Here is a 72,089-nt window from a genome sequence, read left to right on the forward strand (position 1 = left end):
AATGGACAAAAGTGAGTGCAGGGTGTTCAATCGAATGTGAAAAAAGGGGTGCCTAATCTATGTACTCTACCAAAAAACGTGCTCGGGCTTCATTGTCTTGCAGTGGAAATGCCAAGGATTGTGGTCTGTGAATAGGTCTGTTTGTCCGTTGCTGTTGTGCCCAGTGTGGCAATTTGTGTCAGCTGGGTTGGTCTTCAAATTCAACCAATGTGCTGTTGTGCATTACTTTGCTGTCTGCAGACCGCTGTGGTTTGGACTGCCAATGGCTGACCACCATGGGGTCCGCCACGGCAACGGTGTGCTTGTAATTAGGTCAGTGGTTGGTCGCTGTGATGTGGCTGCTTGAGGTAACACAGCCTAGTTACAGGCCTCCGTGCTGCTGTAGCTCACTCTTTTTTGGTTGATGGTTGGCAGTCCAGCATGTATAACTCTTAATAGGGTGGTATGAAAGACCACCAACATGGCGGTCTGGTGGTCCGACCACCAAAATCATAATGAGGCCCTCGGTTTCTAGTAGGTCGCCTGGTGCTGAGGAAACACAATGTAACTAATAATTTTTAACAATATAGTTTAGCTTCAAGAAGATGTTTAAAAAACAGACATAATGCACTCTGTGATAAGCCTACAGCCTTGGCCATAGTGGCTTAGTGACTCCCTGATGCCAAAACATGCAAAGAGTACAGCATTTTAATGTGTGAGGGAATGCGCCTTGGCTCTACATGTTTTTCTTTGTAATAGAGGGTGCATTTCTTCTATTAAACCAAAAATAACGATACTGGTAAGCCTGTACTTTGTATACATGTCATCCTGTTTGGTCAGAGTGTAACTCTGACCCTCTAAATCCTCTCTTGCCTATTCCTTCTCCTCTGTAGTGCAGCCAAAATGTGCCTGTCGTACCACAGTATACAACGAATAAAAAGAGCATTCTCTGCCCCTTTATATAGTTTGCACCTGGTAACCACCTGCATCTAGTAAGTTATACCTTACAAGTGCAAAAAGCTTTTTTTTTTAAACGAATCACTAAGTTTTTTTAACATAATGCCCTCTCTGTGTGACAAGGGGATGGGATTTATGGTTTAACTCGATGTATAAATGTTCGTAATACAATTCTATTCACTCATTGTAAATCCAACAAAAGGTCTAAATGAGCTGACTAACTGAACTAGTCTGTGTACTGTGGTGAGAGGAAGCGCAATAAGAGTGACAATTAAGCAGCCCAATGGATAACAATGGTTGACTAGCAGCCTTTTATATGTATATATGTAAAATTTTACTTTTGTTTCTGAAGCTGGCAAGGCATTCACAAACCTACAGTACCTCAAGAGGCTACTAAAAGTCCTGCTCCTTTGATGGCAAAACCTAAAAAAAAATGTATGAATCTGCAGTTCCTCAAGTGCTTGCTAGGTGGTCCCCTCTCGAGTCAGAAGCAAGTGTTCTGTTGACTTTCATAAAGTTGAGACGGTGTGACTATACATATAAATTTGCATACACACTTTTACTACTTTAATGACCTATGCTTGTTTTCCATGGGATAAATAAATATGCCAAAATGATTTATGATAATGAGACAATGTTGCAGATTTCCATACATCTCTTGATTTGTTATTGATGTACGTTATACATAGGTACTAGCTTTCAATGGTAGATACAGTTGTCTTCAAATGTCTAACACTGAAGTCCATTTTATTTTTTAATGGGTGTATATTCAGTCACAAGCAAAATGGATCCATTCCAAATGAAGGTGTTCTAGAGTCAGGGCCACTAGAAGGATGTGATCAGCTGTGTGTCGCCCTCTCCAACCACTTCCAACCACAAAATCGTGGACATCCACAACAGCTTCATACCACACACACCCGTCACTCACCCAACTCAACCCCCACTCATGACCCCCCACCACACTCACCACCTGGGCCCCCACCACACACGAAGAAACCATAAAAAACATGAACTCCATCCACTCCGGATCCCCCTCCGACCCCTGTCCACATCGCATCTACAACAAAGCCAGCCCAATCATAGCCCCCATACTCTGTGACATAATCAACTCCTCTTTCGACTCCGCCACCTACCCAGACCCCTGGAAGCACGCGGAAGTCACTGCTCTCCTAAAAAAAACAAAGCCGACCCGGAGACCCTCTCCAACTATCGCCCCATCTCCCTCCTCCCTTTCCCCGCCAAGGTTGCCGAGAAACTAGTCAACGCCCGCCTAAACCACTTCCTCAAAGAAAACAACACTCTTGACCCCTCACAATCCGGGTTCCGCAAGAACCACAGCACGGAAACCGCCCTCATCGCATGCACTGACGACATCAGAACGAAAGTCGACAAAGGCGAGACCTTTGCACTCATCCTCCTAGACCTCTCCGCAGCCTTTGACACTGTCTGCCACCACACACTCTGCACACGCCTCCACAACATAGGAATTTGCCACAAAGCCTTAGACTGGCTCACCTCCTTCCTCACCGACCGGACCCAGAGAGTCCGCCTTCCACCTTTCCACTCCACTGATACCAAGATCATCTGCGGAGTCCCCCAAGGGTCCTCCCTCAGCCCCACACTCTTCAACATTTACATGATCCCCCTAGCCAACATCCTCCGATCACAAGGATTCACTATCCTCTCCTACGCAGATGACAACCAACTCATCCTCTCCCTCACCCGCAACCCCATCACCGCCAAAACCAACCTACACGCTGCTCTCCTCGACACTGCCAACTGGATGACAACTAACCACCTCAAGCTTAACTCCAACAAAACCGAGATCATCATCTTCGGCCCCAACAAAACCATATGGGACGACTCCTGGTGGCCCACCACCCTAGGCCCCGCACCCACCCCCGCAAACCACGCACGCAACCTCGGCATCATCCTAGACCCCTCCCTCTCCATGACACAGCAAATCAATACTCTAGCCTCCTCCTGCTTCCACACACTCCGCACTCTAAAAAAATCCTTCAAATGGATTCCCCCAGAGACCAGGAAGACAGTCACCTATGAACTCATCAGCAGCAGACTACGGAAACGCCCTCTACACCGGCACCACACTCAAACTCAAACGCAAACTCCAGAGAATCCAGAACACAGCCACACGCCTCATCCTTGTCCTCCCCCGCCAGAACGAATCTCACCACACCTCAAATCCCTTCACTGGCTCCCCATAGACAAGAGAATCACATTCAAGATCCTCATCCACGCACACAAATCCCTCCACAACACCGGCCCAACCTACCTCAACGACAGAGTGAACTTCCACACTCCCACCTGCAACCTCCGATCAGCCGACCTCGCCCTAGCCACAGTCCCCCGCATCCAACGCACCACCACAGAAGGCAGGTCCTTCTCCTACCTCGCCCCCAAAACCTGGAACTCCCTCCCCACCAACCTCCGCAAAACCAAAGACCTCCTGCTCTTCAGAAAGAACCTCAAGACATGGTTGTTCGAACAGTGACCCTCCTTGCCCCCCCCCTTAACCCCCACCCAAGCGCCTTGAGACCCTCACGGGTGAGTAGCGCGCTCTATAAAAAAAAATTATTGATTGATTAAATAGTTATGGATATGCTGCATTTACCACTTAACCCATCTTCTGTTGCATAATCTGCAGATTTTAACACAAAAAATATAGCTCATTTGGATCAAAAGTTATAAAAATGTGTGTGATGCATGTTCACGCATAGTGGAATGCACTTCACAAAGGTTGATTGGTCATCTTTCAAATGTTGAATGCTTTAGTTTATTTGATTAATAAGCTGGTAATAATAAGGTGACATCTTTGTTCAGACAGTATTACCATGTGTAAAAATGACAAAATAATGAAGCAATGCATCACAATATGTGCTGCATTATGCATAATTTGCCTTTGGTTGTTGCATAATTTAATCAATGTGTCTCATAAATGTGTCCTCTTCTGATGCATAATTTCAGTGGCCCTGTCTATACTGTGTACTGTGGTGAGGTTATAAGGCTGGCAACCCAGTTAAAGCTGCATGTAGGCCAGAATTTAACAAATTCAGGCTATTTATATTTCTCCCAGAATGCTTTCTGATTACATGCAACTATATATATAGGCATGAAAGCTAATGGTGATCGGGTATTGCTTTATGGTATGTTATTCTTGTATCCTTGCCTTAGTGTTTTTTTTTGTTGTAGTTCTATTTGGCACACACCTAGAACGCTTTACATGAGCACCAAATTACATTACACAAGGTTATATATTTTTTAGGGGGTGGGGATAGGGACTGATTAAGTACTTTGTCTTAGTGTTTGCTTGTTGCCATTGCTGTGATTTCCTTGCAGTCCTTGGCCGTGTTTGTAGTTCTAATCCCTTAGCACACGATTGCAGTTTTCCTAGTGCCTCTTGGGCATTAGTACATTGTTAGGCCCCACCTGAGACAGTGCATTCACTGTGGCTTGTGAGATCTCTTGTCAACGTAAAGTTAAAGGAGGTTTAGAGCCTGCCCATTATTTACCATTATTTGGATGGCACATGGACCAAATACTGATTCATTTTTTATTAGTGTTCTTCCACTGCTCAAACTCGGGTTGAAACATTTTGACACTATAGTCACAGACTTATTTAATGTTTAAAAGCTCCTGGGCAATACTGCAGCAACAGGCGTATTTGATGTTTAGAAGCACTTTGATTTCCAACTGCAAACATAACTACAATGTTGCTTTTATGTATATTTTGTGCAACTGTGTGGTTTTGTCTGCTATGACTCTTCTCTGGGCTAACTCTGTAGCCACTGACTTATTTAATATATAAATGCTCCAGGGAGGTACTGCAGCAATAGACTTATTTAATGTTTAAATACACTTTATTTGTTTTCCAAATAAAACCTTTACTATAATAATGCTTTTAGAGCTTTCAGAGTGAAAAGACACTATACCTACAGATTTATTTAGGCCCAGATTTACCAAAGTTTCATACAATGCAATGCAGCATGGGATCTTGGTGTGCTGTGTGGCGTGAAAAGGAGAGTGTCAAAATGCTGCATATTTACTAAGATATAACACACTTCTGCTCTCCCTGGAGCTACTGCACTTGTGACAACAGCGGCCCACATCGAGCACCCTTGTGCCACTATGTAAAGGTGCCTGTGTTGTGGTCAGAATAGTTTCTGTGCAGGAAGGAGTACCTTCCTGCACAAAGCCTATTCGTAGGAGTGTATTTATCTTTGTTTGTGCACTGCAAAATGCAGCACACAAGCAAGAGGAAATAATACACAGAAATAAAGATATTTCTCCTTGTTATGGCAGCCTCGCTTAGTCACACCATTTTACCACAAACCAGGATTTGCAGACTTTAGTAAATCTGGGTTTGTGCCAAAACAAACAGGTGGATGCTTGGGAATGCGCATTGCTCCTCTCGTGTAATGCCTCCCTAACACAAGGGAATGCACCACAGTTCGAAGTGCTGTGTTGTTTAACTTTCAGGGTAAAATTCCCTGCTAAGCCACGCAAATACTTGAAATACATTTTGAGTTGTGGCTAGCCTTAATTTTTAAAACCATTTCCACTTAGTTTATTGTCCAAATGCAATCTTTACTACAGTATTGCTTTTATATCCTCCAGGGAGACACTATAACCACCAATTAATTTAATGTTTGAAAGCATTTTCTTTTATTTCAACATGCAGTTTTACCTTTCTATAAAAGCAGTTTACGTGACAACAAGTTTTTCTCTGCTGTGCCTCTTCTCTTCACCAAGACTGTCGCCACAGAAGCAGGTTGTGCCATACCATATGTTAGGCTACACTGTAACATACCATGCTATACAATGACAGGCTATAGCCAACTATACAATGAAAAGCCATACAATACTCTACATTGACAGCCTATACCATACCAGGTAATGTCAGGCCATACCATATTATATTATAAAATGAGAGGCCATACCATACTGTACCATACAATAGTGTAACATAAATGACATACCATACGACAGACCACACCATACAATGAAAGGTTATACTGTACCATACTGCTCGTAGTATATTATACAGTGACAGGCCATAACATACTGTACCGTACTGCACAATAACAGCCCATACCATACAACCCCCAGCCATACCACATCATACAGCATAACTGAAAAAATAAAGCCAATAAATCTCGACTGGCTTTGCCAAAGTGTATTACTTGCAATGTCCTTTTCGGGAGCGCTCATTCCTTGTTAGATGGGATGCAGGAAGGCGAAATAAATTGTTCTGATTGGCTGACAAAACTTGGAGTGGGGAGGTGACAGAATTTGGAGTGGGCGGGCGCGCTACGCTGTTTGGCGAACGAGTTAGCTGTGCACACAGACCCTGTGCTTTGGCTGCTTGTATCAGCAGTCGACGAGAGACGGACGGATTGAGTTTGGTGTGGCGAGCAACCGGCAGCACACGATTCTGGTACCGCATGTTCTCACAGCTGTGTGACGCCCCTCCTTCTGCTTACACTGGCGTGGGTCCGGGACCATTTCCCTCCTCTAAACCAGGGCAGGATCTCTTCGGGATTGTAAGTGCTGGAATCCAGTGTGGTAGCAGGTGAGGCACGAAGATGGGGATAGAGGGCACTGGGAGGGGCAGTAGAGAATCGACGAAGTGAAGTTGAATGAAAGTTACGCGAGGCAGCTTCTGCTGCTGTGTTTCCGTGGCCAAACTGTAGTCCTTTATTATCTGTTCTGTTGTGCTGGCATTTTCCCTATGGGCTACATCCCTAGGGAACGGGGCTGCTTTTAGGGCTGGGTGGGCTGTGACAGACCATCCAAGGCCCCAGGTCGCCATTCTTTTCGCAGCACTACAGTGCACGGGTGTTTGGAACATTTTGCCAGGGTTGCTTTTGGTTTCCAATCCAGCGTCAGGTTGCCAGATGTATCTATGTCATGGCAGGATGTGGGCCAGTGGGCAGGGCACCTCTACGGGGGATTTGGAATAATATATTGCCCCTCGTTCCTCTCAACCTACCCCCGTCTTGCGACCCTCACCCGCATCATCTTTACATCTTTACCGGCAGATCGCGTAGGCGCGCTGGAATGGAATTTTAGAACGTGTAGCCAGGAGGGGGTGAGTTGACATTGCCGCCCTCGGGTGTCCTGTAAACGTTACCGTCGCAGGACTCTGTATCCTTCGAAGCGACTTCCCTTGTGCACTGAACTGCGCCCAGCTCATACCCGCAAGGTCTTTCAGGGTCTTCGTCTTTTCTATAGTGTTTAGAAGCCGCCTCCTCCTCCTCCTTTTACATACCCAGTCGAGGAAGTGTCTACAACCTTGCATTGGTATTCACATTTTTATTTGGAGTTATTTTACAGTTCATATTTCGTACTTAAAACCTCTTTTGACCACATCAAGGAGCGGCCCTGCTTTACGGTGTAAATAGCTCCCCCGGTTTACATACCTCTGCTGTGCCCGCACAGTAAGCTTCGAAAATGTGGAGCATTGTTTACTATGCGGGGCAGACAACTTCCTGCTACGTACAGGTAAACGCCCCCAGCAATGTTCTACACAGATCCTCACGTGAAGTGAAGCCCTCGTCGAGTCTGAAGTCCAAGTTTACTCTCTGCCATGTTGTTCACCGCCAGTTTAAAAAAAAACACTTTAGTGTTTAGAACGGACACTCCTTAAATATGAGTACTACCTAAAAATAATAGAAAAGAAAAACACTACGAGGCACCTGAGCTGTCGACCTGAACCGGGAGGGCTCCCAACAGCAGTCGAGGCCCTTACAGAAAGATACGCATAGGAACGGTAACCCAAAGCACAATGCGGACGTGGTCAGCGAGTCTGGGATCAGAGACGTGGCTAAAAAAATAACAAAAGTTTCTGTTCCTTTTTGGCTGTTGGCCTTTAACCTATCGGTAAATCCAAATGAAATATAACGCACATACCTTAGTTGAAAGTAAATTAAACTTACATTTATTTGTTAGAAAATTCAATTTTCTGGTATGACAGCTCGGTTGGTTAATGCAATCGCTTTAAATGTCTGTGGGTGTAACTAGACGGTCACTGATTTTAATTCTGGTCGGTGCCCGGGGGAAATAGTGATGTGTATTTGTAGTGCTCAGAAATCCAGGTATGACAAAAATCACTGAATAAGCTACTAGTTTAAAAAATGTATTAGGTTGCACACACTGCAACTAGGTTGTCACAAGATGTGTAAAAAGACTGTTTAAATCCCTTCAGTGCTTTCAAAACGTACTTTTAGTAATTCGCTGACTGTAGTACCTAATCATAATGCTAACCCATTTTTTACTGGTTTCAATTGATTAAAAGGACAAATTCCACATTCCATTAATTAAAGCCCATGCTTACTCCTCAGCAGTCTTTAGATTTGGTGATAAACAAGTCGCACATTTCCGTTTCTTTCCGGTAGCAGGCACCATGTAGAGAAGGCTTGTTTCTTCTTTAGCTGCCTCTGTCTTCTCTCAGTTCACATAGAGGAGTCCCTTCCTCTCCCCTTTCAGCCTGTGGCAACTCAACCATTCTGGAAAGTTTGTAGTTTACATAAAAAGCATGGAAACTGAATTAATCAGTGACGTTTGGGAACGCTGTTCCTCCAGCTCACTTGGATCTCCGACTCGAAACTGACGTCTGGAAATGCTGCTCGATCCGTCTTCTTTCATTTAACAATAGCAGTGTGCCCCTTCTTCTTCCGTTTTACAAACAGACACTTCGGGTGGATTAACATACCCACCTTGGGGACAGAAATTAGGGTGCCCATGCACTTATCAAAATGTCCCAAAAATTCCAACCAATAAGATTTGCCACAGTGGCCAATCAGATTGTTTGAAACACTTTCATTGCCAGTCACGAAGAGCCACAGACATCGTACATGGGTTGGAACAAGGTGTCTGATGTTGCCATGGTCTAGACATCAATCAATCATGGATTTGTAAAGCGCGGCTAATCACCCATAGGGTCTCAAGGTGATGAATATAGGCATGCTGCTCAGAGGACGAGCCAGATATCAGTGTAGGGTGGTGGCTCTTACTGATCGGTGAGACCACTGTTTCCACTGTCTAGTAGAACATTTGATTTTTCAGCTCTATAGTTAGTGATTTGCAAAGAACGAGTAGTGAGTCAACATAAGTAACTTGATTCTCAAAGTCCACTGCTAGGCACATTTTCAGTATATTTAATGAATGTACACATAACTTCCAGCTATATCCTTTTATATGTAAATTAATCTCATGAATCTCCAGTGTGAAATCTTCAGTTGGTGAATGGGGTTTAACCATGAGCAGAGGAACACATTGATGGCCATCTACTTTCTGTGACTGCCTTGCATTAGTTTCCTCTTCTCAGTCCTCACATCCTGAGCCTTCTGTATTTATTGGTACATACTTCCGTTACAGATATAGAAAAGAGTACTATTGCCCCTCCTGGACTTGCCCTGCAACCCATGAACTTTCCCTTTATTCCTTTTTAAATCTAATTTTTAACACTTTTAGTTCTTGGGTATCTCAAACAAAATTCACTGTATTTGTACTATTTACTCAAAGAACCAGAGGAACATCTGAAGAAGCTGCTTGTTATTGTAGCCAAATCTCCTCATTTCTCCAGAGCTCAAATATTGAACCCATCAAAGAATGTCAAAACTGTGTAATGTGACAAGTCACAATATCCCAATATGCTCTTGTTCTGGAAATAGTTGCATGACTAGGCTTAATGGTTCCCTCACTCATAGCATGTTATTCACATTCAAGATATGTCTCACATTTGCCAACGAATATCAGCAACCCAGGTCTTTTATCAGGAGCACACTTTGGTACATTGAAGTGTTTTACTGCCCCAGAGCCCAAAAGGGGAAGAATGGCTAAAAACACATTTAAGCACAAAATATTGTCATATATCTTTCAGAAAGTTAAAAGGCACATAGCCCATAGATTAGATGGACAGACCCTTTGACAGATGTCAATTGGAGACATCCTCCTAGTTGACACATAAAGCAAAGACCTCTTGCAGAGACGGGTGGTTCTCCTCACAGTAATAGAAAGAGGTGGCCTTGCAGAGATGGCGACTGGTAACCCATGTTTTAAGTGCAAAGCAGATAATCACTTTAAATGAGACACACATCGGGGGTGTTGGACTTTTTTCCTTTAGCAGGGTCATCCCCTATCTTTTTGCCTCCTGCCTCCTATTTTTTCTGACCTGTTGTTGTTGGCTTTTGAACTCTGAGCACTTTACCACTGCTCACCAGTGCGAAAGTGCATATGCTCTCTGTGTAAATTGTATTGTTTGGTTTATCCATGATTGCCATATTTGATTTACTGGTAAGTCCCTAGTAAAGTTCACTAGAGGTGCCCAGGGCCTGTAAGTCAAATGCTACTAGTGGGCCTGCAGCACTGGTTGTGCCACCCACGAGTAGACCTGTAATCATGTCTCAGACCTGCCACTGCAGTGTCTGTGTGTATGTGCAATTTTAACCTGCCAATTCGACTTGGCAAGTATACCCACTTGCCAGGCCTTAACCTTCCCTTTTCTTACATTTAAGACACCCCTAAGTTAGGCCTTAGGTAGCCCCATGGGCAGGGTGCAGTGTATGTTTAAGGTAGGACATATACTAATGTGTTGTATATGTCTTACCAGTGAAATACTGCTAAATTCGTTTTTCACTATTGCAAGGCCTATCCCTCTCATAAGTTCACATGGGGGCTGCCTTTAACTATGATTAAAGTGTAGATTCCCTTTGGGAGCGGTTAGACATGTGGATTTTGAGGTCTAGGAGCTCACAATTTAAAAATACATCTTTTAGTAAAGATGATTTTGAGATTGAGTGTTTGAAAATGCAACTTTTAGAAAGTGAGCATTTTCTTGCTTTAACCATTCTGTGACTCTGCCTGTTTGTGGATTCCCCGTCTAGGTCAGTTTGACATTTGGACTGTTATCACCTCTCTTTAGACAGTGACACAAAGGGAGCTGGGGTGTAGCCTGCATATCCTGATGAGCCATCTGTGCTAGGAGGGAGGAGAGGAGTGGTCACTTCCACCTGAAAGGGCTGTGCCTGCCCTCACCCAATGCAGTCTCCAACCCCCTGGAGTGTGTCTGGGGCCTTACCTGGGCAAGGCAGGATTTCACAAACAAGAGAGACTTTCCTTTGAAGTAAACCTACTTCAAAGGCCGTAATGGGTATAAGAAGAGCACCCAAAACCACAGACTTTGCATCACTTCTGGAAATCAAGAGGAACCTATGCCTGGAGAAGAGCTGAGGAAGAAGAGCTGCCCTGCCTGGGACTGTGCTTTGTGGATCTATCCTGCAGTTGCTGCTTCTGCCCGTGAAAGGGGACAAAGACTGGACTTTGTGGTATATTCCTGCTTGAGAAGAAATCTCCAAGGGCTTGTCCTGAGCTTGCCTCCTGTTGTTGAAGTCTCAGGGCCTTCAAAGACTTCCCCTGCCAGCACCTGGACTCTATGCAAGACTCCTGCCCTGTCAAGTGGTGCCCATCCAGTTCCTGGGGCCTTGAAAGGTGAAGCTGGCAGACCAAGGTTGAGAATTCACGCACAGAACGCTGTGCGGGGACATTTTCGACGCAACCTCCCGAGTGCGGCTGGAAAAAACAACGCACCACCGGCTTCGCAGCTGGAATTGATGCTCCGCCTGTGGCGCAGCTGGAAGATCAACACACGCGGCTGGAGAAACGACACGCAACATCACTGATGGATGCTGCAATGACGCAACATCGCTGGGTGTGGAAAAACGACGCAAGCCTGCCTGGACCCAATGTGCTTTGTCCTGATCGATGCATCGCTCTCCTGCAGAGAGAAGAAACAACGCACGCCAATTGGACCGGGAAAGGAGAAACGACGCACGACCTCGCTTGCGGGTGAGAAATCGACACACCAATATCCTATTGACACACACTCGCCTGTGTGTGTTATTTTGACGCTACCCAGGTACTTTTCAATGCTAACAGTGTTAGCATTGTTTTCTTAAGGATTTAAAGACTCTTTTTGCTTTTTGATTAATAACTTGACTTGTGTATGTTGAATTTTTGTCGTTTTGGTCTTGTTTTGTTTAGATAAATATTTTCGATTTTTTTTCTAAACCTGTGTTGTCATTTTGTAGTGTTTTCACTGGGTTACTGTGAGTGTTGGTACAAATACTTTACACCTAGACTCTGGAGTTAAGCCTGCCTGCTTATGCCAAGCTACCAGAGGTGTGAGCGGGGGTTAACTGAGGGTGATTCTCCTTTACCCTGTCTAGAGTGAGGGTCCTTGCTTGGACAGGGGGTAACCTGACTGCCAACCAAAGACCCCATTTCTAACAGGGGACATATGTAGGACTGAGGTCCACGGTTAGAAAAAAAAGCAGGCTGTCCTGTAGAAACGGAAAGCAAGTGGGTCTTTCAAGGGAGCAAGTGGCCTTTAAAGATACTACCCTGATGAACTCTGCCAAGACAGGAAAGGAACCCTTGTAGAGACCAAGAACTGGTGCCCCTCGTAGATCAATAAAACCGGGGCCCTTATAGAGACAGAGAACAAGGTCACTTTGAGCGAAAGAAAGTTGTCACTGTATGTAGACAGAAACCAAGAGCCATTCTGAACATATAAACCAGGCACATTTGTGGAGACAGAAACCAGAGGCCCTTGTAGATGAACGCACAAGTTGGCCCTCGTAAAGACATACACAGCAACTTTTTGTTTGTTTTTTGTTTAGAGATGGAAACCCGGTGGTTTGTGTAGAGTGAAAGAAAGGGGGGCATTTGTAGAGTAGAAGTCAGGAGACTCTTGTACAGACTGAAAACGTGCATTATCATTTTGCAGGTCAGGAGGAAGGGTGACTGTCAGGGTTAATTGTTTTCTGTGCTGCTACTCATCCCGCATCCCGCATCCTAGAGACGCCCAGTTGTGAAAATTAGGCTCTGATTCTGTCCCATTAATTTTAAGAAATGCTCCCCATTTTCCAGAATGTTCTTTGTCGAAAGGTGCCATGATCATGAAAGTGCCAGTAACTTTGTGGAGCAGAAAAGGGATTAGTGAACATGTATTCCCTGCTGCACATTATCCAAAAATCTCTTTCACTGCGAGCAAGAGTGTCAATACTGAGAGACCTCCTGAATACACTGCACCTCTTTCAGTAGTTTTAAGATATGTCTCCGGCAGCTTCTTGCTGAGGGAGCGAGCTAGTGAAATTACCTTTGAAAGCCATGTATTATCCCAAAATATTTAGAGAGAGTGCTAAATAAAGTGGAAATAGTTCCCAGTAATGGTTATTACCTGATCAGCCTCACCACTGTATTGAAAAGTCCGGTTCATAATCGTCGACGACATTTTGTTAATAGCAAAGAGAGGACTCGGAATCTGTGTCGATACCGTCTCTAACTTGCACTTACATAAGTAGAGTTTATTAAAACCCTAGTAACTTCCGTGTTCGTTGTGCATATAAGTTTTAAAAAGTTGACTCTATAAAGTTTATCTGCACCATACCAGTAGGTATGGGCAAGACTTCCCGCACTCTTCTGTTTTCAATGATGAAGTATTATACATTTCTTCAGGCAACTATTACATCACTATGAGAGAAGTGATCCTGCTTAACCCACCAAAGAAATGCCCTGATCCAGGCAGGGAGCCCACAGTGGAGCCTGTTTGAGGCAAAGTAACACAGTTGCACAGTGACGCATACATGTATTGCCTTGAGATGGTTTAATGTTCAAACTTTGTGAATCTTGTTTGCTGAGTTTTTGAGGTAACACTGTTTATAGTATGTTCATGTTCTGTATTTTTGTTTAACCATTTTTTTGCTTACTTCGGATTTTTCGGTTTTGATTTTCTTTATTTTTCCTAACTGAAATAAGATATCTCTGGTTGTCAGTGCAAGAAGGTTGATTCCAGCCTATTAGTAGTTATGCCTTGGCGTTCTCCTTCCTTCACACCAGGAACTGGTATTAGTGCTGTGAAATTGCAAAAGAAACAGCATTCAGAGAACTGAGAAATACAACAAATGATGAGTAGAATTCTTTAATTAATCCTAGCTGCTAGCCCCTGTCTTTAGTAACTTAGGGCCATATGTACAAACACATTTTCCCATAGACACAGAATGGGTAAAACCCTTTGCTACATCTGGCTCTTAATTGGCAAACAACGACTGAAATGTGTCCCAAAGCATTTGCAGCGTCTGAGACTTTTAAAAGAAGTCATCCTTCGTCTTTGTGTCACGCTTGCTGTGCCACAGACTTTAAGATGAACCTCGCAGGTGAAGCCCGAGGAGGCTGAAGCAGGTTTGAGGTTGCTTGTGTCCTGCCTAGAGGGGACTGGGCTGGCAGCCTGCGCTGGGCAGTTCCTACTGAAGAGGGACAGGTCTGATTTGCAGTTGGCTCGTTCCTATAAAGAGTGGTGGCATAGTTAAAGTGGTGAACTTCAATGCCTCTACAATAGAAGTGACACTACAAGCCAAAACACTCACAAAAATACTAACACACTATCAACATGATTTGTTGCGTAGTACTCTTATTGTAAATGGCTTTACTTCCATAGTTGTAGCGTGTTAGAAGGAGCACAGACAGTTGTGTTGGAACAAGTGCAAATGGTACTCCCAAGGAACCAACAAACAGGTTGGAATGTCAGCCGTGCCGAGTCCAAAGTGTTCAAAAACGTGATGGGTCCGGGGTGAGATCAGCACCTTTGAGGAATTTGCCAGTGTGGCCTTGTTGCAGAATTTGGGGGTGTTGCCATTTCTGCAGTGACCGGGCGTAGGGAGGTACCCATAGTGCAGTGACAGAACGACTGGTGCTTTCTTTGCTAATGGAACATGATGCTGACTGCCAACATATGTGTAGATTTACTTGTAGTAGACTGACCAGCATGAGAATCTTCACCAGCTTATTTCCCTACTTTTAGTTGACAAGCTCATTACCAACTACCAAAGCGGGATCACATAGCAGCCAAGAGTATGACAAGGGCAGAATACCCCAGTATAAAAGCATATCAGTGTACACTGTCAATCATTCAAGTGTGACGAAGCTTGAAGAACCTGGAATCAGCAGCACTGAAAGGTATGCCAGTATCCTAATTTGTTTAGTCATTTGAGCACCCAGCTTCTTTAGAAGCCTTTAAGCACCCTAAGTCATAGTGTATACAGCTAACATCCTTTCACTGTTGTGAACAAAACTGCTCTGTAGGCTGAACTCACTTCCCCATTAAAAACTTGTGAAAGCATTTGTCCACATGTCATTTGTGCACGTCTGAATTATGAGCCTAGTAAATCAGGTTGGCATTTATGGATCACGTTTATGGCCAGAAGGAAGGACTCTGCCACACAGCAGATGGAGCCCCCTTCACTGCTATAAAAGCAGAGGCCACTGTTGTGACCTCAGCCTTGAGCTGTCTTTGCTCTAGTGATGTTGAACATGGACTTTTACTTACTGAAATGACCTTAACAAAGAGCTGACCTCACTGTAGTCCCATTATACGGGGGTCTCTCCTTACTGTAATGTATTTATGTTTTATATGTCAGATGTCAATATTTGTATGTAGACTTGTGTATAGAGATAGAGACAGATTTCTCTCCAATGAGTCTGATGCCGCATTGCTGTGAATTGATTAAATAAATAAGGGCAAATAAGTTACCCCCTGTAACCAAGAGTTAATATTGGTTATTAGAAATTAGGATTGAATTCGTCCCTTGCCTGCTAACTGTTGTGAATGTGTTTTGGATAGTATCCTAAGCAGGCATGGGTTATAGGATACTCCCCTTTTAGGCTGTTTGCACTCCTTGCTAGCAGTCATCACACCAGATTGCTGATACTGACACTTTGGGGAATGATGAAGGGAATTCTGTGGCCATGAAGCTGACCACGCCCTCTTGGTTGGCAGCTGTTGCTGAGACATTCAAGAAAAATTGGATTGTGCTGGCTCCACCATCAGTAAAAGAGAAGCCTTCCACACCATCACAGTCCTCCCCAACATCTACAGGCAGGAGGGAGCATTGCAGAACATTCCTAGAAGTTCCACACATACCTCTTATTTAGTGAGGAGGTGTTATTGTCGGGCTCCTGCACAACTGAATTATCCCACTTGTTTGAGGAAGGACAGTCCTCCCGGTAGTATTTAGTCCTGCAAAGTCATCCTCTTTTCCTCCTGTGCTAAGCTACGTTTTGTGTCAACATTACACTTCTTCTTGGTCTCGAATAGCTTAAGGATATCACACCTCACCCATTTCTCTTTGAGACAAGCTGTTAGTTGAAATTCTTGAATCATTCTAATTCATTTTGCTACAGAGCTTCCAAGGTCTCCGACCGTAAGGAGGGCATCCCCCTGAAACACATCTACCAAGCTATCTTGTGGACCTATAAGCACACTAAGTGCAAAAGTGGGGGAAATAGTTCACACCTTAACTAATTTCATGTTTAACATGAAACCAGTGCCTTTTCTACTAGCATTGTATACTGCTATCATTTGCTCGTTAAATATCTGTTGGATCAATCACAAAATGTCTCAAGTCACAAGTGCTTCTACCTAAATTTATATGATCAGCAGGTCACAAGTTTTAATCTTGACCAGGCTGTCATTCTCGATAATACATTTAGTGGCATTAACTTGGGTAATAGTAACGACAGTTATCTGCAGCGCTCAGAAGTGGCACAAACTGTGGTAGTCAGCACTTATTTATTATTTTGTCTATCAAGTCTGTATCCATCATAACTGTGAGAGTCATCCTTTTTGCCCTGGTCATCCCCATTGTTTGACCGATACTGATAGTTACCGAGTGTGATTGTGCCCTGGGCTCGGCTAACCAGGCCGAGAGCCAGTGCTTCTTTTAAAAAGTATTTGGTAATTGGCGTAGTTACAATTGGTTCAGGCATCCTACCTGTAAGTCCCTAGTATATGGTAGGGCATGTAGGTTTGGAGACCCCAGTGGATTTAATGTACTTGTGCACTGCTGTGTTGTCTGCTGTCATTTGAAAGCCAGCGCTGCCTTGCAGGCTGGTTTTAAAATAAAACTATGTCCAAATTCGACTTTGGAATCAAAAGTACCTCCAACATCTAAAACTACATTTTTATTACATATGTCACCCCTACGGTCTGCCCTAGGAGCCCCATGGGTAGGATGCCTTTTCTAGAAAGCAGGGACATTATCAAATATTTATGTTCAATTGAGGGGAAAAGCTGCCAACTTTGCCCACCCCCTCCTCAATTGTAATGCTGCTAGCTTAATAGGCGAATATGAGAAGGCTTTATTAAAGTTGAATAAAGTAACTTTTGAAAGGAATGACCTAAATCGGAAATTTAAAGTATCAAAATAATAGTTACAATAAATCCAACACCTTAACGAAGTCAGATTTATTATAATTATTGCATGAAAGTAGTTTTAGAACTAGCTTACCTGAAGTTACCTAAAAACAGCATCTTCTTATTGGACAGCCTGAGCCAAGCTACTCCCTGATTAGGTGTGAAGATGCCTGCGCCTAAAACAATCAAGACATGTGGTGGGTGATCTACCAGGACAGGAAGGGGTCTGGGCAGCCAAACTGGTCTTCAAAGGGAAAAGCGCAGATGGTACAGGAACTAGGCCCACCCCCACCACCTCTATCCCAGCCAGATGGGAGCCTCTCTAACTAGATCAGGAGAGGGGCTGGAATGGGAGTGTAGGGAAAAGTTAGCCATATCTTTGAGTTGGATTAGCAAAATCCGAACTCCAAGAAGAGATTGTGTCCATTTTACATTTTTGTGGATATGGGCATTCTAGGACAGAAATCTGCCACATTTCTCAGGAAGTGGTCATCACAGAGGGTGGCAGCTTGAACCTCATTGGTTGGGGGGTGAATCCCTCTTGCCTGCACAGAATATGGAATAAATATAGGACAGCTGCACTGCACCTCAGATCTGCCTGGAAATATCTGAAGAAGGAGGACTGCCCTGCTGGATCCTTAGACTGCACAAGAGAGGACTGCACTCCCAAAGCATGCACCTGCCGCACTCACAAGGCTTCACAACAAAAGGACTTTGTCTGGCTTAAAGTTTTAAAGGAGTGGACTCCCTGCAACAACAGGTAGAAAAGTGCTGGAAGAGCTACTTGTAACGTCAACAAGGACAACTTCAGCTGACCAACTTCACCTGGATTTTACTTTCACTGACCAGATGCACTGTGAGAGTTGTAGTCCTAAGCCCAAAAAGGCAAACTAGAGCTTCTGAATCATTGGCTCATGCTGTGGACCACTTTCCTGCATCAAAAAACCTTAAGAGAAGAACTGAAAGTTTTGAAAATTATGGTGAACTTTTGTGAAAAAGCTCCAAATACAGATCTGCATCGATGACCAGTATCAAGCTGGCGACATCAAATTGTGACTTAGCCTGACTGTGCAGGTTTTCCCCACTGAAAGCTCCAAAGCTCTTTGACGTCAATAACAAAGGCCTTCAGGAATCATCAAGGCATCCAGCTTAAGCAGGTTGGCATTGTTGAACCGAAGTCTACCTCAGAGGACCCGCTCTCTCGAGGTAGAGAGAAAAAGATCCATTAAAGTGACTGTCAGAAGGTAAAAACTTGCCCGGGCCCTACTGCTCATTGTAGCCGACCTGCGCTCCATTGCAGTGGGCCTGAAACTTTGACTTTGTCCCAGTGCAGCACGACCAGATAGGCGCAGTTGGAGCTTTTCACTTTTAGGCACTAGAAAGCATTTTTTTTAATGTAATCTTTAAACATTTCTATCTTCGGTCCCTTACTTTGGATTTTTGTTCTTTTGGTGTCATTTATTTAAAGATATAAATATTCCCCATTTTTATAAATTGATGTTGGATTTGTAGTGTAAGGTCTTATTTACTGTTTTGGTGATATTAAATGCTTTACACACCTGTCTCCTAAGTTAAGTCTACCGTTGAGCAAGGATTAATTTACTAAGGCTTGATTGGACCTTATTTGTGATTGTGGTTACTAGTTTTATGTACCTACCTGCACCTACTAATAAACCACCTACCAACAATAACCATGACTCAGTTCATTTGTCCAGGCTCATATAGTCCAGTGCCTTCATTTGCCATTGCCTTGGGATCTGCACTTTGTTTGCCCTTTCCCTGGTCTGTGATTGTGTACACCCCGGCCCCCTCTCACAGGCATACAGGGAGTGCAGAATTATTAGGCAAATGAGTATTTTGACCACATCATCCTCTTTATGCATGTTGTCTTACTCCAAGCTGTATAGGCTCGAAAGCCTACTACCAATTAAGCATATTAGGTGATGTGCATCTCTGTAATGAGAAGGGGTGTGGTCTAATGACATCAACACCCTATATCAGGTGTGCATAATTATTAGGCAACTTCCTTTCCTTTGGCAAAATGGGTCAAAAGAAGGACTTGACAGGCTCAGAAAAGTCAAAAATAGTGAGATATCTTGCAGAGGGATGCAGCACTCTTAAAATTGCAAAGCTTCTGAAGCGTGATCATCGAACAATCAAGCGTTTCATTCAAAATAGTCAACAGGGTCGCAAGAAGCGTGTGGAAAAACCAAGGCGCAAAATAACTGCCCATGAACTGAGAAAAGTCAAGCGTGCAGCTGGCACAATGCCACTTGCCACCAGTTTGGCCATATTTCACAGTTGCAACATCACTGGAGTGCCCAAAAGCACAAGGTGTGCAATACTCAGAGACATGGCCAAGGTAAGAAAGGCTGAAAGACGACCACCACTGAACAAGACACACAAGCTGAAACGTCAAGACTGGGCCAAGAAATATCTCAAGACTGATTTTTCTAAGGTTTTATGGACTGATGAAATGAGAGTGAGTCTTGATGGGCCAGATGGATGGGCCCGTGGCTGGATTGGTAAAGGGCAGAGAGCTCCAGTCCGACTCAGACGCCAGCAAGGTGGAGGTGGAGTACTGGTTTGGGCTGGTATCATCAAAGATGAGCTTGTGGGGCCTTTTCGGGTTGAGGATGGAGTCAAGCTCAACTCCCAGTCCTACTGCCAGTTCCTGGAAGACACCTTCTTCAAGCAGTGGTACAGGAAGAAGTCTGCATCCTTCAAGAAAAACATGATTTTCATGCAGGACAATGCTCCATCACACGCGTCCAAGTACTCCACAGCGTGGCTGGCAAGAAAGGGTATAAAAGAAGGAAATCTAATGACATGGCCTCCTTGTTCACCTGATCTGAACCCCATTGAGAACCTGTGGTCCATCATCAAATGTGAGATTTACAAGGAGGGAAAACAGTACACCTCTCTGAACAGTGTCTGGGAGGCTGTGGTTGCTGCTGCACGCAATGTTGATGGTGAACAGATCAAAACACTGACAGAATCCATGGATGGCAGGCTTTTGAGTGTCCTTGCAAAGAAAGGTGGCTATATTGGTCACTGATTTATTTTTGTTTTGTTTTTGAATGTCAGAAATGTATATTTGTGAATGTTGAGATGTTATATTGGTTTCACTGGTAATAAGAAATAATTGAAATGGGTATATATTTTTTTTTGTTGAGTTGCCTAATAATTATGCACAGTAATAGTCACCTGCACACACAGATATCCCCCTAACATAGCTAAAACTAAAAACAAACTAAAAACTACTTCCAAAAATATTCAGCTTTGATATTAATGAGTTTTTTGGGTTCATTGAGAACATGGTTGTTGTTCAATAATAAAATTAATCCTCAAAAATACAACTTGCCTAATAATTCTGCACTCCCTGTATTCGCTATGACTTTGGACAGTACTTTTATGTCTCAGTTCTTCACTGACTAAGTGTGTTAAGATAAGCACATGGTGGGGTTCTTAACTGATTTCGGTAGAACCTTAACAGGGTGCAGAGCAAGACCAATATACATCCTTTGCTTTGTCATTGAAAAGAGTCAAGTACGGGGCAAGAATTGTCAGATACATTTTTGTAAAATGTCTACTCTGGGAACTGTCCACATAATTTTGGAGATCACTATAACCTAGTGGTGTCAGTACCTGTTTGTTGAAGTACTTCATTGAATGGCAATGAGAATCCTCAGAAAATATTTGTTAAAGTGGAGCTGCACATTCCTAATGGAATCGCTTGCATGTTCTAGGGAACCATGATGGACTAAGAGTAGGGGCACTCTGAAATAATGATACAAAATATCTGATGTGCACTGTTTTTACAGTAGTGACATTTGACGACCCTATTAGATATGGCACAGCCAAAGACCTTATGTCATGAACATCCAACAGAGAGGGACTTTGGTGCTGTCCCCTTCAGCCATTGGTTGCTTTCAGTGAGCATTCTTCGGCATTGGTTGCTTTGGTTCAGCCTACTTCAGATACTACTTTTTTTTATGTAATTAAATAAAACCATAGTTAGTTTCCCACTTCCATCAGATAAATAGGTTTTGTTTTTGCGAAGCAAGAATCCTGGTGGCGGTTGTGCTTGGTCGGGGGTGGAACAGGTCAGGGGGCCTGTGTTGGCCAACCTTTCAGCTAGCCATAGATACCTCAACTTGAAAATATGTCTCAACAGATTTGTGCCCACAAACGTTTTTTAATCTCTTTGCTGCAGGGCCCATGTGCTACAGAACGTCGTGAAAAGCAAACACCAAAGGAATGAGTAAACTATACAGAAAAATCCTCTCATGACACAAAATCTCTCTTGGCTGCACATCTAAAGATAAATATAGTGACAGTAGCTCTTTGTGGTGCTTCAGGTGCAGAAAGAAAAATACAAGGGAAACCGGTAGAGCCTGAAAAGCGACTTGAGTGAAAGCACCATGAAGGGGGCTAAATCATAAAGTGACGTTCCAGCAATGAAACATTCCAGAATTAAGCTAGCACCCCTTCTTCAGTGTACAGGATATGGTGGAGGAGGAACCCACATATGGATTCACTGAACTTGTGTTGGTGTAGCTGGGATAGTTTAGCCAGTTTTCCCATCCACAGAGACATTATGCATGCATGCTAACAGGCACTGACGCCCGTTACGAGACTTATTTACTTAAACAGAATGACATAAATTCTTCATTCTAGACATTCTTCATTCTAGTATACTGTACTGTGTGGTTGCACAGTTACCACTTTGTAAAAGTAAATAAGTACAAAACCTCTCAACTGGTGTCTCGGTGCTAGTGAGTGGCAAGCATCCATTGTTGTTTGGGCAAAATTCACATTGCTTGAATATTAGGAATGTTTGTTACTTGCCGCATTCTCATGCAGTCAGATCCAAAATGCACCTCTGCAGTTTCACTCACATACATGGTTATCAGAAAACCCTCAAATTATTGCAGGGCAAAATTATTTCAAACACGCTTCCCTGTATGGGTATGGGAAGTCCCTACACTATTGATAAGCCTTTGGTGGACAGGTAGAAATATGTACTTTATCCAGCTCATGGGAACATGTAGAATGCCATATGTACATGCAAACGGTGCCATTCTAATTGAATGTATATGAATTTAACTATAGAAGCTCAAGAACTGAAAGGTGAGAATTGCTCTCACTTTCAGTCCAGCTCTTGTGAAGGCCGTTTATCGACCTTCACAAAGCACCTCAAGCATCCATAAACTCGTCCTTTTCATATTTACGTTTACTGTCCCATGTCTTTGTAAATGGATGTGCTGTCTTCCACTGCACAGCCACCATCGCACCCACTGTGAGCTTCATGATAGCTTGTGTCTTCTTGGGAATCACCTTAATTTCATCTTACCGTTCATTTTGGAGACATTTCAATGCTATAAGAACCTAGGCAGGGTTATCATGTTTTAATTTATAGTCCCACATTTGCACCGCACCTTGTGTTGCCGCCTGGCCTTCATAGTTGAGGTACTCTAACAAAAAAAATATTTTTTTTTTCAGCTTGTGAGCCCTAACATTATTTTTTCCCCTCTCCTATAGTTAGATTCGTTTTTGACATGTTGTTCCCAAATTTTGCTGAAGCAGCTTTCTAATAGTGGCAGCCATCATCGCCTCACTTGTCGACTTGTCCTGTCTCATTAACCCCACCCTGCCTTACTTGAGAGAATGACAATATGAACCTCTAGTAAAAAAAAATTAGGTGTGGCCTAGCAGCTCTAGCTGTTCTGCGAGATTCATGCAGTCAACTAAAAATGATACATTTATACTTATAAAGAGTTTTTTGGGATAAGCCCTGTTTACCCTTTGGTCTGCTCAGCTGCAATTTTTTAATTGATGTGCATTAAAGATGAGGGCTCGTATGACTGTTGTAAATACCTCTGCATTCTAGAAACCAGCAAGACTGTTCTCATAAAATTATATGTGGTTGGTTAATTATCCTGTTTACGGCAAGAACGTGGCCGCCACGATTAATCAGCATTTATTTTATTTGTTTATTTTTATTGCATCGGCTTGCAATAAATGTTTTTTTTTAAATTGCCTGACTTGCCCTGGCTAGAAACGGTGGCTTTGCCAATGCTTGTTTGCTTTGTCAGTACTTTGCTCTTTTTGTTATCCCCGGCGGGCAGTTTGGCATGTGGGAAAACAGTAAGACGTACGCAGATTTTACAGGCATCAATGGCGATTATTGTTGAGCACAATGCACCCATATGGCAGGAATTAAGGAAATTCCGCCAGGAACAATTGGATCCTTGTGAGCGCGGGCCCTCTGTAGCGCGGCTGCACAGGAACGGGTTGACGTACGTGGGAGACACAGTCCAACTGCTTTGTTGCAAACCATATTTACTGACCTTATTTCACTGCATCCCCGACCTGTGGGAGCTGTGGCTTTTATTGTGAAATTCTGCGTTTCGTTGCAGAACCCGTCTTTGAAGGCAGAGACTACTGTGCCAGCCACTTACTTGACATTGTATGTTTTTTCTTTTTTTTCACGACTCGTATTGGTTTTCAGAGCACGTGCTTGTTTACTTGCTAGAGTGTTTGTTTGAACATTGCGATATCGAGGCTGTGCGAACGTGAAGCCTCTCTGTGAAGGAGTCTCTATCACCCGACGACGTCGGCTCGTCTTTGGTAATTGTGTACTTTGTGGATAACCCGGTTCTAGTAGTTTTAATAAACGGCCACCTCATCCTGCTTAGCAGACCCAACTGATTTCCTTTTTCTACCATCATTCCTTTGTGGTATATTTGAGAAACTCTTGGACGCAGACAAGGTCCTTAAACGATCAGTTTCAGACCAACAGTCCGAATCGTGAAGTTCTGGACCATGGATATCTAGTAAGGTTCGTAATTATTATCAGTGAAAGATATGAAAGGTTACGATGCTGCAGGAGAATGAAGTAGAGCACAAATCCTATGCATTTGGCGGATCCAAATGACGCAGAAGCAACTCGCTTCCATTTTCAAACCTTGGGGGAAATTTATCAACACTTTGTGCTGCATTTCCGCCAGAAACGTAATAGAAACCCACCGCAAAATGTTGTGTTGGGATTTGCTTTCCAACGTAAATCATTACTTGTGGTGCAAAGCTGTCTAAAGAAATCAAAGTGGTGATACGTGCAACTTTGCGTCGGAGAGGGTTCTGTGCGTGGATGTTCCCATGAAACTATCCGTGGGTTTGAACGGAAATCCATTTCTACTGTCATCTATAGACAGGGATTTGCGCCACAATCTTATGCCACATTGAGTTTTTTTTTTCAAAACTTCCCAAACTTTGCACGTCTGCTGCACTGTACAGCACACTACAAAGTAGGGGAAGAATTAATGCATAGTTTTTGTACTGGAAGAGTCCCCCCCCCTATTTAAAAAAAAACATAAGCTTGACAGAAAGCACAAATTCTTGCACTATAGTGTAACTGTGTCTGCGTTAGTGAATGGCAGCCAAAGGTTTGCCAATGATGAGGGAGAAAAAACAGCAGACACCTTTGTTGATATGCGCTGCTTTTATCATTCCCACTGACAGTGCACCAACTTTGCTTGCTCTGCTGGGATGTGCTAAAAATCAGTAATCATTCCCCCATGTATTTTCATTTGGTGCCTCTTCCCGCAATGCCTTGCAGGATTGAGAGCGCCACCACCAGATTGCACCAGATTGCTCCTACTCAAGTACCAAACGTTTCTCCATGGTATGGAAAGCAACAACATTTGACGTTGCTCATGGGGTGGGAATTAATGTACTTAAAATTAGTTAAAGGAAAGTTAGGAGTAGGAGGTTTAAAAGGGGAGGGCTGAAAAATCATTCACAGAGGAACAGGGCAGTGTTTCTCTGTTCCCTTCTGACAAGTCTGTTGCTCAAGAAAAGCCAGTGTAAGGCCCTTGTGTATGTGTGTGTATAGATACATATTTGCTGGAAAAAAAACAAAGGTTACAGGGACGTTATAGTTAGGCTCAGATTTTACATAAACAAAACAATAGAAATTCAGCAGTTACCTGAGCTAGATATAACATTCGTCCCCACAGTGCACTGCTTATGGCCTCCTATATTACATCACTCATGACATGGTCAGTAACATCACTGACATCATCCATTGAGTGTAAGTGTTTCGTAAAGGTTTCTGAGACTTAAAGATATACACTAAGCCACTGCATAATTTAAATTACTAATCTCTGTACTACTGAGTGATACTATTTCTAAGATATGGCATCTCAACTATGTTGCAGTTTTTTAAATAGGTATACGATTTATTAGTGAACTAGCCTCTAGACTGACATGTCTTCTCGGCTGATGTATATGTATGGTAGTGGTTTGCAACAGTCTAAGTTGTTCACTGAGACTTTACAGTGATGCCTGAGTATAGTTCTGTTTTATGACCTACTGAGCAGTTTCCTTAGACCTCCCACCTTGTGATGAATGACTGTAGTAGTCGATTGTAATAAATTCATCTGTTCACTAGGACCTTTTTCTAGAGCGACTGCTTAGTGCAGTAGACATTAATAGACTTACCTCTGTGCTCACACCTTTCTCCAGGATGAAGAATAATTTAACTAGAGGTTGGTGACACAGTGGCCTGTACGCCAAGACCTCTCTAGTGGTTGTATGTTGTGGTTTGTGTAAATCTGACATTTGCACTAAATACTCTTTCCAGGTTCAAAAATAGGGGGGTGGGAGGTGAGTCGGCATTAAAGCTAGCAGAATCAAGGTGGGTCTTTTGACTGAGGTCATTGATAATTGGGTTGAATATCAACAGTGAATTCCATAATTTCCTTTAAGATTAATGTCAAGTCAGAAACCTATGGAGGATCATTATGTGTAGTATTCCTGTTGTGTACACAATGACTATGCCTTGTGAGTGGCATATCCTTTGTCAGATACCATATGGAGGTGTGCAATTTAATGACAGTATAAACAATGAGTTATTGATAATGGGGAGAGTGAACTATTGTAAGTGGGCTTGTATTGCTTTGATTCATTTTGGATGTCTTTTATGAACTCATCAGATATACGATTAATTGAGGAGTCTAAAAGGAGTTTTATGACCATGAAATGTAGAACCCTTATTTTGAGTTACATACATGTTTACGATGAGTATTTATACTATTAGGATACTTACTTGGTTTGTATTTTTACTAATGAATGCGTTTTTGGAAATGTTAAGATGCTGACTACGTTTGTATATGACTAAGTGATGGCCTGGCAGTACGAGATGGTGCAGAGAATTGACTTTGATGTATCGTTTCACCCTTATATTAAGTTAAGGACAATATTTTTTGGGATTACAAAAAAATTGGAAATGCTAGAGGTACACTGTTCAGGACATCAGAGACAAGTTAATTTGGGAGTTCTAGGATGGCGTCCCCTTGTGTGATGGAGAGGGGCCAACCTCGAATGTTGATGTTCTTGTGCCACTGTACCTAATGTGTTATAGAGCTATACAGTGGGGTGAAGCTGTGGACTTGGGAATTTTAGAATGCTGGAATATTATGATAGGAGGTATTTGCATACTGGATGTATGTTGTGACATTACAAGATAGCGCTTTTGGTGCACAAAATGAGTGGTGCATGAGGGGGCTCCCTTTTGAGGACATCGGACAAGTTTGAACTTTTACACAATGTGAATTTGTGTAATGAGTGGGAAACGATTTATTTGGGAATTCTAAGATGGTGTCACTTCCTTTGATGGGAGGAGTTGATCTCGTATGTTGACTTATGGGTGCCACTATACCTAATGTGTCACAGATCTTTATAATGCGGCAAACTGCATGCTTAAGAATATTGGAATCATCACTGGACACAATAGGCGTTCTAAAAAGAGATCATACTGGACATATATTGACAAATAGTTGGTTGCTGGGTGCACATTATGACATTACAAGATGGCACTTATGGCGCTCTAAAGGAGCGGCGCATGCATGTATTGAGAGACCAAGACCGGTTGATTACCTGAAACTTATGAATTGCAGTATGAAAGCAATTTAAAAATGTTGTACATATCATGCTTTGTAGCCCTGAAGAAGTCCCAGGGGGACCGAAACATGTTTGACACAGTGAGAGAACATTTTTGAAGAAGAATACAAATAAAGAGAACTTTTTTCTTATTTATATATATATATATATATTTTTTTTAAATCAAGCGGATGAGTATTCATATCATATGTCTGTGTTTGTATTGTTCTAGACTTTATTGATAGAAGCTTTATATGGTTTTTTTTTACCACCCCTTTGAGCAATTTTGAGTGCTTGGTCATGTGAGAAGGAGCTTCTTTTGACAGGGTAGCCCCCACTTTTTTCCTGGATGTGGTTTCAAACTGTAAGTGCCCTGGGCCTCTGTTTAACAGGTTCCAGGGCCAGATCTATTTCCCCCAAACTGTACTATGTTTGGCACTTCTTTTTGTAAGTTCCTAGTAAATGGTGCCCGTGGTACCTAGGGCATGGGCCCCTCAGAGCTACATCACCAATTGTGCCCTTCTGAAAGGCCCCACACCAGACCAGCCTCATGCAGACTGCCATTGCAATTGCATGACAAGTCGAATCCAAAGTTGCAAACTCGACATGGCACTCACCCAGAGTGCCATGCCCACTAACACTGCATGGAGTATAGGTAAGTCGCCCCTCTGGTAGGTCTTACAGCCCTAAGGCAGGGTGCACTATAATGCATGTGAGGGCATGTGAGTGCATGAGCAAATATATCCCTACTGTACCTTTGCTAAATCTTCAGTCATAGTTAGTGCTCAGGGGAGCCATAGCAAATGCATATGCTGGACACTGGTCATTGTGAGTTCCCTAGCTACATGATGGCATCTCTGAACCCTGGGTTGTTTGATATCAAACAACTCAGAATAATAAACTCACACTGATGCCAGTGTTGGATGTATTATAAAATGTACCCAAAGGGCACATTAGAGGTGCCCCTGCAAAACCTAACAGTCCTTGCATGGTTGCTGACTGGTCTTAACCAGCCTGCCATCACTAGACACATTTCTGGAATCCTGGGGTGAGAGCCTTTTGCTCTGAGGAACCAGATCACAAAGCCTTTCCTGCGTGGTGTTACACCTTCTCCCCAGGCAGGCACCCTGCACAGGTAGTCCGCTTTAAAGGCTTTACCACCTTTGAAATCTGACCTCCTCCTCTGCTGTGAGTAGTAGATTGCCGCCCAATGGTTTTACCCCCAATTTTGGCAGGAAAACTGTCTGGAAAGCAAGCAAGGACAGGAGTGGCCATCCCCAGTGGCCATCCCTCATTTTCCTACATCTTGGATGGCAGGAAAATAGCCAGTCATGTTAGGCATGTGACCCCTTCCCACAGGAATTGGTCACTAAGTGGTTGTAGCAACCCTAAGGAAGGTGGCCTATTGGCCTTTACTAGGTACTCCCCTAAAACCACCTAAATGCAGTTTTGAGTGGGCATCTCTAGACCAACAAATCAGATTAGACGGACAAAAGATCATGAACAAAGAAGACCCAAGGCATGAGAACAGAAAGAAAGAAAAAGGCCTGAAACCCTGCCTGCTGCTCCAAGGACTCAACAGTTGCCACTGAGGTGTCTCCTGGAAACCTGAAGGACTCTACTAAACCCCAGAGCACCTTCAGCCTTCTGAAAATCACCAAGAACCTCCCTCAGAGTGAATGTATCACTGTCCTGCACGCAAGAAACCAGTAAAGTCCAGTTCACTGACCGGCTGCTGACCCACAAAAGCCTGACCAAAAGCCACACAACAGACCCAGAGGACAAATCTTACCATTGTGCTAAATTTGGTGGCACTTCAACTTCCAGGGTCTGAGACATACCATTACCCTGGGTACTGGACCCCCAACATCAGAGACACACAAGCAAAGTCCTCTCCAGATGCCCAAAAGCCCCCGAAGCAAGCACCATTTAAGGGACTTCAGGACACCCAAGTACCACCCCCCAGAGTGGCCCCACTGACCTGCAATCTACCCTCCAAGTGATCTGCTCCAGGCCCCAAGTACTACAAGATGCATGACTCCTGGCTGACCTATCTGCGCTGCACCCGGCCTCCTTAGCCCCTGCATTGACAAACCAGCTGTGCTGTAGGGGTCTCTAATCCATTGTTATCTCCACCCTTCAATGGGACCCACTGGAGGTACCTTTAAGTCCATCTGTGCAGTGTTTCCAAGTGCCCCCATCCCCTTCTCTGTTGTGCACCAGCTCCAAGACTTTCAGCTGCTGCTCCCACTTGAACCAGGAACCTCCTGCATTTCTCTGGCTGGCCCACAGGACATCTCGGTGACCTCAGCCTAAAAATAGAAGGTGACCCTTGTGAGAGCATTGCTTAATTTGATATGCTTTTTGAAAGATTTTCCCATTAATTCCTACGGTGCGTAAATATGCACAAAAACTGAACATTTTCTAAAAAAAAGTACCTACCATAAAATTGATGTTCTTGGTCTTAAAAGCTTTTTAAAAATCTGAAGTATTTTTGTAAGTTGGTCTCGAGTTATTCTTCGAGTGTGTGTCCACATTTATTGATACTGTGAGTACCACAACTGCTTAGCACATCTCCAAGATACTCCTAATTGCTTGCTCACACTACCACAAAAACAGAGCATTAGGTGGTCTGCTTTTTACTTCTGGATACCAAGGTTGGGTTGCCTGGATTCTGTGCACATCTTTTTTGTACACTATATAGAGAGCCAGCCTCCTACATTTGGTTTATCAGCAGTGGAATACAAGACTGCATTTGCTGATACCACTTTGTCACGCTAAAAAATTGTCTTTAGCCTAGTTGTATTTTGCATTTTGAAATGTAAAAATGTATTGCTAGAGCCCTGGTTAGGTTCAAGAAATAGTGATTAGAATTAAACGTCTTTACTATAGTTAGGCCTTAAAAAATGTTTTCAAAACGTTTGACAATGTTTTTAAATGTTTGCAAAAGATTTTCCGAAAGTTAAAAAGGTCCCAAGTTTAGTGAGAAAAAAAACATCTGATGCAGAGAACCAGACTCTGTAGTCTGACCCCTTGGATGGGAATGAAGTACCCCAGACTAAGGGCTCTCTGAAAAGGATACCAAATTCACGCTGGTGCTCATGCTTCCACAGAACCTCTTAGGAGGCTTGTGGCAGAATATGAGACGGAACACTCAGTGGATGAGGATGAACCCTCAGAAACAAAAAATCAAGACCACTCACAAGAGGCAGAGGAGTGGGAGGAGGAAGTAGGATCCTCTGTCTTGGGAATAGGAGTCCCCTCAGAGGAGGATGTGACTCTGGCTAGGTTGAAAAAAAGGCTGGCTTTAAAAGCTCAACTTTTGGAAATAGCGATTTAAAAAAAAAAAAAAAAAAAGAGTTGAGCTTTGGACTTCTGGTGGCAGCATACAAGTAACTAGGGAGAAAGAGAAATCTTTTAACCTGCAAATCCCCAAAGGAGTCATTTCTCCCCCCCTCCACCCAATCATTATTGGAAGGTGATGATATCATCAATTGGTTTTCTGCCTTTGAGAGAGCCTGCATGGCCAGGAAAGTAAGTAGGGAACATTGGGACTCTCTCTGTTGTGGAAACTATTCTCAGGAAAATGCAGGGATCGACTCCCCACATTAAATGAGGCAGATGCTAAGTCCTATGACCTCATTAAGGCTACAGTGATTGATGGCTTTGGACTTACCACTAAAGAATACAGAATAAAATGCAGGGAGACTCGATAAACCCAGAGTTAGTCCTCAGTAGAATTTATGGATTTTTCAGTAAAAATGCTGGGTGGCTGGTTAGAAGGTAACAAGGAACACAGTTTTGATGGGCGTTACAATTTAATTGTGTAAGATCATATTTTAAGTAACTGTTACAATGAGAAACAACATCAGTTCCTGTCCACAGTCTAAAGGTGGGTACAAAGGTAGACACTTTGCCCTCAACAAGGCTTGGTGCCATGATTGTAAAATGAAAGGGCACCAAACTGGAGACACGAGCTGTAAAGCAAGAAAAATGCCTCTAGTCCACGTGCAGTAAATGCATGTGCAAATCTCCAGATGGTATGTTGTGGCCTGACCATGTCAGTGAACCCACAGAGGCAACATTAGTCACCGAGGGAGGGGTAGACTTATCCTGTGCTGCCTGGCCTACTAACATGCAAAAATACAGGCAGCACTCTTTGATTAATGGAACCATGGTAGAAGCCTTGAGGGATACAGGGGCTAGTATCCCCATGGTGACTTAGCACCTGGTCCACTCAGATCAGTGACCATGTCGCAAAGATCCATTCCATGGCAATGGTGTCTTGTGACTGGCGGGGAGTAGTTGGACAGAAAGAGGTGGCTATGTCCCCATCCACCAATGTAGACTGTCTGCTTGGCAGTGATTTGGAGAATTCTCCATGGGCTGAAGTATAGCCGAGGACTCATGCAGCCATGGTTGGGATCCTAAAATGGGGTCGTATGAAAACTAGGGCACAGAGCAAACTCCAGCGTGTTGGACCAACCCTCCAAGAGAAAAGGCCAGAAGAAAGGGAGGGGGGTAAACTTATACACAGATTCAAGGTCAGAACCTTTCTTCCCAGGAAGAAGATTTGTTAGCCACAGAGGAGACTGAGCCTGCAGAGCTTGGTCCTTACCACCCAGAACTCTGGGGACCAGGGGGACTCACTAGGGAGGATCTGTGCCAGAGACAAAAAAAAACTGTCCCACTCTTGAAAGTCTGAGGCAGCAAGCTGCACAGGAAGAAAAGGGTAGTGTCAGTGGTACCCACAGGGTCTATTGGGACAATGGACTCCTGTACACTGAGGCCAAAGACCTCAAGCCTGGTGCAACAAGGAGGCTGAAAGTGCCCCAACAATACAGAGACTTTCTGTTCTCTCTAGCCCATGACGTTCCCCTAACTGGGAATCGGGCCAAAATAAAACCCGGAGCAGTCTAGTTAATCACTTTTACTGGCCTGGGATGTCCCAGGAGGTGAAGGACTTTTATCAGTCCTGTGTCACCTGCCAAGCCAGCGGTAAGGCATGAGGCCACCTGAAGGCCCTCTTAATTCCACTACCTGTGGTTGGGGTGCCCTTCAAAAGGGTAGGGGTTGACATTGTTGGCCCCCCTTGACCCTCAAACAGCTTCAGGGAACATATCCTAGTGGTAGTGGGTCATGCCACTAGCTATCATGAGGCCATTCCTCTTAGGACCATCACTGCCCCGTCAGTGGCCAAGTCCCTCCTGAGTATTTTTATTGGGGTTGTCTTTCCTAAAGCGGTTGTATCAGACACGGGTTCAAACTTCATGTCCGCATACTTGAAACATGTGGGGCAGGAATGTGGAGTGGCTTATAAGTTCACGACCCCATACCATCCACAGACCAATAGGCTGCTTGAAAGATCTAAACAGACATTGAAAGGCATCATTGGAGGACTCCATGAAAAACTCAGGAGATGGGATGTCTTGCTTCCTTCTTTTTGTTGTTGTTGACTTTATATTAAATGCTTGAGAAACAATTCATTACATAAAATAAAATAAAAAGAATGATATGATATATCAATTACAATGAAATGAGATATAGCACCCAATACTTTATTGACATGTATTCTTTAGTTACTACATTAATTTATCATTCCTACTGTCTATTCTGATTGACTCACAAGGCCCTTTAAAATTCAGTTTGCACGTTTTGCTGATTCTGTTTTAGCCCCAGATGTTCTAAAAAAAAACTACAAGTATGAAGAGCAAAAGAAGGGGCAGGTTGTGCATAAGTGCGTGAGTGCAAAAAGAAGAAAGTGCATATTGTACTAGGTAATCCTACCATTAACCCTGAAATGCCAATTATTTATCCCACGTCCACTATCGTTTCAGTAGTTACTGAGTCCCGAGACTTAACCCATTCTTTAAGCAAACCCCAAATTTCTTGCCCCTGGTGTTTGGCTTTTCTGCCCTTCTGTTGATACAAGGCAATCTCTGGATTATACATGGAAAGGAAATGTCCCAGCCATTTTAGAAAAGATGAGGTTGCAGGTCGAGCCATGCAGAAGCTAGCTTAAGGTGATACTGACCGTTTCTATTCTTATCAATGGTGGTGTATTTTGCTGTTCCTGGTGCCTTTATTACCCCTAAAAGGATGGTAGAAGGGGTGAGTTTCATATCATGCTTCATTACTTCCTTTAGACATCTCATGATCTCAATCGTCAGTGCATCTAATCTTGTGCAAGTGGCAAATATATGTGTTAAATCTGACCCAAATGCACAACATCTCGGACAGGTCGTTCCCTCTATCCTTCCCCATTTAGCTAATTTAGATGGGGTATAATATAAATCAAAGATTTTCTTATAATGTTGCGTCTCCAATCTGGATGACAGCAATATAGTATAACTTTACTCCAGGAATTCATAAAAGCTAGTGTCCCTAGTATTTAATCAAGTTTGCCACTTATCCCTGTGTTTCTCCAGATCGTCAGGTTGTTCGGAAGTTAAAATTGAGTACAACAAGGGTATTGAGGGTCAGGCTCTCCCAGTCACTACTTCCATAAAAAGAATATTTACAAACCCTGCAGGCCCCAGTCTTTCCTAAATAAAAAAAATCCCTAATTTGCAGGTATTTGAAAAAGCCGCTTTGCTTGAGCTCGTAGCTGTCCCGGAGGTCCTCGAATGTTCTAACCGCTGATCTTTCAAAAAGGTTTCCTATTTTATGAGTTCCCCAACTGGTTCCACTTTGCTATAAACCTGTCCCAAAAGATTTCTGGGAGAAATGGAGTATTATAGATAGGGGTATGTCCGTTAAACCTTCCGAAGCCAGCTTTTTTCCATCATGAATTCCAACATTTAAATGCTGCCTCTAATACCTTGAACCAAACTTTCTTGAAATAACTGGGTTCCATAGGGTGAGCAGTCCATTATTAAACAGAGAGCCGATTCATAAATATTTGGAACGTATTCTATCCCCTTTAAACCCTCGTCTTCATTTATCATCAGAGGTTGCATGTAAGGTAAGGCAGCAGCCAGCTGATACAATCTTAGGTTAAGTCGAGCACACCAACCTCTTACTCTGTGTAAAGTCATATTTGTTTTCCCTTCTAGTCATACCAGAGGCCCAAATTAATTTTGTTATTAAAATATCCTTCGCTGTATACCATGTCTTTTCAAATTCAAGTGGAATTGCCTGAAACAAGTATAAGAGCTTCGGAACGAAAACCATTTTATTTATATTACGTCGACCCATCATAGACATATGTAAATTATTCCTTCTGCTAAAGTCCTGTTTTCCTTTCTCTAAGATTGATGATAAATTTAATTTTACATTTGGCCTATCTTTTAAGGTAATATCAATCCCGAGATATACTGTGTGTTCCACCCTTCTAGGATCGTTTATAAATGTTTGACTATTAATCATCATCTGAATTTTCTCTGTTCAGTGAATACACAGAAACCTTGCCGAATGTTTCTGCAACCCTTTCAATTTCCCTTAAAGCCAGGTCTGGATTTGTTATGCCGCGGCGCTTGCCGCAGCCGCGGGCTCAGGTTGCCGCAGCGCGGCACTTTGTTTACACCGCGGCCGACGATCGGGCCGCGGGGGACGCCGCGGCTGACGCTCGGGCCGCGGGGGATGCCGCGGCTCGAGCGCGGGCCGCGGATGCTCCAAGGAGCTTGTTTAAGGGTCGCGGCACTCGCCGCTTCCCTTACTTCAGGTTCCTCCATAAAGGCAGACGCGCCAGGGCTTGAAACCCTGTGGGGGTTTCAGGCCTGACCACATATAGCGCATTACGCGCTTTACATTTAACTTCCTGCATTTTGCATGACCTCTGCTCACCACTTACCGATATCTCCAGAACAAAACCGAACCCTTGCACATGGTGTACTTTATACCTGCCTTTTCCTTCCCAGCATGCTGACCACTTCCTCTCTGCCCAGCATGCATTGTTTTCTCTTTGGTAGACGCACGTACCTGATTCACTATTGTTTTCTTTTCCCCAATCCAAGATGGTGGTATTTCTATTTCCTGTTTCCTACTTCCTGTCTAGGGGTATATAAGGGGAATTCAGCTGCTTGTCCATTGCGTTGCAACACTCTTTGGTGGTAGTCACGCTCTGATTGATCTCTTCCTGCGAATCCTGTGTGTTCCTGACCTGCCTTGTTCTCCAGTCTTCCTGATCTTCGGTCCTAATGCCCTGGTGTCCTCCTTTCATTTCAGGGAGTTCCTGTGGAGATTTTTTACCCTACTGGGGTTTTTCCTCTGGGACTCCTTCTGGAGGGCACGGACTGTAGTGGTTTGCTCATACCCAAACAGCACCGTGGCTACCGGAAGGGGTCGCCCCTACCTCGGCCAGAGCAGAACCTGACGGAACCGGGGCCGTTCCCCTACGCCTCTCAGCTTCGACGGTAAGCCCATTGAAAACCGTGACAGATTGCAACGCCAAAAACTCCAGTTGCAGTCCGCTATTATGGATAATCCAGTGGCAAACACGGAACCTACGAGCCAGACCATGCTGATGACGATACAATAACAGGCTCAAGAACTCCAGCAGTTACGTACGGAAAATACTGTCTATCAACAAACCTTTGCATCCAGGACCACAGATGTCCCCGCAGTAGCTGCCACTACACCTCGTTTTTCCTGGGATCCTACCAAATTAAAAAAATTCCTGGATGCCTTGACGGTGTACTTTGCCTTTCGCCCCTCGCAATTCGTACAAGACAAGACCAAGGTGGGGTATTTGATTAGTGCCTTATCGGGGCCAGCCTTGGCTTGGGCCACACCTCTAGTAACCAGAAACGATCCCTGCCTATCTAATTATTCCACCTTTATCACTACTTTTAAACAGATGTTTGAACGCCCTGGACTCGAGGCGTCAGCAGAAGAGGCTCTTTGCGAAGTCCAACAAGGGGGTCAAGATGTATTACAATACATCACCCGCTTCAGACAATTAGCAGCAGAAACAACCTGGGTGGAACGTACCTTGGTGACACTGTTCCGTAGATGTCTCAGAGAGGACATTAAAGATGAACTAGTGCACTCTGCTAGAATAGAAAACCTTAAAGGATTAATGGACCAGGCTCTGACGATAGAATATCGGTTGAATGAACGAAGAATGGAGAAAAAGAAGAGTCGTTTGCCATCTCACTCAGTACCGTCTCGCTCCTTCTCTCATCGTACCAAGGAAGTCCGTCCCGAACTTAAAGGGAATACCGAGGAAGAGCCAATGCAGATTGACACGGCTCGAGGACCTTTATCAGCCAGTGAAAGGGAACATAGACGAAGGAAGGGGCTTTGTCTATATTGTGGTGCAGCTGGTCACCTAATTCGCGCTTGCCCCATTCGTCCAACCAAGCCCTTGGGAAACGCCAACTCCCGTCCTCAGTAAGAAGGGTGAGGGCGGGATATCGTGATATACCTTCTATTTGCTCTTCCAGGGAGGAAGGAACTGCTCTTTTTCTCTTACCAGTTATCCTTCATTTAACTGATGGTCGGGAAGAAAGAACCTTGGCCTTATTGGACTGCGGAGCCAGTGGCCTCTATTTAGATGAAGCCTGGGCCAAGGAACGGCAGATAGCACAAATACCCAAGGAAATACCAGAACAGGTACACACCGTGGATGGGTCACTCTTGGCCTCTGGACCTGTACAATATACCACCCCTACCTTCTGTTTACAGTTTGGAAAACACCAAGAAAATCTTTCGTTTGATTTAATTTCATCACCACACCACGTCATGATCCTGGGAATTCCATGGCTTACACGGCACAATCCTTACATCAACTGGGAAACAAAAACCATTTTGTTGTCCTCCCACTTTTGTCAACACCACTGCTATTCCGCCGGGGATTATTGGTCCCCAAAAGGGCTCTCAACAGCACCTTTTAAGGTGGGAGGATCCATTAATGTCCTACAGGGAGTTCCAGGGCATTATCAGGATTATGCCGATGTATTCCAGAAGCCAGAAAAGCCTGAACTGCCACCCCACAGAGAATACGACTGTGCCATCCCTTTAGAACCAGATACAGTGGTTCCTTTTGGGCGGATGTACTCTCTCACAGAACCAGAGAAACAGATTTTGAAGGAGTACCTAGATGAGAACCTACAAAGCGGGTTGATTACTCCCTCCTCTTCACCCGCCGGGGCTCCTCTTTTCTTTGTACCAAAGAAAACCAAAGATTTGCGTCCTTGTTTCGATTTCAGAGGATTAAACAGGATCACTATTAAAGATCGGTATCCGTTACCCCTCATAAAGGACATCTTAGAAGCAGTCAGAGGAGCCAAGAGATTCACCAACCTGGATCTCCGAGGAGCCTATCATCTTCTAAGAATAAGAGAAGGTGATGAGTGGAAGACCGCCTTTAGAACACCTTTTGGTCACTGAGTATAGAGTAATGCCATTCGGACTCACTAATGCCCCGTCCATTTTTCAAAGGTTCATGGATTCTATCTTCTCTGATCTTTTGCAACAAACAGTGGTGGTGTATCTTGACGATATCCTAATCTATTCGGTTCATCCACAGGAACATTCCAAGCACGTTCGCCAAGTCTTGGAAAGACTCCGACAACATCATTTGTTCTGCAAACCTGAAAAATGCGAGTTTGATCAGACAGAAGTAAAATACTTGGGATACTGCATAAACCAAACCGGAGTCGCCATGGACTCAGACAAAGTGCAGGCTATATTGAATTGGCCATCTCCTTCTTCCATCAAGGAGACTCAATGTTTTTTGGGGCTAGCCAACTTCTACCGACAGTTCATAGCAGACTTTGCCCAGAGAACCAGCTACATTACTCAAACCCTTAAAAAAGAACATCTAAAGAAGGGTTTTTGTTGGACACCAGGCGCCGAGTCAGCCTTTCAGGATTTAAAGAAAGCCTTTATTCAAGCCCCTATTCTACGACACCCAGACACCAGCAAACAATTCATTGTTGTCACAGATGCCTCAGAAAGAGCCATTGGGGCTGCCTTATTGCAAAAACAAGACGATGATGATTTAGAACACCCTGTATTTTACTTATCACACATTCTATCTGATTCTAAGCTGAACTATTCCGTGCTAGAACGCGAATTACTCGCCTTAAAAGTCGCGTGCACAGAATGGAGACACTTCCTGATGGGATCAAAGGAACCATTTGAAGCCCGGACCGATCACAGAAATCTACAGTGCTTAAGAAACTTTCAGTGTCAAAATAGCCGGCAGGCTCGATGGGCTTTCTTCTTCAGCCAATATGACTTCTATATCACCTACATCCCTGGTTCTCAGAACACCCTGGCGGATGCCGTGTCCCGACGTTATCCTGAGTGCAGCGATTCCACTGTTCAGAACTTATTTGACAACAATAAGATCATAGGGGTAGCACAGACTTTCTTGGACCAAGTCAAGTCCGAATACACCCGTCTACACGAAACAGAACTAAATAAGTTACGTCCGCAACTGCATACAGATCATGGCTATTATTATCATGACAAGGCCCTGTTTTTACCCACTAAAGCAGTGCAAACCGAAGCTTTACACATGTGCCATGATTCCCCTGTCGCAGGTCATCGAGGAATGAAAGCCACTCAAGACCTTTTGCTTCGCTCCTTCTGGTGGCCAACTCTCAAGGCCGACACTGAGGCATACGTATTATCTTGTCCTATATGTGCTCAAGCCAAGACACCCCGAACCAGACCAGTGGGATTACTCCGCCCATTACCTGTTCCCCCAGGCCCATGGCACACTATTTCCACAGATTTTATGTGCGCATTACCTTCCTCAATGGGAAACCACGTCATAATGGTAACTGTGGACTCCTTCACCAAGATGGCTCACTTCACGGCCTTAAAAAAGTTACCAACGGCAAAACAATTAGGTCAGATCTTTACTCAAGAAATCTTTCGGCTTCATGGGTTACCTCAAGTCATTATATCGGACAGGGGTCCTCAATATATCTCCCGATTCTGGAATCAATTCTGTAAGACCTTGGGAATCAAGGTGGCCTTATCATCCGGGTTCCACCCTCAAACCAATGGACAAACGGAACGACTCAATCAGGGTCTCAAACAGTACTTACGTAGCTTCTGCAATGCTACACAAACTAATTGGGCTACCTACTTACCGCTTGCAGAATTCTCCTATAACAACTCTCTACACAGTGCCTCGAAGGTCTCCCCTTTCTATGGCTCCTACGGTTTCCATCCCAGGGCCTTCCCAACTCCCCTGAGAGATAACTCCAATCTTCCTGCCATCTCCTCCTACGTTCGACAGCTACGGGGTATACAACGAATTATCCATTCCAACCTTGTGTCCACCAAGTCCCGTATGAAAAGGATAGCAGATAGGAGACGCTGTGCGGCTCCTCAATATCAGGTCCATGATAAGGTCTGGCTCTCCTCTAGATTCCTACCTCTCCGACTCACTCAGAACAAATTCAAACCCCGCTTTTATGGTCCCTTTCTAATTCTCAAAAAGATTAACCCAGTATCTGTGCGTCTTCGCCTACCCCGGACGTGGAAGATCCACCCTGTATTCCATGTCTCGCAACTGAAACCTGACCATCCTGATCCCTTTCATAGGCAATTACCCTGTCCCCCTCCTCTGTTGGTTGATAATGTGCCTGAGTACGAGGTTCAGGAACTCTGTGACTCTCGGTTTTTCCATGGGCGCCTCCAATATCTTATTCATTGGAAGGGATACCCTATGAGCGAGTGTTCCTGGGAGGATGCCTCTTCAGTTCATGCTCCTCTTTTGGTCCGTCGCTTTTTTCGGCTCTTCCCTCACAAACCCGGGGCCTCGGGGGGGGGGGCATACTGTTATGCCGCCGCGGCCGCGGCGCTTGCCGCAGCCGCGGGCTCAGGTTGCCGCAGTGCGGCACTTTGTTTACACCGCGGCCGACGATCGGGCCGCGGGGGACGCCGCGGCTGACGCTCGGGCCGCGGGGGATGCCGCGGCTCGAGCGCGGGCCACGGATGCTCCAAGAAGCTTGTTTAAGGGTCGCGGCACTCGCCGCTTCCCTTACTTCAGGTTCCTCCATAAAGGCAGACGCGCCAGGACTTGAAACCCCGTGGGGGTTTCAGGCCGGACCACATATAGCGCATTACGCGCTTTACATTTAACTTCCTGCATTTTGCATGACCTCTGCTCACCACTTACCGATATCTCCAGAACAAAACCGAACCCTTGCACATGGTGTACTTTATACCTGCCTTTTCCTTCCCAGCATGCTGACCACTTCCTCTCTGCCCAGCATGCATTGTTTTCTCTTTGGTAGACGCACGTACCTGATTCACTATTGTTTTCTTTTCCCCAATCCAAGATGGTGGTATTTCTATTTCCTGTTTCCTACTTCCTGTCTAGGGGTATATAAGGGGAATTCAGCTGCTTGTCCATTGCGTTGCAACACTCTTTGGTGGTAGTCACGCTCTGATTGATCTCTTCCTGCGAATCCTGTGTGTTCCTGACCTGCCTTGTTCTCCAGTCTTCCTGATTTTCGGTCCGAACGCCCTGGTGTCCTCCTTTCATTTCAGGGAGTTCCTGTGGAGGTTTTTTACCCTACTGGGGTTTTTCCTCTGGGACTCCTTCTGGAGGGCACGGACTGTAGTGGTTTGCTCATACCCAAACAGCACCGTAGCTACCGGAAGGGGTCGCCCCTACCTCAGCCAGAGGAGAACCTGCCGGAACCGGGGCCGTTCCCCTACGCCTCTCAGCTTCGACGGTAAGCCCATTGAAAACCGTGACAGGATTTGTCATTATGACAGATACGTCGTCAGCGTAAGCTAAAATTTTGGTATCCCATCTGTAGCTCCTTACTGGTAAAAGTAAGTGTTGCTTTCTAACTGTTGAAGTAGGGGATCGATATACAAAGCAAATAATGATGGAGAGCATGGGCACCCTTGCCTGGTGCCTCGTCTAATTTGTATCAACTTAGATTGAACCCCCCCCCATCAATTGTATCTGTTCAACTGTGTTCTTATATATTACCTGCACTGCCGTGATGAAACCTCTTCCTAACCTGTAAGTTGCCATGGTTTTCCATGGATACTCCCAGTTAACCCTGTTGAATGCTTTTTCGGCATCCATCAGAGCTATTACCATAGGCGTTCTCGCCACGTTGGTTGCATCAACAGCGTGATGACCCTTCTAATGTGGTCAGTTGTTACTCTCCCTGCACCAACCCATGTTGATTCTGTGTGGATAATTTGCTTATCACAGTGCTTAGGCGAGATGTGAGGATTTTAGAATAGATCTTAGCGTCAATATTTATTAATGTTATGGCTCTGTATGAACTTGTTTTTTTGTTGTATTTTACCCTTTTTTTTAAATATCACAAAATTTGCGGTTGCCCAGAAAGTGGGAAGTTTTCTGTCTTGCCTTACTTAAGTAAAGAGTTCTAAGAGGACTAGCATCAGAACACTCCTAAAAAAATCTTATAGAATTCAAGAGGGAACGAATGGCCGTCATCAGTTCCTCTTCTGAAATTGTAGCCCCCAACTTCCTCCTGCTCACCTTGAGTGATTTTTATCCGCATTTACACAACTCAGTCATTCACTGGGTACTCACCCTCTAAGGGATCCAAGGTGGTCGCCCGATAAAGCCCCTAATAACTATGAAAAATTTCCCTGATAACCCCAGGACAAGCACCCCCTGCGAATCCCTTATTTCTTGAATTATTCCAGCTGCCACCTTCTGTCTAGTTCGTACCGCAAGATAGTGACCTACCCTTTCGTTGTACTCCTAGCACTCCCTGCGCTTGGCAAGGTATTTTTCCGCTGTCTTCAGCGGAGGACCCATTGATTGCAGCTCTGGCAATAACAACCTTCTGTAGGGCAGTATCAAGTTCCATGCCCATAGCATCTGTTAAGTGACTTTCGATCAATGTGAATATTGACTATTGCTCCTGGATCTGGTTTTGAATATGCCTCTGCTTCCTTATGCTAAAACGTAGGGTTTCACCTCAGATCCCAGCCTTTAAAGCATCCCAAACTACTTCCACTGGGGTCGTGTCCCTATTTCTTTCCAAAAACTCCTGTAACCATTTGTTCATGTGGTGTAGGTATACAGGGTAATTCAAAAGACCTCTCTCAGAAGTCCAGTTTCTACTTCTAAGGCCGTTTTTAGGAATTTGTAATACCAAGGGGTTATTATCTGACATGAAGCATCGGTATAGTTCTAACCCTGACCCAGTTATCAGCTCCGGTGATATAGGAAATTAATCTAGACAAGCTTATTTTCTATGTGGGGCGGAGAAATACATGCAGCCAGAGTCTGGTGAGTTTAGGGTAGGCCATGCATCGACTAACCCAATCTCTTTCTGCAGATAAGAGTGCTTTCAAAACCCTTGGTTTACGGACAGTGTAGCCCCTAAGGCTAGTTTCTGTTATCTTCCACAAACTATCCCCATAGCTATTAAAATTTAAATCCCCACATACTACTAAGGGGCAGGCAACTCCGCGATTTCGACTGCCAGGAAGTCTAACACCGCTGGATCATCCAACCCTGAGCTGTAAATTGAACACAGGGTGATGCCCACTATACTGAGGCTGCACTTGGCTATAACCCATCTACCATACTTAACTGCATTATGTCTGATAAACTCACAGTCCCTACTTCGAGTTAATATAGCAACCCCTCTGGTTTTCATATTCTGCTTGGTACATGTCACTACTTTCATTCTAAGAGTATCTAATACATGTTTTTTACAGTATTCTACATGTCTCTCCTATATATCAGCCCTTAAAATTCTCAGATCTATAGCTAATGTCTGCCTTTTCTGGGCATTATATAACCCACAGATATTAATAGAGGCTATTGGAAGCTGAGCCATTTCCCCCCAAAAAGTAGCTTTTACTGCAGTGGGGAGGTACAACCTGAGATGATCATATATCCTGTCTAGTCTTGGGGGCCATCCCCCATACATTGCACCTTTTTGTATTTTTTATTGACCGGTATTTTTATCTAAAAACAAAAAACCTCCTTCCTTTCCCGCAGTGAATGCTGTATCCTCTACTTCTCAAGCATATTTTTTTGTTTACACCCTCCGATACCCCCACCTTTCCATCCACCTGCCCCCCTGGTACTCCCCAGCCCTTCCCTTGTGCTGACCCTCTCACCCCTATCTTCTCGACACCCCAACCCCCCCCCCAACCCACCCACCCACCTACCATTAGGAGCAATCAGATTCCCAGCGGTCTGAATGATGGTTCCCTAAGTGCTGCCTGCAAGCCCCCTCCCCTGTCAAAAACAGAGCCCGTGACTTATCCTAAACAAACAGCCCATTTGGTACAGTGCGGTTATCTACTACAAGACAGAATGCTGTGATTTCCAGCAGTTAAATAGCCCATGATTTCCATTTCACCATCTTACTTCCCCTACTGTACCAACAGCAGACCGGGATAACATTAGTCATCTTGGCAGACTCAAGTCCGTTATACTGTGTGACCCTCTGAGAGTTAGCCTTGGACCCTTAGGCATTGAACCAGTTTATCATCCACGGAGTCTATCCGTTTTTTGCTCAGCTTCTTCCTTAATGTTGATCATTAGTCTGGCTTTGATAGATTCACTTCATTCAGGTATTCCTTAGCCCACATCTCGGCGTTAAACACTTTGACCCTTCTGTTGACTATGGTTAATCGTGCTAGGGCCAATACAACAGCTTCCCCCTGCTTCCTCATAGGGTTGCTTGCCCACTCACTCACACTTGCCCACTCACGCTAGCTCACACACACACACTCTCTTACGCTCCCACACTTGCGCGCTCTCGCACTCTCTCTCGCACTCACTCTCGCGTTCTCCCTCTCTCTCTCTCTCTTTTGCATTCTCTTTTGCATGCTCTCTCTTTGTCGTGCTCTTTCTCGCGCCCTCTCTCTCATGCTCTCTCTCTTTCATGGGCTTGCGTGTTGACTCACTCTTGTGCACTCGTGTGCGCTCGCACACTTGCGTGCGCACTCTTGTGCATGCTTGCACACTTGCGTGCGCACTCTCATGCACAGTTGTGTTGCACACTCGCACAGTTAAGTGCGCACTCCCACGCACCTACAAGCGCACATGATCGCGCAGTCTTGAGCACACTCACTCTTGCGCACGCACTCGCTCTCTTGCGCTTTCTTACACGCATCCTGCCTCTTAGTGATGTACTCTCTTAAGTAGTGATCAGTCACATTTCATACATGCACACACAACCTCTCACACCCACCCAGCCTTTCTGACACACAGGAGGAATACCTAGAAGTAGCAACACACACACACACACACACCGCCTCTCAATGAAACACGTGGAGACACACCAATGAGTAGGACTCTCGTACATTGTCACACTTGCCACAGCCTCTTTCTCACATATGGACATCATCTCTTTCACACAGGAGATATACAAGTAGCACTGCCTCGCAGTCTCACCCATGCAGCCTCCTTTATCTCACACACACCCTCTTTCATGCACAAATGTAGCAGCAGTTTGCCCTCGGGGGAGTAGCTACAATTGGTGCAGTGGCACTAGGGCTTATAGCCCTGAGTGATACAGTGAACCATAATAATTGCCATATTTTACTCCCCTAGCAGTAGTTAAAGGGATCATTTTTCTGTTTTTCATCATTGTCAATGGCATCCTTGCTGCACCACTGTTATCTCTCACACAAGTTCGGGGCCTCCCTAGCAGCATATTTATAAATAGCCCTCTCACATATTCTCTCACACACTGGATGCAGTCGCTGGCTGAAGCCCTCTCCCAGCACGAAGTCCTCACACTTCTCCCACCTAGTCCTGGACCCCCATTCCCCAGGCCACCCCTGAGAGTTAATTATCGGAGGCACCTGCAGAAGATGGTTTTCGTTTAAACCGGCAGCCAACTAGGTCCTTCGCAAAGCACTGTGCAGCATCAACGAGAGGCCCCCCATTGTACCCACTATTTAATTTCCACGGATGGACAGAAGGTGAAGCTGAAAAACTGCTTCTAACTATCAAAACAACAAAATCAATTTTTTCATAACAGAGAAAACATCCTCATTTACCGACTCTGTAATAGTTCTCTTTTTTAATTTTTTTTTTAAAAAAAAAGTACTTGTGCCGATGTCGTTATTTTGACTTGTTTTAAATGGCTTAGATCTGAAAAGGTGTTAATTAGCAAGTTCTTAGCCGATTTATGTACATGACATGCATTAAACACATCTGCTCAATTGCACAGGTCCCCTCACACCCATTTATTCACTCTCAAGGCAGAAAAGTGTTCCATCATTCCCGCCTTCTCCTCATTAGTGCTGTACTGTGAACGGCAGGGGTGGCGCCCTGTCTGTTAGCAGGTCTAACATAGTTCCTCCAGCCCCTCGTTACAACTATGGTTTCATACCTCCCTCCTCCGGGACCAGGACCACCCGGGGGGCATAGACATCACAAACAGGAGCCTGCACTTTTTTGTTTTTTTTGTTTTTGTTGTTGTTATTTTTTTTATTTTACTGCAGAGTTGCAGATCTGCCATTAAATCACAATAAAAATTAAAATATATATATATGTTTAGGCCCTGGCGGGGTCCCTGCTCCACCACCAGGCCTTGGGGCACAGGGTGTCATGGTTTTCCTACCTTGCCTCCCTTTTGGGTTTTTATTTTTGCATTGGCTGGCAGCACTACCTGATTAAAGTGTTGGCATCCAATCAGATCGCAGCTTGAGATGTGTCCGATCAGTCGAGGATGTGTGTCCCCAAAAATACAAGTTTCTTTGTGCTTCAATATCTCAAACTGCTGAACGGGTTTAAACCAAATGATAAAAGGGGCCCTCTCTGGACCAAGAGCTAATGTTCTGCCAAATTTGGTGTAATTCTGTCCAGTGGTTCAGTCAGTAGCCGGATCTAAAATCCCTATGGGAAATTGCTTGAAAAAAATGCATTTTGGTAACTGCCTTTTTCTCTTTCTCAGCTTGATGAATCACCCCGAAACTTTCCACACAGCATCCGAATTTAGGTGCATACTAGTTTTGAAAATTTTGTGAAGGTTCGTCAAACGACACCAAAGATATTAGCAAAGCAAAAAAAGCACTTTTCCTATGAAAACTAGGTCCTAACTGTAACTACCTTCTGGTGACCGCCAGTAAGAGGGGATGTGTGTGTGATTTTTTTTTTTTTTTATATATATATATATATATATATATATATACACACACACACACATATAATATTCTCCCAAAAAAAGCACCTAATGCTGTAGTGCGCCCGATCGAGGATGTTTTGAGGGCGGGCATTGGGTACAGTGGGATTGGCTTCCCACAAAACACCATTAAGTGGTCACACTTTTCAATACCAGAAACCAGCACACCAAAGTTTTCTCCAAGATGCTTTTATTCAGTTTGTCGCATGACACGTTTGGCCGCACTCAGCCTTGTTTACATACGGAGTCTGCCATTATGCTTCACATACCTAAAGTGCCCAAGTGCCCACGTGTGCAATGTAATGATATACATAAACAAAATACTTTTTGTGTTCCATCTATGTGTCTGATATTTTTACACTTAAACAAATGAAATCAATAAAGTTCAAATTAAATTATGCTAGCTGAGCATGAACATTAAATTGTGTAGTGTTTACGCATATTCATAAACATAAAAGAAATACTCTGTATTCTGGTTCAACATAAATTATACTCATGGAGCCACATTGTTTCAACATGCACTGGACCGCCTCATGTGCTGCCTGACAGAAGCAGATACAATACTTGTGAAAGGAGAGCATACTTTTCTATTCTGCTCTGTGGAATGACCTGACTTTTGTCCCAAAACTGGGTCATGTATTTAAAAAGTGTCTGGAAACCGGAACAGTCCTCGAACACTGGGATTGTTGGGGGAAATCCGTGAAGTATGGTCACCCTACAAAGTGGTTTATGTGCGGAGATTGGCTAAAATTGTTCCATCGATTGTGAAGGTATAAATCAGGCTAAAGTATTTTGTAAATAAAATGTGTAATTGTATTTAGATAGCGCTTACTACCCCTTGCAAGGCATCAAAGTGCTTTTCAACAAGTAGCATGCTACTCCGGAACCCAAAAAGCATTAGAGGTGGATTAGTATAGGGAAATAGGAGTTAACTTGAGTGAGGTCTGTTAGCTAGAATGAATAGGATAATGGAGGGATAGAAAAGGAAAGAGTCTTTAAAGTGTTAATTGAGAAATCATAGTAGTAAGATGGAATTTGGCATGGGTAAAGGAGAGATATAGGAGGGACGAGTCTCTAGAAATGGATTTGGTAAACCAGACTAGTAAAATGAGGTTTGGGATGAGTCAAAAGAGGGATATACGAGAGAAGAATTTAGAACGGTTTGTTTGGGGGATCATAGTAGTAAAATGAGGATTGGGATGAATCTGAGTGGAGGCAGAGGATATATTGAGAAAGGGATAGGGTGAGACAGATTAGTGAGTTTTTGAGAGTCAATGTTTTTTTTTCTTCTTCTACAGTAGGAGGAAACTAATAAAAATATAAGGTACCTAAGTTCATAGGGAGAGTATACATGTATGAGGAAGAAAATATATTGAGATCTAAAGTAGTATTTTATGAACTCAGACTTTCAAGCATTGTAATTCATGCTAATTTATTTGTGATTTTTATAACTAATAGGAGTATGACCATATTAAGTGCATGTATACTGGAAACACATGTCACAAGAAGTTAGTTAACGTGGAAAAGTTGTTTTCTAGAAGTGATACTCTTTGAGTTAAGAAAATGAAGGAGGCGGGGGGCGTGGCTTCGGGCGTCAAGATGGCGGTCGCACTCTGAGAGTGCTCTGGACCCCTCCGTCATCCGCCCTCAGAAGCCGCCATCGAGAGGTCTACCATGCTGCCCTGGCCGCCCCTGTGAGCTCCTGGACCTCGGGGAGGCCTCCGGCGCTAGCGCTGGCTCAGTCCGAGCCGTGAGAGCTGTGAAGGCTGGATGCGACCGGGTCGGTGGGTCTCCTAAGATGGCGGCCGGGCTGACGGCGCCGGGATGCGCCTCGGCGTTGGAGCCCGCCCGCTGACGGGGCCTCCTCCGGCGCCGGTGCCGTGTGCGGGGCTGGAGTGCCTGGGGCGAGCTGAAACCCGGTGCCCCCGGGGGACGGGAGAGCGACGAAGCCGGCGTTCTCCGTGCTTCGGCGTTCTCCGTTGGTCCTCGGGGGGCCGGACTATGAGGTGCTGGACCCGTGGGCCCGGCGAGAGGCCCGGAGAGAGTGAGCCCCGGGAGAGGGGCTCCCCTGCCTGACTCGATTGGCGTGGTCGGGCCCCTGGACAGGGGCTTGCCCGCTAAGAAGACCGCGCGGAGTGTCCTACGGAGGGCGTCTGGACCGGATTCTGCAGTCCGGAGCCCACGGGCCGGCTTGTGATACCCTGCCTATGCGAGGGGAGAGTAGCGAGGACGACGTGGAGGAGGTGAGCTGTGCGGCTACGGGGACGTGACTGTGCGGCACGGCCGCTGATCCTGGGCGACCGGGGTGAAGTGGACGCCCGCGGCCCGCCCTGGTCTGCCCGCGCAGGAGCGCAGTTGCCCCTCACGCCAGAGAGGAGAGGAGGAGGGGAGAGGAGAGATCGGGGCCCCCCTCCCCATAAGTAAGCAGCGTAATGGGAACTCAGTAGGGCGCAGCGGGCCTGAACATTAAGGCTGTGCCCTGCGATTCACAATCCCTAATTTTAAAGAGACTCCCCAAAGGCTTGCCCCTATTCCACAGCCGCAATTTTGATAAAGCACGCCAATAACCTCGGAGAGGGGAATTTAATTGCGACGCGCTGGGGCTTGCGGATGGTCATCGAGCCCCACGACTTCCCGTCTTTCCAAAACTGTCTGATAGGAGAAGAAACCGGCCACGGGGTAATCCAGCTACACATGACTGAGTGGAAGCCAACAAATTCAAAGGTCCTTGACATATTTCGCTGGCACACCCTGTTGGGGCCCGACTGCTGTGTCTTCCCTGTAGATGCGCTTAGGGTGCTGAATTTGGACGGAAGAGCTGCATAATTCGATCTGGGTTCTCCATCCCCTCCCTCCGAGATAACATGGGGAATGACAGAGCAAGTAAACACCCTCCACCCTCTCAACCAAAGATTGATCAATTTGCAACGCCAACAGGTCCGAGAGGGGGCGGAGAGACAGCCGCGGGGGACCCAACACCAGACGGAGTGAATGCCATCCTCCTGGCAATCCAGTCTTCGCAATCAGCTGTAGAGACTAAAATCGGAGAGGTGCGTGAGGAGATGGGCCTTATCAGGCAGGACCTCAGAAATGCGGCAAATCGGATCACTAACGTGGAGGGCAGAGTCTCTTGCAACGAAGACGAACTAGCTGACCTTAGAACCAAGGTGGCCCAGTTACAAACTCGAACAGCAGAATTACATAGCCGGGCAGAAGATGCGGAAAATCGATCGAGACGAAACAACCTACGTTTTGTAGGATTCCCGGAAGGCGCGGAAGAGGATAAAGCCACAGAATTTTTAGAGCAATGGATCAAAAGCTGGATGCCAGACCAATCTCTTTCACCTTGGTTTGCAGTGGAACGTGCGCACAGGGCCCTTGGTCCTCGCCCCCCTCCGGGCGGTCCAAAACGGCCGATGATTGCCCGAATCCTCAACTTTAGAGATCGTGACAATATCCTCAAAGAGGCGAGGCGCTCTGAAAATCTTCAGTGGGACAACTACAAAATCTTAGTATTTCCAGACTATACCCGGGAGGTCCAGGTCCGCCGCCACTCATATGAGCAAGTGAAACAAAAACTTAGGGCGATGCAGCTTTCGTACATGCTCCTTTTTCCTGCGAGACTCAAAGTTATTATGGCAGACAAGGCGTACTTCTTCGATTCCCCGGAAGAGGCATGGGACTGGCTGACTGAGGAGGGCGTCGGGGCTCGGAGGGGCCCGGCGGCGCGAAGAGGGGAGCCCTTCCGGGGGGATCCCCCCCCCGCTGGTGGGCCCTGGCGGGGTCGTAAACGTACTAGGTCTCGAAGAGGAAGACGAGGACACTTGGACACTTCTGTGAACGGAGAGGCGGTGGGAGAGGCTGGCCCACAAATGGGAGGGTTGCCCGTTGAGTCTCCGACGGGACAGATTCAGGCGCAGGCCGAGGAGGAGGGCCGTCTGAGTCAATCCCCGGCGCTTGGCTGACGTGTTCCATGGAGCCCCGAATGGAGCGCATGGGGAAGTTTGGAGAGTCTGGTCCACCTTGAAGAAACCCGTGATGGGCTACAGCGGGGATACAGGCTCCCCTCAAGTACTGTAAAATATGGCTTGACTTCTAGTGAATAATTGTAAATGATCCGTCTTAATGGAGGGGTCCATCACTCCACTCCTATGGCAGTCCTTATGGCTGTCTTGTTTTGGTTGACGGTTAGGGCGACAGATGCTTCCTGGGTGGGAGTATGGGGTGGGGGGCGGTTTTGGGGGAGGAAGGTTAAGTTAGGGTTAGATAGATGTATTTTGAGTATTGCGTTATTAAGTTTTAATTGGTCATTCCTTAGCCCACTGACTGGCATCCAAAGCTGTAAGACTCCTACGCAACCCACGTCTGGTCCACATTGACACAAATCATTTCTTGGAATGTGAACGGGCTGCTAGATAAGATCAAGAGATCTGCAGTAATTAACACTCTCCGTAGATATTCCCCATTGGTAGCCCTATTGCAGGAAACACACCTCATGGGAACTAAATGCCCTATGTTGGCCCGAGGGGGATTTGATAGGGTCTATCACGCAGGCTTCTCTAGGGGATCAAGAGGGGTAGGTATCCTGCTTCATCGCTCACTGCCCATGGTGGTAACATCTACGAGATCCGATCCACAAGGCAGATTCATAGTAGTCTCAGGACTACTTCGTGGCGTGACATTGAATCTTGTATGCGTATATGCCCCCCCAGCGGGATTTGACACCTTCTTATGTTCACTTCGACATGTGGTGGCGGGACTCCCCCAAGGAATCACAATAGTAGGAGGAGACTTTAATGCGGTTCTAGACCCTAGATTAGATGTGTCAGGAGATGTCACAGCGGGCAGGTCGGCCCGAGCCACAGGCCTTAAGAGTTGGGCAGACAGCCTAGGCCTATGTGAAGTGTGGAGAACTTGGCACCCTATGGAGCGTCAATATACGCACACGTCTGCTGCCCATCAGACACACTCTAGAATTGATCTAATATTTATGCCGGCCATGGACTTCTCCGGTGTCACGGGAGCAGAGATACTGTCCCGTGGGGTGTCGGATCACGCACCGGTGCGAGTCCGACTGGGCGGAGTAGACCTCACCAGGCGCCCGGTATGGCGCCTAAATGCTTGGCTCTTGCAAGATGAAGATTGTGTCCTCGAGATTAGAGATCGTCTCACGCAGTACTTTGAACTGAATGTGGGAACAGTCCAGTCGTCAGGCACGCTATGGGCTGCCTACAAGGCTACCTTGAGAGGGCAGGCTAAGTGCCTCTTGCGAGCACGTGAGCGCATTCGTGAGTCACGTGTGTCCGAGTTAGAAGCGGTAGCGTTAAAACTGGAACGCCAGCAAGCAGTCTTATCCGAAATCCCCACATTGAGGCAGCTCACCAGGGTCCGAGAGGAAATTAAACACCTAACACTTGAGTCAGCGAAGCATATGTGGAGGGCATCGTCCGCCCAAATTTATGGCTGGGGGGACAAAAATGGGAAGCTCTTACACTGGTTGGCCACTCGACCCTTAGCTAACAGAATCATTCCTGAAATTAGAGATAACACAGGTACCCTTCACAAGACACCCATCGAGATTGCACAGAGTTTTGCTTCCTATTATGCATGCCTATACGCAGAACACCCCCGGCCTACGGTTGAAAAAGCTTCCCCCCTCCTGAACGACATAACACTCGCCAGAGTGTCTCAGGCGACTAGGGACAGGCTGGACGAAGCACTTGACCTAGCGGAAGTAACGAGTGCGATTGCCAGTCTGGCTTCAAGCAAGACACCAGGTCCGGATGGGTTTCCTGCGGAACTGTACAAGAAATGTAGTGACATTCTGGCCCCACACTTACTTGAGATGTATAGAGAAGCCGAGCAGAAAGGTCACTTCCCCTCAGGGATTGACCTTGCTACAATAGTAGTAATCCCGAAGACCCAGCCCCCATCGCCAAATTGCTCGGCTTATCGGCCTATCTCCCTCCTCAACACTGAGATCAAGGTGCTAGCCTTGATCCTTGCCAATAGATTAAAAGAGGCAATGCCCGTCTTGGTGCACCCTGACCAATGCGGCTTCATGCCTACGCGGAGCACCAGGCACTGTATTAGGCGTCTACATTTAGCCTTAGCACACCGTAAAATCCTGTCACACACCCCTCTAGCGCTGCTCCTACTTGATTTCGAGAAGGCCTTTGATACAGTGGATTGGTCCTATCTTGAACAAGTACTTATTAAAAACGGCCTTGGACCCAATTTCCGAGGTCTTGTGGGACTGCTCTACTCTAATTCGACGGCTCAGGTCCAAGTAAACGGAGTGGTCTCAGGGGTGTTCCCGATCGGGCGTGGTACCAGACAAGGATGTCCACTATCCCCCTTACTCTTTGCATTAATAATAGAACCCCTGGCGAAGTTATTTCGAGAGGATCCTCTGATGGAAGGCTGGTCTTGGCCAGTGTGTCCAGAAGACCGTGTGGCACTTTATGCGGACGATGTCCTATTATACATAGCCAATCCGGCCAGGAGCGGTCCCCGTATCATGCAAATTCTGGATGTCTTCTCGGAGGCATCGGGTCTCGCCCTAAACCCCCAAAAATCTCTGTTGGTTCCGCTCCATCAATCTAGAGATTGTATGGACTGGCAGCAAAGTATTCCAGTGCGAAGAAATAGCTTCAAATACCTGGGGGTGCATGTCGCAACGATCCCTGAATTAGCATGGGAGCTCAATGTCACACCTTTCACCAGAAGAATCAAAGACGATCTTCAACGTTGGAAGGACCTTCCTCTTAATTTGCTGGGAAGAATCGCACTCTATAAGATGATGGCCCTTCCCAGACTTCTCTACCTCCTTCAAAACTATCCTAACCCTATCCCCATGAAATGGTTTAGAGACATGGACTCGCTAGCACGCCAATTTCTATGGAGTGGTACCCGTCCCCGGCTAGCGCTTAAAACCTGTCAGAGAGATGTTAATGAAGGGGGCTTGGGAATGTCTAATGTCCATTACTACCACCTGGCGACGCAACTACTAGTGATCAACGACTGGTTGGGGGGGAGTTGGACAGATCCGGCGTACCGTCTGGAACTCCAGACATTGACCTACCCCAAGATCTTTGACGCCCTATATGGTGGTAAGATCACTCGTGAGACCCCTGGGGTGACAGGGGTGGTGCTGCAGGGATGGCGGACGGCTCAAAGGATCTCGGGATGGTGGGGACGCCTTACTCAGCAGACCCCACTGTGGCAGGGGACCTGCTTGGGCGAAGTTGTGGGTCTTGAGGGATTCCAGAAATGGGATATTATAGGCATCTCTACTCTGGGTGATGTATGGGAGGGCACGAGCATGCGTTCCTTTGAGGATCTCCAAGAAATCTTTGCACTAAATAAGACACAGTTCCACAAGTACCTCCAAGTACGACATGCCCTTCTGACGCAGGTCCAGCCAGGGAATAGCATACCCGTAAGCAGTCCTATGGAGAGGAGGGCTCTGATGGGGAATCTGGGCAGGGGAGGTGTCTCCCAGGTGTATCGCACATTAATCTCTACTACGGCCTGCTCCCTGGAGGAACTTCGTCAGAAATGGGAGGGATGGGTGGGCCCTCTTGAAGAGGAGGACTGGACTGAAGCTTTGGCAGCTCCCCACTCCCTGACTATGACGACACGTCTCCGACTAGTACAGACATATTATCTTCATACGGCTTACCTTGCACCCTCCAGATTGCACAGAGCAGGACTCCGGCCTACGGCTGATTGTCCCCGCTGTATGAGCCCTAAAGCTGATTTTTTCCATATGGTGTGGTCATGCTCGGTTATCAGTACATATTGGAAGATGATCTCGCGTGAGGTCTCGTTGATTCTGCAAGTTGACGTGGCGCTGACACCATTGACATCCCTATTAGGGGTTATGGGAGAATCGGGACTACGTAGAGCAGAACGTACCTGGCTGGGGGTGGCATGCCTAGTGGCCAAAAGAGACATCGTGGCGGACTGGAAAGCCACTATGGCTCCGGCCCTGACCAAATGGAGGAGGGGAATGGACTGGTGTGCCCAATGTGAAAAGCTCGTATATGAGGTTAGAGGGTGTCCGAGTAAGTATAACAAGATCTGGGGGAAGTGGGACGGAATGACATTGTAACCCCCTGGGATGCGGACCGACACAGTGGAAAGAAGAACCCTTACACACTCCACCAACTCCTTTGGAGGGAAATGAGACACATACGTGGCACGTTGGTATTGACATGTACCGTCTATCTACTCAAGGTGCTGTCTGGGGCTTTGGAGCTGACCACTGTTTGGTGCCCATTGGCGCCTTGTTACTTTAGTTTTAGTATATAATTGTATTGTTTGTTTTGTATTACTTTATTTTATTGCAAAATCAATAAAAATTTGTTATAAAAAAAAAAAGAAAATGAAGGAGGCACCTCATCATGTGCACACATCAATGCTTGCCGGTGACGGTCGAGGTATTTTTTTTGTCAGTACATGTAATAACTTTACATGTCTTATCAAAACCAATTAGTGCTCTACATTTCATGCATCCATCCCATGCTCTTGCGCCTGGTTATTCTCTTCTCACCAATAGACCACTTTGCTGCTGGACACTTAGATACAAAAGCTCTTAATGAACAAGAGAGTATTATGCTTTACTTGCCAGGTGCACCCTTTTTCCATAAACTGTATAAATACAGAGACAATCGGCCTGACTAGGACCTTGGTGGAGGGGATTACTTCGCCCCAAATGTGACAGATATCCTGTCTGCCGTATTACAAGTTCCATAGGATATAATGGAACTTGTAATACGCTGGGTGGGATATCCGTCGCGTTTGGGATGGAATAATGTCACTATTGTTGGTCGCTTGAAGGTCTTATTGCATGTGCAGTATTGACTAAAACAGCTGATCTCTCCTGCCCTTCTTGTGATACAATGTGTTAATTAGTGTTGTGAGCTCGATACATCTTCATTTCTCTGAGAAATTGTATTTCAATATGCTGCATCTTTGGGTTTCTTATTATGGGGGGGGGCAGGTTCAGGGATATTAATTTGCTTAACAAAGACTTATTTTGTTTTCTAGATAAAACTGAAAATATGGCTGACAACCTTGTTAATACAGAAATAAACTCTGTCCGCATAGGTGCTGTGGAGAGTTGCTTCGGGGTTGCAGGACAACCCTTGGCTCATCCAGGAAGGGTTCTCGTGGGGGAAGGAATTTTGACAAAAGAATGTCGGAAAAAGGCTAAGCCACGAATGTTTTTTCTTTTCAACGATATCTTGGTGTATGGAAACATTGTGATTAACAAGCGTAAGTACAACTGCCAGCACATCATTCCTCTGGAGGATGTCACCATAGAGACCCTGGAGGACTTGCCAGACAGAGAGAATAGGTGGATGATCAAAACTTCCCAGAAAACATTTGTTGTGTCTGCAGCCTCTCAGACGGAGAGAGATGAATGGATCCAACATATTGAGCAATGTGTAAGACAGTTGCTTGAGAAAATGGGTAGGGCAGCCTCCACAGAGCATGCAGCCCCATGGATCCCTGATAGAGCTACTGACATTTGCATGCGCTGCACGCAGAAGAAATTTTCACTATTGACCCGTCGTCACCACTGCCGCAAGTGTGGATTTGTGGTGTGCCGGGAATGCTCTAAATTCAGATTTTTGATGCCCAAGTTGAATCAAAAACCGCAACGTGTATGTGGCCTATGCTACAAAGAGTTAATGGCTGAGAAGGCAAAGGAGGAACAAGCGGCGAGATACAACACTGAGAACTTCCATTCTGAAGTGCCCATGCATGACCCATCCAGTGAAGATGATAGTGACAATGAATATGAGACAATGAAGGCATGGACTGCAGAGTTTTATCTGCCCCCATCTTGATGCTCCCAGATTAATAGATGGTAAAAGGCAGACATACTAAGGATCAGAAGTGTCTTACTTCAGTGTCTTTAGCTTCATAAACAATTAATTCGCTTTGTTGGTACAAGCGTCCAACCTCATAGTAATGGCTACTAACCCTAGCACGGCCAGCCTGGCCTTTTTATCATTCCAGTATTGTCATAGCCTTGCATATAAAAGTTTTGATTTGAGAAAAAAATCAGTATTAAAAATATAGACGCTAAAACAGATGAATATTCAGACAGAAAAATGACAAGATTGGTAATATTGGAGGTCAGCAGAAGACCATTGAAAAACATCATGGAAAATGGGTCAAGTAATGTAACTAATTGTATGAAAGGAGGGCATGAATGCTGTCTGGAGTGATGATAGATCTAATCATTTTATGGAAGAATACATACAGAATATCAGGCCACCAGACAATGACAATATTTCTTAATTAGAAAGTTGTATTTTTAATGAGAAAAAATAACATAAACCCTTATTTACTAAAGGGCTTGGGCAACATTGAAAAGTAATTAGGTACATAACATGTCAAATGTATAGCTCTGAGTAAACAATCTTCCAAGTAGAAACATTTTTTATCATTGTATTTTCACAAAAGTGAGAAATTTGAAAAGTAAATTCATACTGCATCACCATAAAGTGACTGTTTAGAAACATTCTTGAGATAACCTGTAATTTCAAGAATATCTCGACAAACCTCCAGTTCATTTGGGGTGCATCATGATTAGAAATTTGTAATTTTGTAAACTGGTATTTTGGGTAAAATTATCGTTTTTACTTCTAGTGTATCCTTTTTCTGCTTTGCTAAACATTTTCAAAAGGCAACATACAGTCAAACTTGCAACGTGATCTTCAATCTTTAGGCTTCCTTGTGGCTGCCGTCATCAGATGTGTATAACTGCGTTGAAACTGAAGCTCTTTTTTTGGATATGTTAACAAGTCCACAGAAATATCCTAAAATCCAGCAAAATAGGCCACATGGCCCCCCAAAGACCATCATTAGTCATCTGCAAGCTGATGCCGAAAGACGATCTTTCTCGCTGTGACTGTTTCTCTATGCAGTAGGATGCGTTAAAACTACTGTAGCTTGCACAGAAAGTTTGGAGTCAGATTGTATTTAAACACTATTACGATCATAAATTCACAATGCATTTAGACAGTTTGAAAACAAACCTGAATTATGAGCAACTCTATTTTACTTATGGACGCCTTATAGTCTAAAGGCGTTCTATTAATCATGTTTAAAAAGAACTTCTAACAAATCCTGAGTATACCCAAAAATATACTATGCTGATGTTCAACCTGGGGTAGCATAATAAGAGCAAATTCTGAACTGGAATGGATATGGTAAAGAATGCATAAACATTCACCATAGGGTAAGTTTATAATATCAGAAACCAGCAGCCAAATATAATATAAAGTGCATTTGTTATAATTTGCAGCTTCATATATTATTTGCCTTAAAACAAATAAGCGTTAATTACTTACTTAACAGATAGGGAGCCATATATGGAAGCAAGAAGTGCAGAAATGTATAAGTTACAGCATAATAAAAAAACAATCCTGAGATGGAATAGGTAAGATAAAAATTGCATTGACATTCTCCATGAGTTAGTTTGATGAGACTAGTAACCAAATGTAGGATAAAGTGCATTCATTCATGATCTACAGTGAGTAATGTATATTCACTATGCCACAATATTGACTGATCCTAAACAAGGACAAATTGTGTCATGGCTAGGGGGAGAGAGAACAGTATTTCATGAATTACAATGAGTGGTACATTTTCACCATAAATCCTCATGATGAAGCTGATCCTTAAGTACAACACAAGATAACCATATCCAGAAATACAAACATTGGTAGGCACCCTCTCTGATCCTTCAATAGAGCAGGGTAAGTGCTATGTGCAATAGTAGGGTACCGGGACACCTAATTATCAAATTAAATGAGCATTGTATTGCCAGAAACCAAAACCCTGGAAAAGTCAACTAAAGTGCAATGTTAAGCGTAATAATGGCAAGCCTCTGTTCTAATCACTTGCTTAGCAGAAATATTAGCCAACCTCTATCTGTATACTAAAGGGCAGCAATGTGTGTGAGAATTACCATAATATTCAAGGAAACCATCCAATGCACCATCATGAATGATAACCCAACGCCTGTCATGGACACTTAAACCTCCTTCTACACATTGACGCCAAGACAACCGTAAGAGGTACCCTCGCATACAGACCACAAGGACCCCGGCCAGCTTTTTGCAACATCATCGCCCCACTCATCATCGAATCCCTCCACTACATGCTGCTTGGCGGCCTCAACTTCCACATCGAGGATGCCAACTCCACATCCCTACTGGAGAGCCTTAACAACATCTGACTCACCCAACTAGTCCCCAAACCCGCCCACAGAACCAGACGCACCCTCAACACCATTTTCTCTTCCAGCGACAGAGTCAAATTCACCCACACCATGAAATTCTCCTGGATGGACCAAACAATAGTCCATTTCACCATCTCCAAAACCCAGCACACCATCACCAAGCACCGTAGCACCACCCCCCACAGCTGGGGAAAAGTAATCAAGAGCAAATGGATGCAGGCACCCAGCACCACACCACCCGACACATCACTCAACCTTAGCCAGGCCGTCCACAATTTCTCCACCTGGATTACCAAATGGACCGGCAAAGTCACCCTTGTGAAACCGGAAAAAGCCAACAGAAGGTCAAGACAGCTAGTACACCCCAGAGCTCAGAACCAAATGTAACTGTCTTCTACTCGAGAAACGATGGTGCATCTCCAAGGACCCCGCTGACATACAAGACATCACTACTCGAAGGCCATCAATCGACAGCTCACCGACTACCTAGAACAGAATCACCTACTTGATGCATCACAATCGGGTTTCCGGGCCAACCATAGCATCAAGACTCATTGCCGCAACAGACATCGGAACACTCCTCGATCCAGGAGAAACAGTGGCTCTGATTCTCCTCAACCTATCTGCAGCATTTGACACAGTTGCCCACCACATCCTCATCAACAAACTCCACAGCATTGGCATTCAGCAGCATGCCCTCAACTGGATCACCTCATTCCTCCCAGGTCGTACCCAGAGCATCCGCCTATATCCATTCACCTCCACTCTTAAGAAAACAATACCTGGCGTGCCCCAAGGAAAATCACTCAGCCCCACGTTGTTCAACATCTACTTGAGCCCCACCCCTTCGAACATCATCAGATCCTACGGACTCAACACAATCTCTTATGCTGACGACACTCATCTCATCCTCGCGCTCACCAAAGACCCCTCTAATGCCAAAACCAACTTCTGCAACACCATGACCAACTGAATAAGAGACAGCTGCCTCAAATTAAACTCCGACAAAACCAAGGTACTGATCTTTGGTAAGAATACCTCCGCCTGGAACCACAACTGGTGGCCGGAAGAACTCTGATTCACTCCCACACCAACTGACCAGGCTCGCACAATATGCATAATCCTGGACAGCCAACTGACCATGAAAGAACAAGTCAACACAGTCATCTCCTCCTGTTTTCATACCCTCTGCATGCTTTGCATGATCTTCAGATGTATCCCAGTAAACACAGGAAAAAGTGCTGCACAACCCCTTGTCACCAGCCGCCTCAACTACGGCAAGGTACTCTACACTGCTATCTCCTTCCATCTCCTCAGAAGACTCCAGACAAAACAGAATGCAGCAGCCATACTCATCCTGGACCTCCCCAAATGGATTCACATCACACCCCACTTCACCTCAGGAAACTCCACTGGCTACCTGTCCAGAAAAGATACCAGTTCAAGATGCTCACACACGCCTACAAAGCCCTCCACAAGCTTGGATATTCTACATCAACCACCGGCTGAACTTCCATCTTCCATCGAGACCCTTGTGCTCCACTTAACTTGCCCTTGCACATGTCTTCTGCATCCAACACACCCGCAGCAGGGACTGCGCATTATTCTACATCGCTGCCAAAGCCTGGAATGTCCTCCACCTATGAATGGCACCCTCCCTGGCAGACTTCAGAAAGCAACTCAAGACTTGGCAGTTCGATGCAGGTGCAGCAACCTCAGCACCCAGATACCTCTAGGGGTGATAGTGTTGCGCTTTACTAAAAAGATTGATTAGCTGCTTTCTATTTCTGAAATTCAATAGATCTAAGGTCCTAGAATTTTGATAGCCTGGCCATTAATTGTGAGTCAGTGCCCTGCAAACAGGCTGCCATGACTGACTTGAATGTCGTTACTCGAAGCCTGTTTAAAAAAAATATATATATATATAAATAAAGTCTTCTTTCAGGGAAACATTACCAGTGGACACATGCAGATTATGTGTGATAAAGACTCAGAATTATAGCCACATCCTCTTAAAAAAAATAAAAAAATAAAAAAAAAAATGAATATCCAGATCACCATGATTCATCTGATTTTAACGGTAATAGAAGAAACCTGAAGTGAATATATTTTGCTCGCAAAGACTTTCTTGTGCAAATAAAGATAAGGTTGAGGAAATGGCCTTTACTAAGAGGAAAAAAGCAACTGCGCTCTGGCTAGTTTTATAAAAGCTTCAGTATGTTTTGTTGTATGAATAAACACTTGCTGCATGCTTCACTCATAATTTAAAATAACCATATTCGTATTGTCCCAGCATTCATTTAGCTCCTCTTTCCCAAGAGTGTATTCAAAATTAAGATGCTCTTGTTTTTCTGAATTTTAAAATTGGCTTCTTGCTCTTTCCAAACACAATATTTTAAACAGATGCTACGCGCTGAATTGTCCTTGCAACAGCGAGTTTGAGTGGAGTTGAGGCAACCAGTGAAGCAATAGGCCGCGGTGGGCCTACGCATTCCCAGAGCACCCCCAAGAGCTCCATTTCACAAACCAATCAATGAGTGCATCTTAGAAGTGTGCAGAAGCGCAGAGCAGCACATACAAATTTAATAATATATTGCCACGGTTACCCACTCACTTGAACGAAACTGGACGGCGATATGCATTCATTCAATGGGTTCACGGAGCTGCCATGTACAGAAAAAGGCACTGTGGGCCTAACGCGGCCCACTATGGATAGAAACATAATTTTAAATGTGACTCCCAGTGAGAAATAAGAAATGCAAGCCCTCCAAACAGCGAGGAGGTAAGAAATAAACCACTTGTATGACATATACACTGAAATTCGTTACAGCGACTTTGGGGCAATCTGCGAAAGAAGGCGGTCTATGTAATCTCAAAACACCATCTGACCAATGTGCAGTGTATAGCAGTTTATGGATGTGCATGACTGAGCAGTGCAGCGACAGGGAACAACAGTGAATAACAGAGCACTGTCTCCCCACTGTCGCTCTTGCACAAAGCTGGGTCACCTTGTGGCCCAAATTGGACGCAGAGGTTACAAACTCCGCAGAAAGCACTAGGAAATCTCATAGAAAAGGGAGCCGAACTCACAGGTGGTCTAATAGTGTAACTCCCGATGAAACCTAAGGATATTAAGGAAGATTCAACAAAGTGATAAATACAGCATGTGCCCCACTACTGGGTCCTTTTAACAACTACAAAAACCATTAAAGCTTTCAAAAGCCACTATAGAATCATGGTTGTGATTTAATGGTCTGCAGCACTAGAGGCCTACATTTTTGACACTAAGACCTGCATTCCCTCCACATTATAGAAACTGTCTCCCAGTACAACTAACGCAAACAACTTGAAAAAAGAGAAGTGCTCAATATCCTCAAATAAGTCTCAAAATGCGTCTGGAACACTGAGAAGTGCACTTTAGGTCAGGTCACTCCACTACAAGAAATACCATGTCTGAAAAGGAAACCATACCAACCTATAGGAGACCAAAGGCTGACCCGCCTAACCCAGAATCTCCAGTTAAAAGAAAAACAGATCAATGTGACAATGGGCAATGTATGCAAACTGTTAAGGTTCCAACATTCAAAAAAGATCCTGGGCCATATGAATAAGAAGAATAAATACATCCACTAGAACGAAAATAGAATCCACATCTCACAGGATTTCTTGAAGACTACTGCTGAGACTTGGAAAGGCTTTCTTGCCGTGTGCCAAAGACTATGTAATAAAAACATAATTTTTTTCCTTAGTGGACTCTGCGAAATCTCATATTAACATAGATGATTCAACACATATCTTCAGCGACCATAGAGACTTGATGAGATTCCTAGATGAAAAATAGGGTGCTAAAATGGACAGCTCTCAGACAAAACCTACCCTGAAAACACCAAAACATTGAATCGCCCAGGTTTAATTAGTATAATCCGAGTTCACCCTATCTGGTCGTCGGCATAACAAAAGTGTTATGGTCCAATGCTCCTAAAAAGAATTAATAATGCAAGACTGTAATAATTTTGTTATGATGTAATGTTGTCATTATGCACCATAACGTTTTAGTAATTGGGGGCTTTGACTGGACCTTCTTAAAAGTTCTGCGAAATACTTAAACTGCTCATTAATTTGTTTTGTTCTGCAGTCACTGGGGGGCACTACACTCTAGAACTCCTAATTGGCTTTATATAAATGTTTACAAGTTATGTTCATATCCGTCTGGACTAACCATGTGATACGATACAGGTAAGAGGCACATATATGTTACACTAGATTCTGATCATTAACCCAGCTGAACAGCGCCTCATAACAAAACTGTCTCCCAGCCCATTCATAATGGGACCACTTACAATAACAAGGCCCTTGGCAAAGTATATTCCGCTCTTTAAGCCATCAGTATTAAATATTAGACATTGACAGACCTTGATCTCTGCATTATATCAGATCTTTCCTGAACAACAGCACATTCCAGTCCTCAACACCAATGGGTGGCCACAGGCAATTCCCCAACCCTCAGGTACCAAACTGCCATCAATTGAGGCTCTTGTTGCATGTGCTATACTAATGTGATCGACTCCTAAAATACCAACTGAGCATTTACGTGACTAAGAGCAGACAGTACCCTTCTTGACTAGTTCCCACCCGCACCTAACGTGACTCACATGCACTTTCCTGATACTGGTACTATGGTCGCCCCACTGACAATTAAATTTGAACATCCCCGCAGAAGAATACTCCTTATACTCTGCCTATTTCATCTATCTTACACTTGGCACAAGCTACAATTTACCTTGATCCACATTTTCTCACGCTATAAATGTCGGGTGGGAGGGGGATAAGGAACAGATTGGGTGTTCCTTTGAGTTTTGGTATGTAGAATTATTTTGAGTTGCTTATATGTCTGTTTATGCCTTATTTTGTCTTCCATTTTCCATACACAAATGCACTTTATGCATGCAAACCATCTGACACTCTCACCGGCTGCAACTGCTGCAAAACTACTACACAAATAAAGGTGAGAAGACTATGAGCCCATCTCCCACACTAGATACGGCCATCCCATAGTTAATCATACCTTGAGGTGTTCCTGACATAAAGTATATTATAATTGCAACCCAGATATTAACATTTTACACCATGACGCATAAATCCTAGTCACTTATCACCAAGAGCCTAAACCACCCAGTCGAGAGAAAGACAACCCTAGATTATGTTCAAAATGGGCAAAACCTTTTTGTAGCAAACATTTATGCACCAAATGTAGATGAGCAGCAATTCTGGACGACACACACAAATCTTCTGGCCTTTTCTGCCGGTTGCTGCTTCTCTAAGCAGGGGAGTTCAACCTACCACTAGACCCCACTGTTGACAGGGACTCCACATGCTGATACCAACCACTCCACCTCTCCATCACATAAATGCTTAAAACAAGTCTGTGATAAATTGAACTTGTAGGAAGCATGGGGGCTGCAATACCTTGAAGAAAGAGGCTATGTGTTCTCACCCTCCCACTCGACGTACTCTTGAATTGACTATATCATGACTTCAGGTGATTATCTTCACAACATTCAAAAAGAGATTGGTCTCTGACCACTCATGCATACCCCTATCACTGTTAGGATTTGAAACTTGAAGAAAAAAAACTCCCTCTGGAGATTAGATGATGAAACCTTGTTGTCCCGCAAACATATGAAACTAATGGAAACTGATTAAAAATGTTCTTATTGACAACCCTGAACCTGATTGCTTCCCACTAACTAGATGGAAAACACTAAGGGGGTCATTACGACCCTGGCGGTCATGGACCGCCAGGGCCGGGGACCGCGGATGCACCGCCAACAGGCTGGCGGTGCATCCAGGCCTATTCTGACCGCGGCGGTAAAGCCGCGGTCAGAAAAGGGAAACCGGCGGTTTCCCACCGGTTTTCCCCTGGCCTGAGGAATCCTCCATGGCGGCGCTGCAGGCAGCACCGCCATGGGGATTCCGACCCCCTTACCGCCAGCCTGGTTCTGGCGGTTTTGACCGCCAGAACCTGGTTGGCGGTAACGGGTGTCGTGGGGCCCCCTAACAGGGCCCCACCAAGATTTTCAGTGTCTGCATAGCAGACACTGAAAATCGCGACGGGTGCAACTGCACCCGTCGCACCCTTTCCACTCAGCCGGCTCCATTCGGAGCCGGCATCCTCGTGGAAGGGGGTTTCCCGCTGGGCTGGCGGGCGGCCTTCTGACGGTCGCCCGCCAGCCCAGCGGGAAACTCAGAATTACCGCGGCGGTCTTTTGACCGCGCAGCGGTATTCTGACGGCGGTACTCAGAATGAGGCCCTAAGTGCCACAATAATGGCACCCTTATACAGATCTGGTCAAAAATGAAGAAAGAGACTAACCCAAACCTGATAACCCTAGAAGAAAGATTAACAAACAAGAACATCTCCATCTATGCTCCAAAGAACATTTATGCAGTGTTTTACTACTAAAAAAGTATTAATATAACCAAATCTAAAGCACACAAGCCTGGATTTGGATTAATAAACAAACAAGTCTAAGACTATGTGAGGCAAATAATGTGGGAAAGATTCTGGCGTCCCACCTAAAATGCAAGCAACAAAGTAACTGTATCCCTGCAATCAAAGACAAGAAAAACCAAATCCAAACTAATCTGGCAAGGATTACATAGACTTTTAAAGAATATTATGAGGCCCTCTATACCCCACACAAGGAGATAACCGAGAGTGAATGTGAAAAATACTTGAACAATCTATCCCTCCCCTCACTTAATGAAGAACATGCAAACATTTCCCCACTCAATGCTCAAGAAGTCATTAAATGTCAATTCCGGTAAAACCACTGGACTGGATGGCTTCTCAGCACTATTCTATAAATTATTCAAAGAATCACTATGCTGCCCCAGCTTAAATTATACACTCAATTTGCTGATTTGAGTAGAATCTCTGGCACCCCTGCCGAAGTCATAATCATGGTCATACTCAAAGAAGGAAAAGACCCAGTATTGACTAATATCCCTGATCAACGCAGTAACATTTACACTAAAATACTAGCCATCAGAATCCAACAATACATACCTAAATTAATTCACCCTTCCCACGTAGGCTTTTTAAATTATTACACATATGTGTGTATATATATCTGTGTGTGTGTGTGTATATGTATATATATATATATATGTATAATGTATGTATATATGTATGTATATATGTATGTGTGTGTGTGTGTGTATATATATATATATATATATATATATATATATATATATATATATATATATATATATGTATATGCCTTTCCAGTAACACAGACTACTTTGCATTGACAAGGCCCAGATTTTATCAGTACCTACAGTCACCATTACATTAGACGCAGAAAAAGCGTTAGACAAAGTAGACTGGAGATACCTGAAAGCAGTGTTAGGTAAGTTCAACCTTGACACCTCCATCATAGGGATAGTAATGGTTCTATACTCTAACCTCAGTGCCAGAGTCTGAGCAGGCAGTTACCTCTTGGAGGCCTTTTTTACTGCAGCAAGGCACCTTACCAGGCAGTCCACTATACTCTTCTCTTTTCCTCCTGGCCCTTGAACCCCTACTGTATAATATCAAAACTAATGAAGCCATAACAGGAATTAAATTTGAAAAGGTAACAGTGGTGTATGCAGACGATATTTTGATCGGAGGAGGCCGGCAAATCCGTCCCACAAATAATGACTTGAACTGGAATTTGCCAATATTATTGACTCGCTTAGACATAACAAAGCATTTACCCTTAAGAAAATTACTGACTTGTTGGAAGGCCGGTCCCCTAAATTCCTAGCATGGTGGGGAAAGATAGAGGCATTGAAGAAGATGATCGCACCCATAATAAATTATGTAATTAGTGAGTTACTACTCACACACTGACTTTTTAAGGAAAATAGATATCCCATTAACAAACTCCTCTGGCAAGGGAAACAACCCAGACTTTCTCTTAAAAATAAATTTGCCCAAATCTCTGGGAGGAGTAACCTGCCTACTTTTAAAATATACCAAACAGCTTTCCTCTGTAAGCAATGTATCCACTGGATACTCCAAAGAGAGGAATGCACACCAGTATGGCTAGGAATCAACACTGCTATTATTCCCCTTGGGAACCTTATCTCATTTATTTCAATTAAGAAAGTGAAGCTGTTACACTCAAAATATATCATGAACAACACAAAATAGGCCATACTACAAACTGATGCTCTTCTAGATAACTAAATACATACCTCTAACTAATAGCTTCCATGTGGAACAACCCAGAATCAAACTGGAAGGTCAAGCTATCCAATGGAAGGATGGACATCTCGAAGAATATTCACTATAAACCAACTGATATTGAAAAAAACTCCCCTTAACCATTGCTAATTTACAACAAACATTCCTTAACTAATTTGGACTTTTTATAACTTGCTAAAACTTAAGGCCTGCATTTGGAAAATATTATTTTCGGACGAAGTCCCATCTCTGCCTCTTTTCGCTCACACCTTAACCAGATTGGGACACAAAGGCCCTCATTCTGACCCTGGCGGTTTGTAACCGCCAGGGCAGAGGGCAGAGGAAGCACCGCCAACAGGCTGGCAGTGCTTCCGGGGCAATTCTGACCGCGGCAGTAAAGCCGTGGTCAGAAAAGGGGAACCGGCGGTTTCCCGACGGTTTTCCCCTGCCCCAGGGAATCCTCCATGGCGGCGCTGCATGCAGCGCCGCCATGGGGATTCCGACCCCCTTCCCGCCAGCCTGTTCCTGGCGGCCTGTTCCTGGCGGTTTACACCGCCAGGAAGAGGCTGGCGGGAACGGGTGTCGTGGGGCCTCTGGGGCAGGGGCCCCCTAACATGGCCCCATTAAGATTTTCAGTGTCTGCTTGGCAGACACTGAAAATCACGACGGGTGCAACTGCACCCGTCGCACCCCAGCAAATCCGCCGGCTCCATTCTTTGCTGGGGCTTTCCCGCTGGTCCGGCGGGCGATCTTTTGAAGATCGCCCGCCGGCCCAGCGGGAAAGTTGGAATGCTCCCCGCGGTCATTTGACCGCGGGGTGGTGTTTGGGCGGTTTCCGCCCGGCGGGCGGTGCCCGCCGCCCGCCGGGGTCAGAATGACCCCCAAAGTCTCTAAAAAATATAAATATTTAGGATCATCTACCTCTAAGCTCCTAAAAACTCACATGATAAATGGGTGAGAGAGGGCTGGCCAGCCCAAATACCATGTCCTGGTCTAATATCCTACACTCCCCCTTCCTACTCACGGTAACTCCAGTGCTGGCCCAACCTAAATTCATAGGACTTTTTACACCCAGACCAACTACACAAACTGAAACTTAGAGGAATGCACAGTTGTTGGAATTGCAACGAAGGTGAGGGTGACCTGGCATATGATTGTTTTGTTTGTTTTGCCCTTTCTTACCAAAATTCTGGGAAGACGTCTTTCAAGTTCATCAGAACCCTCTTGAATCCACCTCCGTAAAGAATTCCTGTCACTACTAACGGGTCCCCTTGAGCCACGCTGGAAGAGAGAAGAGGATAGATACTTATTAGATCTTCTACTCACACTAGAATGTGAACTTATTCTTAGTAACTGAAAAAAAACACAGCTGCTGTCAAATCAGCAGTCTGGAGGAACTGGTTTTCCTTCTCCAGGGGAGCTGACAAAATTTTGTTACAGACATCCCGCTGGAGAGCAAAATGAAGATCGATGTGGTCCATACTAGACAACTTTATGGCCAACACAAAACTCCCTCCCCTAGTTAGGATAGGTTGGGGAACATATAATAGTGGTCTAGCGGTATTAATCATGCACACAACATTAATAGCTTCAGATCTTTGTACGCCATTCTAACCGATTCAGTTTGCTGCTCCTGATCATTACCAAGTTTTTATCATGTATTATTTGTATTATGAGTATCTTTTATTATTGTTTTAGTATCCAATGAACTTCTGCTTGTGTGATCCTGATCCCATGGAAGGTTGACAGACTACTTGACAATCTTCATGAACTGTATATGACAGCCATGTTACACACCTTAGTGAATTCATAGCTACTTTTATTCTCTACATACTTATTGTAGAGTTGGGTGAATTATGAGTGACGGAACCCTCTTGGTTCCTGAAGGACTCTGTAGAACTGGGATGTAAGTGTTAGAACATGCTGAAGAGAAAGCAGATTTAGAATGTTAGGTTCTGTTTACATGCAGACGGATAAAGATGTGCATTATACAGCATGTGTGGGGCATAGTTACTGGCAAATACCCTGGCTGGGGAAGACATTACAACTGGCGATGAGATAGAGGATGAGTAACCCAAAGATCAACAGTGTTTTCCCAGAGAGTGTTCCAAGCAAAAGGCTTTTGCGTGCCATGTATGCCTCAGGCGAGGTACAGTGGAGTTAAAGCGCAGCTTCAGGCAGTGTGAAGCATTTGAAGATAAAGCTATACTGAGCAATTTACTCATCACTGGTCAAGAACCTGCTGGTAAAGCCATAAAGAGAGGTATTTTAAAGCTGTACATCATACGAAGTGACAACGCTGAAGGTGGATGCAACTATTTTTTAAAGAGCAGCATATAGTGACAGCAGACTGTTGTTACACTTAGCAGAGCCTTGAGAAGAGCTCTATGACCTCAACAGCAGGTGAGGAGACCCAAGAAGAAGCACAGGGGTTGTGCTGCTGTGCTGTCCACTGCCTGAAGGGGCACACCATCAAAGCTGCCAGGTGGTGGCTCAGAACAATTCCAAATGTCTCACAAAACATGAAGAGATCCAATGCAGACCCAGAAAGAGGTCACAGTTCCACAGACTGTCCAAGTTTACTACAAGGCCAGCACGTCACAGGGCCTTAGAGATTGCGCTAAGGAAGCTGGCCCTAGCAAGTCCTAGTAGACCGCAGACAGTATCGGAGAGACCCCCATTTTCAGTGTCAGCCAACCCTGTAAACTGTTACAATGCTGCTGCCTTCGTTAAACCACCACCACCCAATACTGTTAAAAAGCAGAATACTGGTGATGGATAGACTGTTTGGGTAGAGACATTTGATGACTTCATTGATGCACTAGAAGAAACCGATAACAAGAAGATTATCAAATACCTAAAAAATCTTGCTGGTGAAGGTGCAGCAAGCTGATAAGTTTGTGTACTGTCAAATTAAAGAAGGCTTGAAATCTCAAGTTTAATCAAATGTAGATTACAAAAGGTACATTTTCAGTTGAGTACAACAGAGTTGGTGAAAGTATAAACAAGTTTGTTGAGAGACTAGATACGCCCATCAAACACTGTAAGTTTAAGGAATTTAACAATGAGGAAGCAATCTGTTCCCGAGCTATTGACGGATGCTTGTCGGATTCATTCAGATGAAGAATGCTGAAGGAAACTGCCTGGAGCGAGTTCTCATGGCTACCAGAGGTGAAGAGAGTGCAGATCGTCAAGCTTCTGGCATGGAGGATGGAAGTATCCAAAGTGAGTCAGCCATGAACATGAAGAGTAGGCAGAAGCACAAAGCTGAAGGACACAAGGTGATGTCTCCTTTGAAAAAGTTATGTTTCAGGTGTGGAATGTCGTTTTCACATGAAGGTAAATATTCCCCCATTGGACAGATTTGCAAAGCCTGTGGGAAGTGTGACCATTTTGTAGCAGTTTGCAAGGCAAAGGAAAAAGTAAGTGCATCCTGGCAAGAAGACACAATGGCCACCCGAAAGTTCGAGAAGTGACGGTCAGCACACGCCCACAAGGTGAAGCAACAACAACTGAGACAAATCAACACCAAACAAAGGAGACCATCATCTAAATCATAGACAAAAAATTCTTTAATATCAATATCAAGTAAAAGTTAAGAAGATGAGTGTGCAATGTTGATTTTTACCTCGGATAAATGTGTACATTCTCGACTGGCTGCATGTGAACAAAAGTACCAGTCAATGAAAAGCCGACATGAAAAAACACCAATTTCATTCAATTATTGTCCAAAGATTACACTGAAAGTAAACGGTTATTTAATACCTTTCATTATCGATAGTAGTGCATTGCTAAACATTATTCCTGAGGGGAAATATAATGAGCTATCTCCATTACCATGACTGATGCCATCAAAAACTAAAGTATATACATGGACCGCATCAAATCCATTAAAAAGTCAAGGTTCATTTGTAGCAAGATTAAACACAAGAAGACAAAGGTACAAGTGCCCATTTGTGTACTTCAAGGTACGGCGTCAAGTGCCTGTTTACTCACTGCTGCTGATATGGGACTGATCTCAGTGAACTACAACGTGAATGCTCATCACAAAATAGCAAGTCATTTGCCTTCTTTGTTTAATGGGTAAGGAAAGCTTAAGACTATGAAAGTACAATTGCATATTAATGAGGGTGTCGGTCCTGTTGTACAAAGGCACAGAAGAATTGCATTTAATTTACACGAAGCTTTTGAACATACTTAAACATGATATCATTGAAAGTTCTACTGGTCAAACGTCATGGGCTTCTCCCATAGTGGTTGCACCCAAAAATTACAGTAGATGAGCTGCATGCATCTGTGTGGATATGCTTCAAGCGAACAAGGAATTGAAAGAGAATGACATCCAGGTCTGCACAATGCTGACATAACACAATTGAATCATGCAAAAGTCTTCTCTCACCTTGATTTAAATAAAATATACCATCTGTTTGACCTCGAGTGGAAGTGCAGGCACATTACAACCCTTTCTTCAAATGTTGGTCTATTTCGATATAAAAGAATAAGGGCCTGATTTGGATCTTGGTGGTGTTACCGCCAAGCCGCGTTGGCAGCGGCCCTGAAAAGACCAGCAAGTCAACAGTGTTCTGCCCGCCCTATTTAGATGTTACAGCTATTCAACAGGTGGACTGGTGACGGACTGTTAACGGAGGGAGACAGCGACGGGACCCAATGGACTTCGTACAGTGGCAGGGGCTATGGAATAGAGCGGTGGTTCCCAACCTTTTGACCTCTTTGGACCCCTCCTTTTTAATACTGGAATCCAGGGACCCCGCTGAATCATTATTGGAACACGGGGACCCCCCCACTGAGTCATTACTGAAAGCTAGGGATCTAATCAGTTAATATTACTGAATGTTATAAGCAGTTGCGGACCCCCTTAGGAGGCTTCATGGATCTCCAGGGCTCCCCGGACCACAGGTTGGGAACCGCTGGAATAGGGGTAAGTGGCACACACACACACACACACACACACCCCCACACACACTGTCCCTTAGCCATATGTATCCAACTGCACTACACACTGCATAACACTCCACATACACACCATCATCCATCAAATTCCAACACAGCATAAGCTGTACATGCCTTAAACACACATTGATATGCATATATGAGATACAAACTCACACAGAAACACAACTACACTGCGTGACATCTGCAACACAACACTTACCTGAATGTGTCACACAGCAACACAACATTCACAACACCCATCTTACATGTAAGTGACACATACGGACGCAGCCACACCACCCACTCCAGCTCGCTCTACCTTAACCAGCCAATCCACAAACCAATCCACACACACATGTACGTACTGATGCATACACAACAGATGGAACAAACCTACCAGTACAGGTCCCCTTTCATTAC

At 44.7% G+C, this 72,089-nt stretch overlaps 1 protein-coding gene across 3 annotated transcripts; it reads left to right on the forward strand.

The window, feature by feature from the left end:
* The first annotated feature begins 6,267 nt into the window (after positions 1–6,267).
* PLEKHF1 (pleckstrin homology and FYVE domain containing 1) lies at positions 6,268–56,876 on the forward strand. Of its 3 annotated transcripts, XM_069216739.1 has the most exons (3): positions 6,268–6,526; positions 14,816–14,970; positions 55,270–56,876. In XM_069216739.1, exon 3 carries the CDS (start codon positions 55,284–55,286, stop codon positions 56,073–56,075), a length of 792 nt encoding a protein of 263 aa, XP_069072840.1. In that variant the 5' UTR covers positions 6,268–6,526; positions 14,816–14,970; positions 55,270–55,283; the 3' UTR covers positions 56,076–56,876. The 3 variants fall into 3 exon arrangements, with proteins under 3 accessions (XP_069072840.1, XP_069072841.1, XP_069072839.1); XM_069216740.1 differs by lacking the exon at positions 14,816–14,970 and having other exon boundaries at positions 6,268–6,497; XM_069216738.1 differs by lacking the exon at positions 14,816–14,970 and having other exon boundaries at positions 6,270–6,526.
* Positions 56,877–72,089: the final 15,213 nt, after the last annotated feature.

The sequence above is a fragment of the Pleurodeles waltl genome, chromosome 12 (genome assembly GCF_031143425.1).
Source record: "Pleurodeles waltl isolate 20211129_DDA chromosome 12, aPleWal1.hap1.20221129, whole genome shotgun sequence".
Lineage (NCBI taxonomy): Eukaryota > Metazoa > Chordata > Amphibia > Caudata > Salamandridae > Pleurodeles > Pleurodeles waltl.

Coding starts and splice junctions, on each gene's coding strand:
- PLEKHF1 (XM_069216739.1), top strand. CDS start 55,284: ATGGCTGACAACCTTGTTAATACAGAAATAAACTCTGTCCGCATAGGT.